This window comes from Pan troglodytes, chromosome 14, assembly GCF_028858775.2.
Source record: "Pan troglodytes isolate AG18354 chromosome 14, NHGRI_mPanTro3-v2.0_pri, whole genome shotgun sequence".
NCBI classification, from domain to species: Eukaryota; Metazoa; Chordata; class Mammalia; order Primates; family Hominidae; genus Pan; species Pan troglodytes.
This window is the reverse complement of record NC_072412.2, coordinates 83,563,937-83,636,025: the sequence shown is the minus strand read 5'-3', so window position 1 is coordinate 83,636,025 and position 72,089 is coordinate 83,563,937. Positions and strand designations below refer to the sequence as shown.

At 37.9% G+C, this 72,089-nt stretch overlaps 1 protein-coding gene across 1 annotated transcript; it reads left to right on the top strand.

Moving 5' to 3' along the window:
* Positions 1-38,240: 38,240 nt before the first annotated feature.
* EDNRB (endothelin receptor type B) lies at positions 38,241-62,702 on the top strand. Its single transcript, XM_509693.6, has 8 exons — positions 38,241-38,801; positions 39,574-40,107; positions 54,584-54,696; positions 54,831-55,035; positions 56,983-57,132; positions 57,536-57,669; positions 58,223-58,331; positions 59,854-62,702. The coding sequence occupies exons 1-8, from the start codon at positions 38,583-38,585 to the stop codon at positions 59,986-59,988; spliced, it is 1,599 nt and encodes a 532-aa protein (XP_509693.3). The 5' UTR covers positions 38,241-38,582; the 3' UTR covers positions 59,989-62,702.
* Positions 62,703-72,089: the final 9,387 nt, after the last annotated feature.

The following is a 72,089-nucleotide window of genomic DNA, read 5'->3' as shown; positions in this document are numbered from 1 at the left end:
TCTATTTCCAGATAGCTGAATATGAATCTCTGACATGTGAACTCCCTATACAATTGTAGTTTCCAATACTTTGCAAGTGATTCTAATATAGAGTAATGGGTTGAGTCTCATTACTCCACATTCACACTTCCTCATTGGTCCAAAATAGGAAGCCCAGCTCTAGTCAATGGAATAACTTCCACATGGTGTTTAGTTTTTTGCAAAAATTAATCACTCAACATTTTAAAAAGAATTTGTCACAGACCCTAACATATAGCAAAAACAAAAACGTGGCCTTGGAGTAAATCAATTTATAATCCTTTTATGTGATTTCTTTTGAGTGGCCAACATTTTACTGTCTGCAAATAGATATTCCTAATCACTATGCCCTGGTCTGAAGTTTTCAAAATTACCCAAAGTCGTGAATGCTGTTAAATATATATGGTTTCCTTCACAAAATATATCATAGGATATGAGTGGACAAGAACAAAACCACATGAAAGTGTACGTGCAGGCAGTTCATCCAGGATTACTCACTAGCAAACAAAAATAAAAGCTGATATTTATTCAACAATTATTATCTGTTTAAAATTTTCTGACAACCTTGTAAGCATTATAAAATTTAATTCTCATGACTGCCTTCTAGGATAGGTATTATTGTTATTCCCAAATGACAGACTGGGAAAATAAAAATTAGGAAGCTTAAGTGATGCTTTTGCTTATCAGCTTCATAGAACTGTGATGCCTAAGTAAAATTACAAATTACTATATCATAGTGATTTTCACAACAACATAAAAGTAGTCAAAATTATGACCTTTATGCCTGTAAATACCAAGATTTGCCTGCTTGCATTCTAATGAATATATTAAATGAAAGTCTGTTAACGCTATCACATAAATGCATTGCCTTCCAAGCCTAAAACCCCATGGTGTGAACTTTCCCTCCCAAAATACATTAACTTTTTTGGTTCTGTTAGTGCAGCTGGTGGATAATACTTAAAATGGAGTTCTAAGAAAACAGACAGTGACTCAATTTCTACAGAACAGTAGATTCATGTTTAAACAAATACACACAAATTTATTCTGCAGTGACATAATTTATTGTTCAATGATTTATCAATATTATATTATTACAACTGAATCCATATGGACCAGAAAAAGATTATTCACACAAATCACAAAGATACTGTGGTAGATAGAATAATGGGCTCCCCCAAAATGCCCATGTCCTAGTCCTCAGTCCCTATGAATATGTTTTCTTACATGGCTAAAGGGACTTTATAAGGACCTTTTGAAGGCAGATTATACTGAATTATCTGGATAGGCCCCATCTAATTACTTAAGTCCTTAAGAGTAGAAGAAGATAGGCAGAAGACAATGTCATAGTGATGTGGCTTGGAAAGGCTTCAACCCACTTCTGTAGATTTTGAAGACAGAGAAAGAGGCCATGAGCCAAGGAATGTGGGTGGCCTCTAGAAGCTGCTAAAGGCAAGCAACTAATATTCTCTTACAGCCTCCAGAAAGGAACACAGCCTTGATTTTAGCCCAGTAAGACCTGTGTCAGAGTTCTGACCTACTGCACAATAATAAATTTGTGCTATTTTTAGCCACAAAATTAATGGTAATTTGTTACAACAGTAATAAAAAGCTAATACAAGGCAAGGATGTCCACTTTTGCCACTTATGTTCCGTAAAGTATTGGAACTCCAAATTAGGCAAGAAAAAGCATCCAAATTGGAAAGGAAGAAGTATAATTATCTGTGTTTGGGGATGACATGATCTTGTATGTACAAAGCTCCAAAGAATCTACAAAAAAAGCGATAGGATGCAAAAATAATTTCAGTACATTTGCAAGATACTACATTAACATAAAAAGTCAGTTCAGTTTTTGTACACTAAAAATGACACATCTGAAAATGAAACTCAGAAAACAATCCCATTTACAGTAACATCAAAAAAAAAGTTAGGAATAAATCTAACCAAGAAGGTGAACATATTCACTGAAAAGTGTAAGACACTGATAAAAGAAGTTAAAGCACAGACAAATAAATGGAAAGACATCTCAGGTTTATGGATGAGAAGAATTAATATTGTTAAAACGTCCATACTATGCAAAGCAATCTTCAGATTCGATCCAATCTCTGTCAAAATCCCAATGGTATTCTTTACAGAAATAGAAAAAATCTTGAAATTCATTTGGAGCCACAAAAGACCCCAAATACACAAAACAATCTGAACAAGAAGAACAAAGCTGGAGATATCACACTCTCGATTTTAAAATATATTAAAAACTACTGTGATTAAAACAGTATGGTACTGGCATAAAAATAGATAGATAGATAGATACATAGATAGATAGATAGATAGATAGAAAGATAGATAGATACACACACACATACACACACCCCAATGGAACAGAATAGAGAGCCCAAAAGTAATTCCACACACCTAAATTTAACTAATATTTAACAAGGATGTCAAGAATGTACAATAGGGAAAGGGTAGTCTCTTTAATAAACAGTATTGGAAAAACTGGTTATTTACAAGCAAAAGAATGAAATTGAACTGTTATCTTACATGGTACACAAAATTTAAATCAGGTTTAAGACTTAAATGTAAAACCTGAAGCCATAAAACTCTTAGAAGAAAACATAGGGAAAAATATTCTTGATGATGGACAATTGACTTGGCAATGATTTCTTGAATATGACACCAAAAGCATAAGCAACAAAAGCAAAAATAGACAAGTGGGATTACATCAAACTAAATACTTTTGCATGGCAAAGGAAACAATTAAAAAATAAAATGGGAACCAACAGAATGGAAGAACATATTTGCAAATCATATATCTGATAAGGGATTACTATCCAAAGTATATAAGAAACTCCTAAGACTCAATAGCAAGAAAATGAACAATTTAATTTTTAAAAAGGCAAGGAACTGAATAGACATTTCTCCAAAGACATACAAATGTCAACAGGTATATGAAAAGATTCTCAACCTCACTAATCATTAGGGAAATGCAAATCAAAACCACAATGAGATATCATCATATATCTGTTAAAATGACTATTATCAAACAACAAATAAATAAAAGATAATGAGTATTAGAAAGGAGGTGGAGAAATTGGAACCTCTGTACATTGTAGGTGGGAATGTAAAATGGTGCAGTTGCTGTAGAAAACAGTATGGAGGTGTCTCAAAAAATTAAAAATAGAACTGCCATATGATTCAGCAATTTCACGCTGAGTATGTATCTAAAAGAATTGGAATCAAGATTTTAGGCAGATAGCTACATTTTTATGTTCATTGCAGCATTGTTTACAATAGCCAAGATATGGAAACAACAAATATGTCCATTACAAATGAAGGATACAGAAATTTGCTATATACCTAAAACAGAACCTTAAAAAAAGAAAATCCTGGCTGGGCATGTTGGCTCACACCTGTAATCCCAGCACTTTGGGAGGCCGAGGCAGGTGGACTACCTGAGGTCAGGAGTTCGAGCCCAGCCTGGCCAACATGGTGAAAACCCATCTCTACTAAAAATACAAAAATTAGCCATGTGTCGTGGCACATGCATGTAGTCCCAGCTACAGGTTGAGGCAGGAGAATCGCTTGAACCCAGGAGGTGAAGATGGCAGTGAGCCGAGATCGTGCCACTACACTCCAGCCTGGGTGACAGAGTGAGACTCCATCTCAAAAATAAATAAATAAATAAATAAATACATTCTTAAAAAAGAAAATCCTGCCTTTTGTGACAACTTGGATGAATCTGGAAGACATTATCCCAAGTGAGATAGGTCAATCACAGAAGGACAAACACTGCATGATTTTTCTTACACATAAGATACTTCTAAAATAGCCAATGGTATAGAAGTAGACAATAGAATGGTGTTACCAGAGAATGGGAGAAGGGGCATATAAGGAGTTTTTATAAATCTTGTATAAATTTACAGATATAGGAAATAAATGAGTTTCAGAGATCTTCTGTAAAACATAGTACCTATGACTAACAAAAGGTCTTATGTACTTAAAATTTTTTTTAACAGAGTAGAGCTCATGTTAAATGTCAACACAAGAAACAAAAGAAAAAAGGGATGCAATGTTGGAATTGCAAATTATAAATCAAAAGAAGGGGGAAGTAGATAAGGATATAGATAGGGCAGCATTGCCTGCAGGTTGGAGTTGAGTGATTGGGGTTCATCATAATATTGTATCTGTTTTTATGTACATATAAAATTCTCCAAAAAGTGAAGTTTTAAAAAATACTACAGGTTAGAAAGATTGGCCATATATTTTTTACTTGATGCCAAATTTAAAGGACAGTTGGAAACAACTAATTTTTCCCAATGAATTGATACTTCTATCTGTCCTGTCCATTTTATTTTCCCTGTCACAGCCATCCGAGTTCAGATATTCATTATATGGTCCCTGGGTTCCTGCAATCAACTCCTACCTAATGCCCTTTACTTCATTCAACATCTCCCCAAATCCATCTCTCTACCACAGTCACTCTAGCCTTTATTATTCCATTCAAACACACATATGCTATTCAAGGGTATTCTGTATGCAAATTGATTTGCTCTACTTTTAAGGTTTTCCATCCTTTAGTCCAGACTATTTATTTCACTACCCTCTATCCCAACAGATAGTAGAAAGCCCAATCTCTTTATTCGTCTAAAAAATGCCATGTTCATTCTGGTTGTAGGTGGCTAATCCTTCTCTCTTCATGCATTCCAATTCTACCAGTCTTTTAAGACTGATTCATTTCCCTGAATGATTGTTTTATTTTTCGATTTCAAATAAATGGAAAATAAAAGATATATATATATTTATATTTTAATCTTTAAAAATACAAATACAGTATACATATGTAATATATATCTTCCACCTTAGTAACTTAACTCTATGGTATTTATTTAATTGGACCAACTTAATAATGTCAGTTACTCAGGAACTGGTCATTTGAATATTCATAATGAAAGGACAGCTCTTTGTCATCTCAAAACTAGTTTTTGGCATTAAATCTAAACCAAGTTTGGTAAATGCTACCTTTCTGAGGTGTTGTTTGGGGTAGTGGTTTGATTTTTGGTTGTTTCAAAGCATTTCTAAGGATGTACAACTAAAAGATAAAGACATTGGAAAATATAAGATGGTTGTTCTTCTTTCTTTCTCTCACAGTTTGGAATCCAGTGTCTTGAGATGCATTTGCTTACTGTAGACTAAAGCTGCCTAGAAACTGGTGAGCTGGCTGGCTCCCTCAGCATTTACTCTGCAGTCATTGTCCCTTGTACGACGCTTTCCATAAAGCCCTGCTTGTGTTAACCTCAAAGGAATGCAGTTTGCCTGGGGTCAAGGCCTCCACAGCACATCCATGAAAATCAGCAATGTGATGGGGTATACAATATCAATCTACAGAGCAATACAAGGGCCCCTTGATAGGATAAACAACATCTTAGGTCCAGGGCATCATGAGATTCAGGGTAAAATTGATTTCTACTTAAAAACATATTCACATTATCTAATAGAGGGTCTCTGTTCCCATTAAATTTTTTCTTCAGCCACAGTATTTTTTACTTTAAAAACCCTAAATATTGTAGTACTTTAATTTTTCTTGGGTTAAATTAGCTTTTTATATATATGTCAGAGGCATTCAAACCAGAGCGACTCCATTTTGAATGAGGGCTAGGAAAATGAGGCTGGGACTTGCTGAGCTGCATTCTTAGAAAGTTAGGCATTCCTGGCCTCCACATGTTTGCAGTTAAGGGAACAAACTAATAATGTTTATTAAACAGACTCAGACTTAGGAGTGTCCACATATCCCAATATCTGGAGAACAGAAGCATTCCTAATTTTGCTTTAAAGATAATAACACTGATTTTTTTGCAAAATATAGTAATGAAGAAACTTAATCCTTTATCACAAACCCTTGTAGCAGAGCACATCTCCCCCACATATACAAGCACTGTAGCCAGGGTGGATGCATTCCTTCTCCTACTTTCGGCAACGTCCTCCTCTTGTCTATGAAGTAGCTGTTCTTTCACCACTTTACTTTCTTAATAAACTTGCTTTTACTTTGCGCTCCCTAAATTCTTTCTTGCATGAGATCCAAGAGCCCTCTCTTGGGATCTGGATCGGGACCTCTTCCCTGCAACATTTCTGGTGACCATGAAGGGATTGCAGTGGGGAAACCCCCGACCCAAAGGCTAATTTTGGGTAAGTAGGGTTGTCCGGTAACATATTTCTGGCAAACCACCAAATGGATGATACTGAAGAGACCCCGAACCCAAAGGAAATAGACTGCAGCACTGATTGGACGACTTTGGGTAAGTGGGGTGCATACTTGAGTAAAGAATGGGATTGGGTTAGAGGCCCAATTTAGGGGAGTTAGAGTCTCTCCTAAAGACTAAGAGGGTTAAAGCCTCCTCTCAATAAAAGGCACGGACACTTGACAGACCTTGGGTTAGAGGCCCAACTTGAGAGGTTAGAATCACTTCTAAAATTTAGGGGATTAGAAGCCCCTCTCAGTAAAGTCCCTTTTGGCTAAGAACGGGTTTGACACCACGGGCTATGCTGTTCGTATTCATCAGCCTTGTTCTCTTTGCTGCACCAATCAATTTCTTGGTTGCTGTCTCTGTTTCACTGTCATTTTCAGGAGACTTTACTTAACTGTATTTGAACTTATTCTTCTCCTGTGCCCCTCCCAATTTCTGTCCATTAGTTTGTGAAACATTGGGAACAAAAAGCATTGAAGGCTCCATCTCTAAAATTGCTGATTGAGATTTGATATTTAACAGCTACAGCCAATAAGATTAGATAGATGTGGTTGTTTTGTTGTCACTATGCTGACTAGGTGTGATTGAGAAGCACTAAGATGGTAATCGGGGGACTTTTCTCCTTGCTGTTTTGTTTCATTTTGCAAACTGAAAAAACAAAACAAAACGACAACAAAAAAAACACTTCTTTCCTTCTTAGATTCAGGCAGACTGGCTTTGCTTATCCAATCCACCCTACTGCTATTTCCCAAAACCTGCTTGCTCTGGTCATTCCCATCTAAATCCTTCTCATTTCCCTTGCCTTATTAAGCATTTTTGTCAAAGTCCATGTTGTGGTTTATCTAAGATTCATGGCTCAGCTCACCTATATTATTTGGGTAATGTGAATAAGAGAATTCAATTTTCAACAGGGATCCCCTCATTAATGTAGCTGGCCTTAAAAACCTCTCTTATCCTTTTTAGTGGAACTTGGCCAGTGGCAATACAATCTCGCAGGTTTGGAACTTTTCTTTCAAAAATCACCTGCCTGCTTCATGGGAACCGTGGCATCAATTCCAAAGAACTCACCAGTAGGATGTATTCTTGAACACTGGGACCAGATTAAACTGAATGGGCTTAAGATGAGAAAACTGGTGTTTCTATGTAATACTATTTGGCCTCGTTATTATTTGTAAAAACAAGAGAAAGAGCCTCCTACTGGAACTACAGTCTTTAATACTGCACTTCAACTTGATTTGTTTTGTAAGCTGGAGGGAAACTGGGATGAAATACCATATGTTCAAGCATTTTTGCTGCTCAGTCAGGATAAAACCCTGCAGCAGGTGTGTGCATGCTTGATGAGAGGTAAAGAAGAAAAAGAGCTAGACATACTAGGTGATTCTTTAATGCAACCCCCTACTGCCCCAGTTTAGGGGCACTTTTGGGTGGAGCAGAGCCTCCTTCTGTCAGCTCTGAAGGTTCAGATGTGTTGGTCCTTTCTCCCTTCAGCCCACCTGAATGTTCTATTGGAAACCCATTGTCCCCTATTCCTTACCCATGTAGTCCCACACTATACCCACCACTCCCTGAGGAACTCAGCCCAGCAAGTACTACTTGTAGTGGAGCCTCCTATCAACCTCCAAAGGGAAACCTTTGTCCACTTAGAGAGGTGACAAATGGGGAAGAAGTCACTGTGAGAGTACATGTTCCCTTTTCTATGTCTGATTTGGCTGTATATAAAGAGGAGTTTGGTCATTTCTCTGAAGACCCGGGAAAATTCATAGATAAGTTTGAGAAATTAACTCTGACGTATAGTTTAACTTGGCAGGATCTGCATGTTTTATTGTCTCTGTGTTGTACAGTGGAAGAGAAACAACACATTTTGGGGGCAGCTAGGACCCATGCACACGAGGTATTGGCTTGCAACCCAAACCATGATATATATCAGGCAGGAGGTATAGCAGTTCCAGATCAAGATCCTGAGTAGAGCTATCAAAGGGACAGTGAGGACTTGGGGAGGAGAGGTTATATGGTCACTCTTTGGTTGGAAGGGATGAGAAATGTATGAAAAATCCTGTTAACTATGGGAAGGTTAAGGAAGTTTCTCAGGGCAAAGAAGAAAATCTAGTTTTGTTTCAAGGGCATTTAGTTGAGGCAATCCTGTGCTTTGTGGGATTACTCACAGATCCTGTGCTCTGTATCTGCCCCTTTAACATGCTGGTCCAATTGTCTGGAACACTGTCTCCTGCCTACCTGCCAGGTAGGTTCATATTTGGCCTTCAAGACTTCAAGCATTATTTCAGTAGCTTTTTTTCTTTCATCCCCAAGCGGACTTAGATACCTTGGTTTCCGTGTTCCCATAGAACTCAGTGTGTCAATTAAGGTCTAAGGCTGAGTTGAAGTGGAAGAGATTTACTGGGGTAAAAGTTTTTGGAAGACAAAGGGCAAAAGGTGCAGGAGAAAGCAAGTAGAGGCTACAGACTGTGATGCATGTCTAAAACCTATAAGAAGATAGAGTAAATGTGGACAAGTCTCAAACTGCAGTGCGAAGTCTTGGCCAGACAACAGGGAACCCTCATGTCAGACTGCCATAGAAGAACTTAGCATTGGGCAGTACCAAGCTCTATCCATTCTGCTATGTTCAGTCATTAACAGGGGCTGTCCAGAAAGAGTGTAGCATCAGCACAAATGAATGCTACAAGAGATCCTGAATTTGCTGCAACTGGAATCTGTCACCTAAATTCCCTCCTTGTTGTAGATTTTCTCTTGAGGAGAAATCTAAGTGACATACCTGTGTGGCTGCATATTCTGTAATATCATAGACTGTATATTGTCACTCATTGTTTACTTATCTTTCTTCATCCTGAAGTGCCTTAAAAATAAACTAAATTTTAAAAATCAGTGATCAATTTAAAAGTATTTGTTAAATTTTGAGATGTGTAGACATTATCTTACAAATCTTCATATTTGCAGATAAATGTTAAGTAAGCGTTTTCCAAATAAATGTGTGAATAAATTAATACAAGAAAAAGCAGTGCAGCAATCTTTTATGTTTTACTTCCCAAGGTATTTTCTTTAGCTTTGTGAGAACATCATAAACCATTAAGAAAGTATATTTTCTACTATGACTTCCCTTTGTATTAATTTCATCTCACCAACTAATAGCTGTGGAATTTTTTGCAGTAAATGGTAGAGAAGGGACTGCTACAAGTCTTGAGTTGGAATAAAAGAAACAGAATATCAATATTCTTATAATAAGGATATCAAACTCATGTGCATGTGAGTACAATAGCTATTCTAAACCTTCATCTTATTCTTCACTCCATTCGACAGCCTTGATAAGCTCCCATTTCACTGAGAAACTAAAGCCATTTATCAGGTGTGAATTTCAGATCTCCTCAATGTCCATCATCCATTTGCAAAGCCTCTTAAAGACCACTAGTATATGAAAACATGGAGAATTGTAGACGTATCAGATATTAAGCACCTTACCATGTGCCAGTATGGTATCAAATGTAGTACCAAGCACTGCACTGTGCAATTCTCCCCAAGCTCAAATAAAGACATGGATCTCAGGGAGGTTATGTGTTAATCCAAAGCCAGATTCTATTTTTAGAGCAAAGATTTGAAGCTGACTTTATTTTACTATCAAACTCATGCACGTTAACCCATAACATCATTAACTCTAGCTTTAAAATTCGTCTTTGAAAAAAAAATTCCTATTTGATCCCCAAGGAAATCTAGTTCAATCAAAAGTAAATCTCTCTTCAACCTTTCTAGGAGACTTTTGTCTAGCACATCAGAGACTTTTGGGAGAATTGGACTGAATATACTTCAGAGGTCACTCTGAAGGCAAAATTGTTTGAATATGACTTGTAAGGCACCATTAAGTAATCTAATTAAGGCTTAGATATTTTAAGAATAAAAGCAGGTAACTATTTTCTCACAATAATTACCCACTCCCTTCTAATTACTATTGAGAGAGTTAAAAGTTCACCATATATATTTGATTGAGATCTATTTAGAAAGTTTCATAGAGCATAGGGCACAGTGGTTGGCTCCTGTAGTCCCAGCTACTTGGGAGGCTGAGGCAGGAGGATTGCTTGAGGCCAGGAGGTTGAGAGCAGCCTGAGCAACATATTGAGACCCTGTCTCTACAAAAAAAAAAAAAAAAAAAAAAAAAAAAAAAAAAATTAATTAGCTGGGTGTGGTGGTACGCACATATAGTCCCAGTTGCTCAGAAGGCTGAGGCAGGAGGATTGCTTGAGCCCAGGAGCTCTGCGCTGTAACATACTATGGTCATCGGGTGTCTACACTAAGTTTGGCATCAATATGGTGAGTCCCCAGGAGATTGCCTAAGGAGAGGTGAACCAGCCCAGGTTGGAAACGGAGCAGGTCAAAACTCCCATCTTGATCGGTAGTGGGATTGTGCCTGTAAATAGCTATTGCACTCATCTCTAAAAAAAATAAAAAGAAAAAGAAAAAGAAAAAGTTTCAGAGAGCTAAAATGAATTTGATTTATCTTTTAAGATGTTGAGGCCGGGCACGGTGGCTCACGCCTGTAATCCCAGCACTTTGGGAGGCCGAGGCAGGTGGATCACCTGGGGTTGGGAGTTCAAGACCAGCCTGCCCAACATGGCAAAACCACGTCTCTACTAAAAATAGAAAGAAAAAAAAAAAAAAAACAGATGTTGAGGTGGTCATCCAATAGGAAATCTAATAAAAACCAACCTCTTTATGTTTAGATGATTGCAAAAACAGTGCCAATAAAATGATAATTAGTATTTTAGTGATAATGATTAGTGATCATTATTACTTTATATGTGGTCATTATAATAAAGGGCTCAAATAAGTCCCCAGTTTAAATATACATTCTTCAATCTGTTACACTTAGTGTTATGAGCAATGTCAACATTAACAGTAACTTGCTGTTTAGAAAAGCTTATTTAATTAGGCTAAGGCTTTTGAAGAACAGTCATAGATTTCATTCTTAATCCTGTACCCCCATAGGACTTGTTTGAAAATTTTCTCAAGTAAATACTTGCTTTAAAGAACCATTTCTCACCCTTGCCCCTTGCAAGTGTGGAAATAAATCATTTGTATAAACTTGAAGCTGTCTAGGGTGATTTTTATGGAAATAACAATGGCAGTTCAACAATGGAAGTGAGGGTGAGAGTACAAACTGTTATAAATACATCACTAATAACGTCAGTGTATTTCCCTTGTCTTCCACAACTATCTCTGGGGAAATAAAAACACTGTTACATGCTCACTTGAATTCCTGTCATTGTGCTTTGTGGATCAGTCTCTCTAGTCTCAAACTTGCAGCCTGTGGCTGAGGTTATCATCTAGCCTGTCACATGGAGCCACCAACATAGAGTTGAAATCACTGGAAATGGGTTTTTTTTCTCTTATAATAGAAAAGGCAAATGATTCATGAGCTCAGCCACAAATCAGAGTGAACGAAAAACAACTGGGTAGTAAGGCAAATCTTAGCTGCAAAACTAGAGATTTCCAAAGGAAACTATATTAAATATAAACCTTTTGTATAATTGTATTTGTTTCAAGCTTCTAAACCATTGAAAGTAATGACATAGCTAGCTTTACACCATGCCAAATGCATCCATTCCTTCCGTATCTCCTCTGTACCCTTTTCCCCCCTTCCCTCTCATCCTCTAACATTCAAGAGAAAAGCTGAAGACAGCAAACCCCAGAATGGGATTCTATACTGTAGAATACAGGTGTAGCTTATCCTAGGAGATTTTTGGCTTTTTCTTTAGATAACTGTTCTATAGAGAAACAGGTGTGCAATTTATCTGCACTTCTGAATTTACTTTCTGTGGTGTTTCTACACGTATATCACAGTTCGGATACTTGTGACTTTTAACGGAATCTTATTTTGTAATTATTCATGCCTCAGACATGAGACAGGATTCACGGCATGGTAAAATTTTCAAGGAATACTGAACAATGCCAAACGGTGGCAAAGCCTGACTATCTTTGTGTGATAATACCCACATCTGTGTCACATCTGAGTCTGATTCAGATACCTGCTTTGTCTCTTCGGATTGTGTTTTTTTTTTGTTTGTTTTTTTTTTTTTTTTTGGTTTTTTGCATGGCTTAGAGTATTTTCTTGAAAGCTGGATATAATGTATCAGATAATAGGAACTAAGGGAAATAGGCCTTTAGTGTGAGATTTTATATTAATCTGTTTAGGAATTTAGCTGGGCTCAATATTTGCTATAGCTGTAGGTGCCAGAGGCTTCCAATTTTTCTAGTGTCCTTATTTTTATGTCTTCTGTTGATTTAAGCCTTCCGTAAGTACAATTCCTCAGAGAGACTCTCAGTCCTGCAGCCCTCTCAGCTACAAGTCAGTGTGAAACTGGAATACAGTTTATGTGGCTTCTGCTCCAGGTAAGCAGATATTGGCTAGGACCCTGGATTTGCCTTTCGCTCCAGATTTTGTTGTGACCATTTTTCCCTGTGATCTCAGTTCTCTGATGGGTCCAAGAAAAGTTGTTAATTTTCAGTTTGTCTCACATTTTCTTGTTGTAAGAATGGGAATGACGACTTCCAGGCCATTTACAAAATATTGGTGCACACACCAGAAGTCCACATCACTGTCTTGGGAATCAGTGAACAGGTTCACTTATTTGTTCAATCAAAAAGAATCTAAGTGATTGCCCAAAATCTTCCTAGAGTTTTAGTTTAGTAATTGTCTTGGATTTTTTTTAGCAATAGCAAGAAAGTTCTGTATATTTTCACAACTAAAAACAAAATCAGCTGTACCAAAACATAAAATGTACACACGTACACCTCAGTGAAGCCATGCATCCCTGAGACTGAAATTGTCAACATAGGACACTAGTACCGCTGCCACCTGTCATAATCCAACACCTTTGTAACATAAAGGGCATTGAGTTCACAGTAACTCTAAGGTATTTACACAGTCATTCAACAGCTACACCCCTTCCAAGATTTCACACTTGGAAATTTCCCTAAAAAAACACAATTACCTACCAACTCTTCCATTTCTTTACCCCAGGCATCCATAACAAAAGTGTTTTACTACTAACTTTAAAACTTTTCTCCCATGTCTATTTGTTAGGTGAAATTCATCTTAGCTTCTGGGATTGGCTCCTACTCAACATGCAAGCACTAATCCTCTAACATGCAGGTAAACTGGACAACTTGCTGTTCACTGAAATATGCCTTGGAAGCTTTATTCATGCAGCTTCCACTGCCTGGAAACACTACTCCCTCCATTCTGCCTTTAGAAATCCTGTTCATTTTTTTAAATTAATGATAAGAACTTCACAAATTATACCTAACTCTATGTGAGAGTTTCTATCTTTGAACTATACAGCTCTTTATGTATGCCTCTATTATGCATTTACTATATTCTGATTTCCGTTGGAATTTATGTGCACCTATTTATCTCCTCTAGTAAATGATTTCTAATTTCTTTTAGGCTGTAGCTTATACATGATGCCTATACATGGTTAAAAAAAACTTGTAAATATAATGCATGAAGGGAGGAGATCAAGTTTGTTTTGGGAGCAGTGAGTTACTAAAGTTCATTCAATTATATAAACTCAGAGTTTATAGGAATCACACACATTCAAGACAACATATTAGATAGATGCATTCAGGGTATAAATGTTACTTATAACCAGGCCCTTATGTTAGATTGGTTCAATATTCAAGACCAAGAATCTTCTAACGCACTTTGAGCAATATTCCCCATAGAGCATTATTGCTTACACTGAGCCTCATTGGCCATCTTTATGTCTGGTCATACAACCTGGTAAAGCTTCCATGAAATCTGTATTTTATCATCCAGAAAAAAACATGGAGTTTGAGATTTTAATGATTTTACTTTGCAATTTGTCCTCCAGAATGTTTAAAGGTGAAACAAGACTTAGCACCCCCATGAACTTCTCTATGTAGATTCTGTTAAGTGGTCATTTCAATTGACTATAACTACCTCAAGTGTTGAGGCTTTACTTTCCTGGATTTTCTGAAATTTCCTTTATCTCTCCCAAATTTATTTCAATATGAAAGAAAAGGACTATATTATAGAAAGTTAGCAAAGTGCTGGTATCTGAATTTATAGGTTAAAATTTTCTAGAAAAATCTATTTACTTATTTAAAAAAAAGAATATGGCACCTGAACTCAGAAGTGTGGGTATATTTCTGATTGCTGAAGTCAGTAAACAAAAAATGAAGGTGAAAAAGTCAATAGAAGAGAAACTAAGATAATGAAGAGGAAGTTGAAGTTTCCATGAGGAAAGGCCAAAAACAATTAGATTTCATAAGTCAAGAATGCTAAAGGCTGAAATGAGGATGACATAAAAACATATAAAACCATTAAGTTATTGAGTACAGCATACCTAGCTGAATGATTAGATTTTAAAACAATAAAACTAGGGAATATCTTTCGAAGTTTAGTTGAAATCAGAAGCAGTAGTACTTACGGGATGCTTAAACAGGCAGTTACTTCAGTTTGTAAGGCTACATGACATTTAATAGGCTAAAGCAGAGTTTCAGTAAAGCAATAGCTAAGTTCTAAGGATTATAAAGAGAGAGATGAAATGCATGAGTATATGAGAAACCTCCATCATTAATAGAGATTATCCCTAACATTTAGACTTCTTTAATGTCATGGGTTTCAACAAGAGTTGGGACTCTACGTGAGCATTTAACGGGATGAGATACACAAATTCTAATAGATTCAAGTCTGTCTGTGTACCAGAGATAATTTAGGTAAGTCAATTACTATATCCACACAGCATATATTGCTCTACAGGAAGGGTTTTATACATTTTCAGGCAAGTTAAATCAAATAATAGCTTTTATGGAAGGAGACAATAGACTCTGACCGGAATGTAATGACTACAATATGGAGAATTACTTAAGTCAGGAATTGATTTCTATTTTAGACTGATGTTGCCTTAAATGGCAGGCTAAATGTTTCTGTCAAAAAGAGAAATTTTATTCTAGTAAAAACAATTTATGATGTATTAGGCAGATCTTTGCAAATACATAATATTCCCTGAACTAATATTATCCATTACTATAAGTAGAGGGAAGTACTTCAAGAATAATTGAATCTGTTAAGAAAAAGCCTATATAATTTAGAAAACAAATAATAATTGCTTAAGAACAATGTTCTTGAAAATGCTTCTTTTCTCTATTTCATTTTTTTCATTGATTTGAATCAGCAGCTTATGAGTCATATTTTTTAATTAATAGAAAAATTATAAATTATGTAGTTTTATCTAGATGTTAGATATGGGTAAATACAGTTATTTCCAAGGTTGAATAAATTATTGTTTGCATATTGCCAATTGGCCTTTATTTGGTGTAAATATTGCTATAAATGATTCAAATCGTCTCCCTTATTAATTGGGTGCAATGTGATGCAATCTAAGAAAAGATGAAATATTATGAAAAGTCTGTTTGGCATATCTGAGAAGTATGTATAATCTAGTGGCTAATGTGTGGGCTCTGGATTTAGGTTTCTTGGCTTCATCTCTGCACAGCTTCATTTCTGTGCAGGCTTAGGCAACATATTCAACCTCTTTCCCTCTAAAATGTTTCATCTGGAACTAACCATCTTTCAGCGTTGTTGTGAAGATTAAATGAGATAATACAGAACACCAGAAACAAGGCTTCTTTGTAAACACTTTATAAATGTAAGATATTGTTTTTCAAGCTTTTTCCTCTTCATAATGTAATACCAAACAGTAAGGAAGCACTTTATGAAATAATGTTTAAATTTTTTTTTTCCCAGACAAGGCTTTTATTTCAGGGATTGTGCTCAAGTGCAAGGGAGACAGCAGAGGGAAGGCACAAGAATTCAATAGCTGGTTCCCTGAAAAAGGTGGTAGGGATTTTATTTTTGTTTAGGCAAAGCACAAGAATTGACATCAGAGGTAAGCACATGACAGGCAGAACATGTGCAGGTCAGCATAGCTGGTTGCAGTGGTTAATAATGTTTAAATTTTATCAGACTGCTTCATAATACTGACAAAGCCTTCTATTCTTCCATCTCTCTTCACTGATGTTTATGAATGGTAACAAAATACTAAACATCTCCTATAACTCCTTACTCAAAATGGTACTGTATATAACTCGGTATTCTCGACAAGGCTTTTGCTTTATTTAAGCATTAGTTCAACAAATGTTGAGTGAATATTTATTATGTGCCAAACAGATTCCAAAATGTAAAACAACTGTCCCTGTCCTACTGTCCAACTTAGAAAACTTCCAATCACCACCACTCCGCATCCTTTTGAAAAAGTGTTAAACCATCGTTCTGTTCCACCTTTCCAATGGCCTGTGCCCCCTCATTTAACCCGTTAAGAGAAACTGCCTCATCTGTAAAATAGATATGAAGCTGCTGTGAGGAAAATGAGCTAGCTAATAGAGAAGAACCTTGTGAACTTATGAAAGTGTTAGTTATTTGATAAATCACTAGAAGAATCTGGTCATTATGTAAGTTAAAGAGTAGATGATAGTGCAACACAAATAACTGTGGCTCCTTGTGAACTCTGGTCATTTACATTTATTTTCCTCAGAACAGAGAATAGACAAACCAACCATACCATCCCTTCCCTTCTAGTAAGACTTTTAGAAATAATTATGAGTGCCTATTGGTAGTTAAAAAAAATTATCCAATGACTTTCTTAATTCTTATCACACTGAACCTCTGGACTACTTCTTGAATCTCTTCCCTCCCTTGGCTTCTCTGATTCTTCTCTTTTTTATTTGATTCTTCCTTCTCAGTCTTTTAACGGGATAGTTTCTTTACTCACTCCCTGTACAAATTAATTGTGGATAATTCCCAAATATGCATCTGTGTTTAAGAACTATATTATGAGCTTCAGGCTCACATTTCCAGGTTTCAACCAGATATCACACCTAGGTATCTCCCAGGCATCATAAGTTAAACTAGACCAAAACTGAAATCATTGTAGCTTTCCAAAAATTTCTGGGATTCCTGTCTTAATCAATAGTATAAAACATGGATCCATGCCAGAATGGCATCTAGGATCCTGTTCCCATCCCTTTCAACTCGCACACAGAGACCACATCTTGTGAATTCTGAATCACAAATTATACGCTTAACCTCCTTCCATCTCCCCTTCAAATATTCCAAGCCAAAGTCTCTTTATCTTGCTCATAGACTGTGGCAATTTTAACCCAACTGCTCTTTGTGCATCATGACCTACACATACACACACACACACACACACACACACACACACACATCCAATTCATCTTTTCCTTGGCTTTGAATGAGATTTTCTGACAAACTAATCTGTTCATAACACGCAGTGTGAGTACACATGCTTCTCATGCCTAAGAGGTAAACCACAGTCATCTTAAGTTGGTGTATTAGAGCTTCCTGTTTCTCCACGTCTACTTTGCCAGACTTATTGTACTAAAACTCCGTCTTCTAGTTGCCATTCCAGGCATTCTGAGATTAAATTTCCCAGGAAGATGAGAGGGTTTTATGTATTTCAAAATTTTATGAAGGTATTCCATTTTTCTGAAATCCCCTATCTCCATTTTTACCTGGAGAACATCTACTCATATTTTACAGCTGAGCCCCATTATCACCTTCTCTATGAAAAAAAAAATTAAACTCTTCTCTAGGTTAAATTTAACCATTTCCTCTTTTATGTCTTCCCTCTGTCCTTTTCATATCTTTACCACACACCTCCAATGAATCTCTTATAGTGAAGCTCATATCGCATTCCTCTTTGTTCATTCAACCCCCAGTGCCTAGAATAGCACCTGGAATGCAGTGGTTAATTAATATTATTTGCTTGCACAAATGTATGAATAACTTAACAAATGAATAACTGTATTAATGGTGAATACAACCATGACATGAATTTTATAAGAACATGGGTCTGTACATAAGAATTTTTATTTTTATTTTATTTATTTATTTATTTATTTATTTATTTATTTAGAGACAGAGTCTCACTCTGTTGCCAGGCTGGAGTGCAATGATGCCATCTCGACTCACCGCAACCTCCACCTCCCGGGTTCCAGTGATTTTCCTGCCTCAGCCTCCCAAGTAGCTGGGACTACAGGCACGTGCCACCACGCCCAGCTAATTTTTGTATTTTTAGTGGAGATGGAGTTTCACCGTGTTGGCCAAGATGGTCTTGATCTCTTGACCTCGTGATCTGCCCACCTCAGCCTCCCAAAGTGCTGGGATTACAGGCATGAGCCACTGCGCCCAGCCCATACATAAGAATTTTAAGTCCAGCATGCTACCATAATATAAAAAACATCTAGGAAAGAGAATCAGATATTTTTGTTGAGTGCTTACAATGTATGAATCCTTTAGCATCATTATCTCATTTAATTTGCAAGCAATTTTTAAGATAGGCATCATGGAACACCTACAACATGCAAAGCAGTTTTCATTCATGACTTCATTTAATCTTCCGAATGAATTTATGAAGAAGGTATTATTTTGGCAAATACACACATGACAACACTAAAACTCAAATTAGAGAATTTTCTAAAGATCAAACAAGTTTAAAGTGCCAAATTTAGGATTCCAACTATTTCTCTGTGTCAGGCCTCTGAGCTCAAGCTAAGCCATTATGTCCCCTGTGACTTGCACATACACATCCAGATGGCCAGTTCCTGCCTTAACTGATGACATTCCACCACAAAAGAAATGAAAATGGCCTGTTCCTGCCTTAACTAATGACATTATCTTGTGAAATTCCTTCTCCTGGCTCATCCTGGCTCAAAAGCTCCCCTACTGAGCACCTTGTGACCCCTACTCCTGCACGCCAGAGAACAACCCCCCTTTGACTGTAATTTTCCTTTACCTACCCAAATCTTATAAAATGGCCCCACCCCTATCTCCCTTCACTGACTCTCTTTCCAGACTCAGCCCACCTGCACCCAGGTGATTAAAAGATTTATTGCTCACACAAAGCCTGTTTGGTGGTCTCTTCACACTGACGTGCATGAAATTTGGTGCTGTGACTCGGATAGGGGGACCTCCCTTGGGAGATCAATCCCCTGTCCTCTTGCTCTTTGCTCTGTGAAAAAGATCCACCTATGACCTCCGGTCCTCAGACCCACCAGCCCAAGGAACATCTCATCAATTTTAAATCGGGTAAGCGGCCTCTTCTTACTGTCTTCTCCAACCTCTCTCACTATCCCTCAACCACTTTCTCCTTTCAATCTTGGTGCCACCCTTCAATCTCTCCCTTCTCTTAATTTCAATTCCTTTTATTTTCTAGTAGAGACAAAGGAGACACGTTTTATCTGTGGATCCAAAACTCCAGCACTGGTCACGGACTCAGGAAGGCAGCCTTCCCTTGGTGTTTAATCATTGCAGGATGCCTCTCTGATTATTCACCCATGATTCAGAGGTGTCTGACCACACGGGGACGCCTGCCTTGGTCCTTCACCCTTAGCGGCAAGTATCGCTTTTCTGGGGAGTAAGGACCCCCCAACCCCTTCTCCTTCACCCTTAGCAGCAAGTACCGCTTTTCTAGGGGACAAGAACCCCCCAACTCCTTCTTTCTGTGTCTCTACCCCTTCTCTGATTTTCTGGGGGCAAGAACCCCCCAATCCCTTATTTCCATGCCCCGACCTCTTATCTCTGTGCCCCATCCCTTATTTCTGTGCCGTGACCTCTAATCTCTGCGCCCCAACCCCTTATTTCTGTGCCCCGACTCCTTTCCCACTTTTCTGGAGGGTAAGAACCCCCAGACCCCTTCCCTCTGTGTCTCTACTCTCTCTTTTCTCTGGGCTTGCCTCCTTCACTATGGGCAACCTTCCACCCTCCATTCCTCCTGCTTCTCCCTTAGCCTGTGTTCTCAAGAAATTAAAACCTCTTCAACTCACACCTGACCTAAAACCTAAATGCCTTATTTTCTTCTGCAATGCCACTTGAGCCCAATACAAACTCGACAGTTGTTCCAAATAGCCAGAAAATGGCACTTTCAATTTTTCCATCCTACAAGATCTAAATAATTCTTGTCGTAAAATGCGCAAATGGTCTGAAATGCCTGACATCCAGGCATTCTTTTACACAACAGTCCCTCCCTAGTCTCTGCTCCCGATGCAGCTTGTCCCAAATCTTCCTTCTTTCCCTCCTGCCTGTCCCCTCAGTCCCAACCTCAAGCGTCGCTGAGTCTTTCTAATCTTCCTTTTCTACAGACCCATCTGACCTCTCCCCTCCTCACCAGGCTAAGCTAGGTCCCAATTCTTCCTCAGCCTCTGCTCCTCCACCCTATAATCCTTTTATCACCTTCCCTCCTCACATTCGGTCCGGCTTACAGTTTAGTCCCACAACTAGCTCTTCCCCACCTGCCCAACAATTTCCTCTTAGAGAGGTGGCTGGAGCTGAAGGCATAGTCAAGGTACAAGTACCTTTTTCTCTATCAGACCTTTCTCAGATCAGTCAGCATTTAGGCTCTTTCTCATCAGACCCCATTAAATATATACAGGAATTCCAATATCTAACTCTGTCCTACAGTTTAACCTGGAGTGACTTAAATGTCATCCTGACTTCTACCCTCTCCCCAGGTGAAAGGGAAAGAGTTTTTTCTCTAGCCCAATCTCACGCTGATAACCGCTGGCTTCACGAGTCAGACCTCCATGAAGGCATTAGAGCAGTTCCCTGAGAGGATCCCCAATGGAACTATCAGGCAAATTCCCCAGGTATAGCTAGACAAGATTACATGATTTCCTGCCTAGTTTGAGGGCTTAAAAAGGCAGCTTACAAACCTGTTAATTATGACAAGCTTAAAGAAACTACCCAAGGTAAAGACGAAAACCAAGCCCAGTTCATGGCCCACTTAGCAGCAACCCTTAGACGCTATACCGCCCTAGACCCAGAAAGGCCAGAAAGCCACCTTATTTTTAATATGTATTTTATCACCCAATCTACTCCTGACATTAGGAAAAAACTTCAAAAATTAGAATCTGGCCCTCAAACCCCACAACAGGAATTAATCAACTGTGCCTTCAAGGTGTACAATAATAGGAAGCAGCCAGACGGCAACGCATTTCTGAGTTACAATTACTTGCCTCTGCTGTGAGACAAAACCCAGCCACACCTCCAGCATACAAGAACTTCAAAATGCCTAAGCCGCACACGCCTAAGCCGCAGCAGTCAAGCATTCCTACAAGACTTCCTCCATCAGGATCTTGCTTCAAGTGCCAGAAATCTGGCCACTGGGCCAAGGAATGCCCACAGCCCGGGATTCCTCCTAAGCCATGTCCCATCTGTGCAGGACCCCACTGAAAATAAGACTGTTCAACTCACCTGGCAGCCACTTCCACAGCCCCTGGAACTCTGGCCCAAGGCTCTCTGACTCCTTCCCAGATCTTCTCGGCTTAGCAGCTGAAGACTGACACTGCCCGATTGCCTCGGAAGCCTACAAGACCATCACAGACGCTCTAAGTAACTCTCACAGTGGAAGATAAGTCCGCCCCCTTCTTAATCAATATGGAGGCTACCCACTCCACATTACCTTCTTTTCAAGGGCCTGTTTCCCTTGCCTCCATAACTGTTGTGGGTATTGACGGCCAGGCTTCTAAACCTCTTAAAACTCCCCAACTCTGGTGCCAACTTAGACAATACTCTTTTAAGCACTCCTTTTTAGTTATCCCCACCTGCCCAGTTCCCTTATTAGGCCGAGACACTTTAACTAAATTATCTGCTTCCCTGACTATTCCTGGGCTATAGCCACACCTCATTGCCGCCTTTTCCCCCAGTTCAAAGCCTCCTTCACATCCTCCCCTTGTATCTCCCGACCTTAACCCACAAGTATAAGACACCTCTACTCCCTCCTTAGTGACTGATCATGCACCCCTTACCATCCCATTAAAACCTAATCACTCTTATCCCGCTCAATGCCAATATCCCATCCCACAGCATGCTTTAAAAGGATTAAAGCCTGTTATCACTCACCTGTTACAGCACGGCCTTTTAAAGCCTATAAACTCTCCTTACAATTCCCCCATTTTACCTGTCCTAAAACCAGACAAGCCTTACAGGTTAATTCAGGATCTGTGCTTTATCAATCAAATAGTTTTGCCTATCCACCCCATGGTGCCAAACCCATATACTCTCCTATCCTCAATGCCTCCCTCCACAATCCATTATTCTGTTCTGGATCTCTAACATGCTTTCTTTACTATTCCTTTGCACCCTTCATCCCAGCCTTTCTTTGCTTTCACCTGGACTGACCCTGACACCCACCAGGCTCAGCAAATTACGTGGGCTGTACTGCCGCAAGGCTTCACAGTCAGCCCCCATTACTTCAATCAAGCCCAAATTTCTTCCTCATCTGTTACCTGTTTTGGCGTAATTCTCATAAACACACACGTGCTCTCCCTGCCAATTGTGTCTGACTGATCTCTCAAACCCCAACACCTGCTACAAAACAACTCCTTTCCTTCCTAGGCATGGTTAGATACTTTCGACTTTAGATACCTGGTTTTGCCATCCTAACAAAACCATTATATAAACTCACAAAAAGAAACCTAACTGACCCCATAGATCCTAAATCCTTTCCCCACTCTTTTCCATTCCTTGAAGACAGCTTTAGAGACTGCCCCCATCCTAGCTCCCCTGACTCATCTGAACCCTTTTCATTACCCACAGCCAAAGTGCAGGGCTGTGCAGTTGGAATTCTTACACAAGAACTGGGACTGTGCCTTGTAGCCTTTTTATCCAAACAACTTGACCTTACTGTTTTGCCTAGCCCTCAAGTCTGCGTGTGGCGGCTGCTGCTGCCCTAATACTTTTAAAGGCCCTTAAAATCACAAACTATGCTCAACTCACTCTCTACAGTTCTCATAACTTCCAAAATCTATTTTCTTCCTCACACCTGACACATATACTTTCTGCTCCCCGGCTCCTTCAGCTGTACTCTCTCTTTGTTGAGTCCCACAATTACCATTGTTTCTGGCCGAGACTTCAATCCAGCTTCCCACATTATTCCTGATACCACACCTGACCCCCATGACTGTATCTCTCTGATCCACCTGACATTCACCCCATTTCCCCATATTTCCTTCTTTCCTGTTCCTCACCCTGATCACGCTTGATTTATTGATGGCAGTTCCACCAGGCATAATCGCCACACACCAGCAAAGGCAGGCTATGCTATAGTACAAGCCACCAGCCTGCCTCTTAGAACCTCTCATTTCCTTTCCATCATGGAAATCTATCCTCAAGGAAATAACTTCTCAGTGTTCCATCTGCTATTCTGCTACTCCTCAGGGACTATTCAGGCCCCCTCCCTTTCCTACACATCAAGCTCGGGGATTTGCCCCTGCCCAGAACTGGCAAATTGACTTTACTAACATGCCCCAAGTCAGATAACTAAAATACCTCTTAGTCTGAGTAGACACTTTCACTGGATGGGTAGAGGCCTTTCCACAGGGTCTGAGAAGGTCACCGTGGTCATTTCTTCCCTTCTGTCAGACATAATTCCTCAGTTTGGCCTTCCCACCTCTATACAGTCTGATAGCAGACCAGCCTTTATTAGTCAAATCAGCCAAGCAGTTTTTCAGGCTCGTAGTATCCAGTGAAACGTTTATATCCCTTACGGTCCTCAGTCTTCAGGAAAAGTAGAACGGACTAAAGGTCTTTTAAAAACACACTTCACCAAGTTCAGCCACCGACTTAAAAAGGACTGCACAATACTTTTACCACTTTCCCTTCTCAGAATTCAGGCCTGTCCTCGGAATGCTACAAGGTACAGCCCATTTAAGCTCCTGTATGGACGCTCCTTATTCTCTCTAGTCATACTCCTATTGACCGTTCTCAACTATGCATACATGCCCTGCTCTTGATTACACTGATGGTTTACGCTGCTTCTCCAAGCCATCACAGCTGATATCTCTTGGTGCTAACCCCAAACCGCCACTCTTAACTCTTAAAGTAAATAAATAATCTTTGCTGGCAAGGCTATGCTGAACCTCCTTAGGCACTCTCTAATCAGATGTCCTGGGTCCTCCCAATTCTTAGACCTTTAATACCTGTTTTTCTCCTTCTCTTATTCTGTTTAGTTTTTCAATTCATACAAAACCATACCCAGGCCATCACCAATAACTCTAAATGACAAATGTTTCTTCTAACAGTCCCACAATATCACTCCTTACCACAAAATCTTCCTTCAGCTTAATCTCTCCCACTCTAGGTTCCCACACCGCCCCTAATCCCGCTCGAAGCAGCCCTGAGAAACATCGCCCATTATCTCTCCATACCATCCCCCAAAATTTTTGCCATCCCCACACTTTACCATTATTTCATTTTATTTTTCTTATTAATATAAGAAGACAGGAATGTCAGGCCTCTGAGCCCAAGCTAAGCTATCATATCCCCTGTGACCTGCACGTACACATCCAGATGGCCAGTTCCTGCCTTAACTGATGACATTCCACCACAAAAGAAATGAAAATGGCCTGTTCCTGCCTTAACTGATGACATTATCTTGTGAAATTCCTTCTCCTGGCTCATCCTGGCTCAAAAGCTCCCCTAGTGAGCACCTTGTGACCCCTACTCCTGCCCGCCAGAGAACAACTCCCCTTTGACTGTAATTTTCCTTTACCTACCCAAATCTTATAAAACGGCCCCACCCCTGTCTCCCTTTGCTGACTCTCTTTTCGGACTCAGCCTGCCTGCACCCAGGTGATTAAAAGCTTTATTACTCACACAAAGCCTGTTTGGTGGTCTCTTCACACAGACGCGCATGAGACTCTGCTCACCAGAATAAAAGTTCCGCAAGTTAAATTTTGAAGTGTAACCTATATGTGATATTCACAGGTGTTTTGAAATGGGCATATGAGTTGCTAGTATCTTAGAATTGCTACAGAAACAAATATTTTCTAAAAAGGATATTTGCAGAGATTTCAAAATAGCCCATGTCATCAACATATCTTAAACATATATAACACAGCAGGAGGGAAATTTGCATATTTTAATGCTTGGCAAAATAGCAAAGTTTGCTTTTTTAATGTTATGTGTTCTTTAGTTGGTCATAACAGATTTATTATAAATGGACATTCTCCAAAAGTCATTATGCTTCCTGATTTATTCATTTGTTTTAATCTTAGAGAGATTTGAATTGAACTAGAAATGCATGTAATTAAAACATTAAAGTTGAGCTCTGTTTAAAATGGGATTGAAAGAAAAACGGCTTTGGCAAACACCAATTATTGAACAGATTCACTTAGTATTTTTGGTCTTGATTATTTATAGTCCTTTTCAAAAAGTATGTCAAGGAAAAGCAGGCAAAGAAGCTATGACTGGACATACACATGCAATTTCAATGTCCAAAATATACGGTTACAAGTGTGAGACTGGAGTTAGATGGACTTGGTCTAAGGTCCCAGATCTGTCTGTCTTACGCTGTAGCCATAGGCACAGGCTTCTCTGAGCCTCAGTATTATTACCATGTTTAACACTGTAGAAATAATACCTATTTCACAGGGATTTTGTAAGACTTTAATAAAGTAGACATAAATAAATAAAGGGAGTGACACATCATTGAGATCTCAATAGATGGAAGCCACTTCTACCATTATTGTTTTAAATAATAAATCGTGTTAAATTAGCCATAAAGATGGGTATTTCTCATATCTTTTCAACATGTCCCTACATAGATATGTTCTGATAAATTTGATCCAGGGAGAGACACTGAAAAGATTGAAAAAGACATAAAGCTGTCTTTGATGTCCACTTTACTCCAGAGACTTTCAGCATCTTTGGTCCCCAGTCCTGGTTTCACCCCCTCATATGTGTGCCCTCTTTCATCTTCCTCTTCCGAGGCAGCCAGTGTCTAAAAGACAAGACTTCTCTCTTCTCCAGTTTTGGGTCTATTCCTAACCTAGTCTCAACTGGCTCTTTCTTCACTTTTTTTTTTTTTTAATAATTCACCAACATAATTAAGTCTGTGTTGTAAAACCAGATTCAAATATTACTTTGTCTTTTCTTTATATTGTGGAAAATAGAATTAAATCTTACAGGAAACAGTTGTATAAAAACTAACTTGTGAGCTACTATCTCTTGCTAAAGAAAGCTGTAGCTAATTCGTGCAGTTCTTATTCATGATTTTTGCACAAATCATAACTGTTTTCATTGCTATGCCTATTGAAAAATGCCCTACTGAAAATAATTTGATAAAAAGAGGAGGTTTTTTTTGTTTTTTTGTTTTTTTGGTTTTTTTGCTAGTACAGTATTTCAATGCTAAGGAAAAATAGAGCTGTAGCTGAGACTCAAAAAAGGCTGGAAGAAGGAACTCAAAGTCAGCAAGAGTGCTACTCTCCCTCTCTTGGTTAGTTGATTACATTATTCTAATTGTGCACTGACGAGCCCTGGCATTTGTTAGAGGCCACTGATATCTCCTATAAAAAAGTGTTTCTCTGATCTACTTTGAAAACAAACAAACAACAACAAAACCACCTCAGAGAAGGTCCTTGAGAGGAAAGCTTGGATCAGATAATTCCCCCACCGATCAGCTACCGCCAGTAAGGCTGGATTATGTCATACAAAAATAGTCTTTGGGAGACTATTTCCAAAGTTTTTCCAAGAATGTCATTTATAAGCAGATTTATTCAAACTTTAAAAAAAATACTTGACTTCTTATAGAAAACTTGTGAAATTTTTCAACAATGCAAGGGAAGGCAGATTTGGGGGTGTGACTTTAAATAAAAACTCTAATAAAACTGAGCCTTTCCATTAATGTCTTTATTTTTATTTTAGTCTCAACTACGCATGTAACTATTTTAGATGTATTATTAAAAAAATAGAAATCTGGCCTTACACGATGGCTTTAGTAAAACAGGCTGAAATTATCTTAGTAAACAACATGATCATGACACTGGGCAGCAACTATTTAGATGCTGCTTTTCAAAAACAGCATCTGGAGACTGAATTTCTGTTTCTCTTTGGCTTGCAAAAATCATTATTTTGCTGTTAAATATAGGCCTATGGATAATACACATTTAGAGTTTGGGTCTTTACCTTATAAGGTAAAAGTAGGTGTGGAAGTGTCATAAAATAGATAGTGCTACAAATTCCACTGGCACCATTAACGAGACCCAGCTGTGCATGTTAAACTCCTCAAAGACCAAACTTCAGCACTGCATGCATTTAGCCAAAACTCATTATTTCTGAGAACATTTCAGAGTTGCCAGAAGTTATATTTTGGCATATTGCAGATATATCAATAAATGCTGAGTTTTACAAATAGCTCGTTGTATGTACTTTTCAAAAGTTAATAAGTTACAAACTCAACATTTCTGACATGATTTCAGTTTCAGCTCTGCACTAATGTGCATGGTTTATGTCTACTGTTGTGGAAGTTCCTACCTGAAACCATCTCTCCATCACAACACTATTGTCTTCTTGAGAACAAACATCCAAATAATTAAGAAATCAGACATGCTAATTTTTGGTTCCATATCATAAATGTTTATTAATATTAAATATAAATTAAGAAGAGGTGTTCTATAGTAATAATTAAAACTGATACCATCACAGACCACTTATCTATATAACCCTCTCTGAAAGTAGCTTATTGGGAACATACTTCATGCATGTAAGTACATTTTAAGAACTTCTGGAAATAAGTCATCTGAATCTATGTAGCTCTGTACATGATGCAGAATCTGCTGTCTACTAAACTATTTTTTACTGCTTTCAGTTTTCTTGGTTTATTTTCAAGTGCTTATTGTTGAATTGTCATAAAGACCTGAACCATGTTTTTGCAGACCAGTAAACCAACAACTGAGGCAGTCAGTCCTGCCCATTTCCTGGTCCTCATATAGTTGATCATCAAAAAAAAGGCAATCCAACATAACCACCAATGCCAATAATTGCATAAATTTAGCTTTCAATCAATCCATAACTACGAGAATTCCATTCCAAGCCCGCACCTTTGCTAAGAAAGTTTATCATGAGGTCTGATGGTGTTCTCTTCTTATTATCTTCCAGAAACCAGAACATATATTAATAAAAATGATCTCTGACATTTCCTAGACAGTCACTGTATTCCACGCACTGTACTGAATGATTTGCAAACATAATAGAATTTAAATCTCACGATGGAGACACTATTCTTAACCTTTCTTTTACCCAGAGGATATATCGAGGTAAAATGATTTGCATAAGGCTTCTCAGGTAGGTAAATGGCCAGGAGTCAGCGTTCCTGAAGTCCATGCTCTCCTCTTTCCCAGACTCCTTTCCTTGCAAAAGGGCATGATTCTTTCCCGTTTCTTGACCAGAGGTTTAAGTGGAAGGCTGTTAGCATGAAAGTGTTGGAATAGTCACCCGCCTTGTATAAATGGGTTTTCAGGGCGTGAACCAGCATCTAACCTTCAGAAGAACTAAGATAGCTGATATTTCATTGCTCTAACATAGACAGATCTTAGTCCCCAAATCTTAATGGCAACTATTAGTTACAGAAGGGGAAATCTATGATAATGTTCTCTTAGGAAAATAAAGGCCACCTAAAGAGGACATATGTTACATTATGAGATCAAGCTGATGCCAACAAAATATTGGAAATATCAAAGAATATTCTCACATATGTATAGATGGAAAGGTGCATCTACCATGACCAGACCTTATACATTTATCTTTCCTTCTTCTCCCTACGTCCTATAGGTGACTGTTTGGGAAGATAAGGCCCTGTATATTTTGGTCCTCTTATTTGTATGCTATGAGGATTTCTAATAATCAAAACAATTCATGGTTTGGAGCCTAAAATATATTTGCTCATGTCACAATTGAGACCTTTGAGTGATTATTTCTGTTGTCAGTCACTTCCAGAAATGTGTCATAACAAGCAGCAGAGTGACAAGTACAGGAAATGAATCACTAACCTTTTGACCTTCGTCAACGTCTGAACCTAAAATTTATAGCTGATGCACGTTTAAATAGGACTGAGTTTCTCAACTGAAAATGCCTACTTTGGATGCCACTTCATCTTTTGTTAATGGCCTAGAACTTAAGTAAATTTAATCACTATAAAAAATAATTTAAAAGTGGGAGGTTGGAAGATGTTTTTTGTTATTTTTAAATTAAGCATTAGACATATTTTGGGAAATACTTTGGAAGTTCTTCTTAAATGATTTGGTGAAAACGTCACTAAGACAATGGCATTTTGTCTTTGCTTCTTATCCCTAGAGCAAATTCAGCTTTTCCCCAGAGTAAAGGTAAGAATAGCATTGTTCTCAGACTTGATCTTCTCTTGACTTCAGAGAAGCTGTGTTATGTCTGGAATTCCGAAGGAAAAAGGCCAGTTGTATTTTTCTGGCAAATTCATTGGCATTTATATATTTTAGATTAAATAACTTAAATGTGTTGTTAGGGCTAATTTTAAGCCAAACACATTGTTGATCCCTCCAGTGGTAAACATTTTCAGGAAAGACATTCCTCTTGAAAACGATGCTCCTTAAAATATCATATTCTTTAGCTAATTTTACACCAAAAAAATAGTATCATGAAAAAATATGTACAAAATATTTGGTAACAATACTGAAACCACCCTGTGATAAATAAAGGGAATGAAATATTTCCTAAGTGTACCTCTTAGTGGAAAATCAAAATCACCAAATATCAGGTTACTTGCTTCTTGATATAAGACAGTGGTTAACAGTACAGCTTTAAAATATGATGATAATATAATAAAATATGAAGTAAGCCCCCACTCATATATATAATAAAAGTGATGTCTTATCCCTCCAAATTTTTATAAAAGATTAATTACTTGTCTAATTTGCTTGCATACAAATGATTAAATGTACCTGTATTAGTCTGTTCTCACACTGCTAATAAAGACATATGAGACTGGGTAATTTATAAAGTAAAGAGGTTTAATTGATTCACAGATCCACGTGGCTGGGGAAGCCTCACAATCATGGCAGAAGGCAAAGGAGGAGCAAAGTCACTTCTTACTTGGCAGCAGGCAAGAGAGCTTGTGTAGGTGAACTCTCATTTATAAAACCATCAGATCTCATGAGACTTATTCATTATCATGAGAACAGCATGGGAAAAACTCACCCCCATGATTCAATTACCTCACACCAGGTCCCTCCCATGCACATGGGAATTATTATAATTCATGGTGAGATTTGGCTGGGGACACAGCCAGACCTTATCAATACCTTAGTAATAAGAACACTTTTCTTACAAATATTTGACTCTATCATAAGCTATGGATTATTCCTTGTGAATATCTAGATTAATGAATGGATAAAGATACTGGAAGAACAGAAATTGTGACAGTCTAAATATGTTACAGCTCTTGCTGTGGACAGATTTCATGCAAAGCATCCCAGTAATGATAATCATTCACTCACTTTTCCAACTAATTTGGAATTGGAAAAATATGAATACACCTATATCAGGTTCCTGATTGTCAAATTCACCTAAATATCAGGTCTACTTTCTTGCCAAATTGTCAAAAAGCAGAAATTTGTCTTAAATTTATCATGAGTACCCAACTTTGTTCTAGTTCCTAGACACAGACTTCCTCAACCTCACACCCCCAGATGGGTCAACTTGTACTCTTCTTATGTAATTTCAGGCAAGCCCAGTCACTGTGTTAATCTAGAACAAGACAGGATAAAGTTCAATAGTCCAGCCCTCAAGCTACCTCAACTTTGGATTCTCTGAACTTACTCAAGCATCCAGATCTAGGACCTGAGGGCTCAATGATCCCACAGTGATGCTTGAATCTCAGGCGTCTACTGTGAGAAGTAGATAACTAGGTAATCAACAACAACCTCTCCAGAGAAGATAAATAGATACGGATGTATTTATCTTATATACTGATATGGTTTGCCTCTGTGTCCCCACCCAAATCTCATCTTGAATTGTACTCCCACAATTCTCACATGTTGTTGGAGATACCTGGCGGGAAATAATTTGAATCATGGGGGCAGTTTCCCCCATACTGTTCTCATGGTACTCAGTAAGTCTCACAAGATCTGATGGTTTTATCACAGGTTTCTGCTTTTGCATATTCCTCATTTTCTCTTGCTGCCACCATGTAAGAAGTGTCTTTCGCCTCCTGCCCTGATTCTGAGGCTTCCCCAGCCATGTAGAACTTTAAGTCCAATTAAACCTCTTTTCCTTCCCAGTCTCAGTATATCTTTATCAGCAGCATGAAAATGGACTAATACAGTAAATTGGTAACAGCCGAGTGGGGCATTGCTGAAAAAATACCCAAAAATGTGAAGTAACTTTGGAACTGGATAACAGGCAGAGGTGGAAGAGTTCAGAGGGCTCAGAAGAAGACAGGAAAATGTGGGAAAATTTGGAACTTCCTAGAGACTTGTCGAATGGCTTTGACAAAAATGCTGATAGTGATATGAATAATAAGGTCCAGGCTGAGGTGGTCTCAGATGGAGATGAGGAACTTGTTGGGAACTGGAGCAAAGGTGACTCTCATTATATTTTAGCAAAGAGACTGGCAGCATTTTGCCCTGCCCTAGAGATATGTGGAACTTGAACTTGAGAGAGGTGATTTAGGGTATCTGGTGGAAGAAATTTCTAAGCAGCAAAGCATTCAAAAGGTGACTTGGGTGCTGTTAAAAGCATTCCATTTTAAAAGTGAAACAGAGCATAAAAGTTTAGAAAATTTGCAGCCTGACGATGCAATAGAAAAGAAAAACCCATTTTCTTTCTCCTCCATTTTTTGAGGATACATTCAAGCCGGCTACAGAAATTGACATAAGTAGCAAGGATCCTAATGTTAATCCCGAAGACCATGGGGAAAATGTCCCAGGGTCCCCATGCTGTGTGCAGCAAGCTAGTTATTTCCCAGATACAATGTGGGTAAAGGCATTGGGTAAATACAGCCATTCCAAATGGGAGAAATTGACCAAAACAAAGGGGCTTCCGGCCCCATGCAAGTCTGAAATCCAAAAGGGCAGTCAAATCTTAAAGCTCCAAAATGATCTCTTTTGATGCCATAGCTCGCATCTGGGTCATGCTGAGGCAAGATGTGGGTTCCCATGGTCTTGGACAGCTCTGCCCCTGTGGCTTTGCAGGGTACAGCCTCGCCTCTGGCTGCTTTCGTGGGCCGGCATTGAGTGTCTGCGTCTTTTCCAGGCGCACGGTGCAAGATGTCGGTAGATCTACCACTCTGGGGTCTGGAGGACGGTGGCCGTCTTCTGACAGCTCCACTAGGCGGTGCCCCAGTAGGGACTCTGTATGGGGGCTCCGACCCTACATTTCCCTTCTACACTGCCCTAGCCGAGGTTCTCCATGAGGGCATTTCCCCTGCAGCAAACTTTTGCCTGGGCATCCAGGCGTTTCCACACGTCTTCTGAAATCTAGGCAGAGATTTCCCAAGCCTCAATTCTTGACTTCTGTGCACCTGCAGGCTCAATACCACATGGAAGGTGCCAAGGCTTAGGGCTTCCACCTTCTGAAGGCACAGCCTGAGCTGCATGTTGGCCCCTTTTAGCCATTTATTTGTGCATTCATCCATGCATAAAGTTTGGGCTGTTTCCACCTATTGGTTGTTGTGAATGGTGCTGCCATGATCATGAGTCTGCAAATACCTCTATTAAAAAATAGAACTGCCATATGATTCAGCAATCCCACTTCTGGATCTATAGAGAAAAGAATTAAAAGAGGTATTTGCAGACTTATGATAAATGTGGCATATACAAACAGTGGGATATTATTTAGCCTTAAAAATAATATAATTTAGCCTGTCATATGCTACACCATTGATGAACCTTGAGGACATTAAGCTAAATAAAACAAGCCAGTCCCAAAAAGTCAAGTACAGTATGACTTCATTTGTATGAGATTTCTAAAGTAGTCAAATTCATAGAAACAGAAATTAAAATGGTGGTTGCTAGGTATTTGGTGGAGGAAGAAATGGGGAGTTGTTCTTTGTGTTAGTCCGTTTTCAGGCTGCTGATAAACATATATCTGAGATAGGGTAATTTACAAAAGAAAGAAGTTTATTGGACTTACAGCGCCACATAGCTGGGGAGACCTCACAATCATGGTGGAAGGCAAGAAGGAGCAAGTCACATCTTAGGTGGATGGCAGCAGGCAAAAGGGAGCTTGTACAGGACAACTCCCGTTTTTAAAACCATCAGATCTCGTGAGACCCATTCACTATCATGAGAACAGCACAGGAAAGACCTGCCCCCATAACTCAATCATCTCTCACTGGGTCCCTCCCACAATACATGGGAATTATGGGAGATGAGATTTGAGTGGGGACACAGAACCAAACCATATCATTCTTTAATAGAAAATTTCAAATTTGCAAGATGAAAAAGTTACAGAGATCTGTTACACAACAATATAGATGTATTTAGCACAATTGAAGTGTACACTTAAAAAATGGTTAATATGTTAAATTTTATATTATGTGTTTTTTTTACCACATTAAAAGATACTCAAGGAATTAACCGCTTCTTGGATTTCCTATTTCTATATTCTGCCTACCTCTCTGCAGGGTACTTGGCACCTGTTACCTTGGCCATGTCCCCCTCAAATGCCAGCTTTGCATTATCTGCTGCCCTCATAAGAAGTAAGTCGCCTGTGCATTTCCCATGAGATTCTGTGAGTAATTTTCTTTGGATAATTCACAGCTGGTAAAGCCATTTCAGAATCACTTGCTCCACGGATAGCAATAATTGTTCTTTCTAGCAGGGCCCAAAAGAGAAGAAGCAATTTGCTATACATGCATCACTAGAAGAGATAAGCAAAAATCGCCTTATGAAATTGGCATGGCTTTGCAAGCCCCAGATGATCCCTCGCTTTGACAAAAGCATGCCATGACTCTTGGCCTGAAAGTTAAATTGTTCATCTAATGTATAGTAAATAAACACTCAGTAAAATCATTGTTTCCCTTTAAATTTTCATACAAATAGTTCTATTCCCCTACAATTAAATCTCAAAGCATAATCGGAAACTTTTTACAGATTTTGGCAGATTTTGATTAAAAGGTATTTCCATTACCAGAGCTTAATAATTAGCAGAAATGAAATTTAAAATATCTCATTGATTAAGTACAGTTGTTAAAAACAAAAGAAGAAAAAAAAAAGCCTGCTGTGGGAATTCTCCTTTTTGGCCTCTCCTAGCACATTCTATTCTGTACTACAAATAACTTTTACTTTCTTTTAAAAAAAAAAAAGTACCTCTCTTTTATTTACCAGTAAATAGCTAAAGATCCAAGTTTCTCTTTCTTTTTGCTTTCTAACCTATTTTGACTATTTCACATCTCTTTGGACACTTCATTCAGGTATCAAAAGAATGGAAACAAGGAAAGGTAAAAATTAAAGAAAACAATTAGAGTCACAGAAAATACATAAACTCATTATAAATTATATTCCATACGAAATAACAACTCCCCAAAGAGTGCATTACACATGATAAGACTGTGCTGACATACAGTAATGGTAGTGTTTTCTCCATTACTGAGTGGCCTAAGAATAATTTAATAAATACAGTGTGCATTGACAAACCAAGATGGCACAGGTCCGACTGCCTTCTTAGACTGGAATTTCTAATATCTTTTCAAAGTTGTTACAAAAGTTCTGTGAACAGTTTTAAGAAGTTTGTAGACCAGGTTACACTCATTTTTTGTTTTACTGAGATTGGTGAAAAAAAATATGTCAAAGAAAGGAATATAAAAATTACTTAAGTTATAAGCAGGAAAGCAAATTATTGTCTAATTTTAATTAAAGTACACCATAGCCGAAAATAGCTGAACTATGTTGCTTTTCTCAGAAAAAAAGAGTGTATCCTGTCTGTTTCTCATATTTTCTATACGCAGAAAAGAATTAATGAAGTCTTATTTCTAGTTACATTAAACCTATCAAATTTTAATTACATCAGGGAATGAAGTGTAATTTGGCACCATCAAGCAATTATTGATAACGTTTCAAATGTCAGATTCTCTCATTTAATCACACCTCTAATTTATGAGTGACATTTTAGTTATAGAAGCTGATAAGATGCATCAGATAAGTTGATAAAGCAGAAATAGTGTCTTAATGAGCGTTTTAACAGGAATAGCGTCCAAATCTAAAATATTCAAATTTTACCACTTTTAAAGAATAAATGAATTTTCAAAGAGCCCCTTAGGTATGGGTCACAGAATTGCAAACGTTTGGCAAAACTCTTCAAGCTGCAGTTAAGCCCTGTCCATTTCACTGTACATACATTATACTTAATTTAAAAAAATTCTTTATCATGGATCCAGATAGCTACAGTCACTTAATAGAAAAGAAAATTCAAGAAATAGAAATTCTCATGCTGTTTGCTATTGACTTTTGCAGTCACTTTTAAACTTTTTTATTCTCTTACTTCAACCACTATTTGATCATTGAATCTGGTCCCAGAGGAATATGTGGAGAACCAATTGAACCAACTCTTTCTGTGTTTTTCACACACCTTGTCTCTCAGCATTCATGATTTAGAGAGTTCAAGGTAGGTTTTGAGGGCACATTCATTTCAAGAGGATTACATGAAAGTACTAACTTTTTTGTGTGGCTAAAAGGGCTTTTCTTTGTTCTGTCACCAGGGGAAAAGGTTTATTTTGGGAATGCTCCCCATGGCAAACCTCTTTGAGAAATGAATTCCGAATCGCATTAAACTCTGTCTTCAGGAACTTCTAGATAAAGCATTTAAAGGAGATACTGGGACATTGCCTATCATCAACTTTCTAACTTTGAGAAGTGATCTTAGCCAATCTGGAATTTTGATAGATTTCCTAGACACTTCATAAACGTTTAAAATAAGCAACTTTGTAAAAGACTCCACATTTACCTAGCCAAAAAAAAAAAAAAAAACTCTCATAAATGCAAAATTAGTTCACAAGTTTGCAGGTAGGAATTCTTAAAATTTGATACAACTTTTTGCTCATATATAGAAGTCAAATTTACATAGTAGTTAGTTACTAGTGAATTCATAAATAAAATTTATCGATAACAGATTTTAAGTAATAAGATGAAAAAAAAACTATATCCATAGCAGTACTGCTCAAGGCATGAGTAATGAAAGTAACATTTAAAAAAAAATTGGCCTAGAATCTGTTTCCACTTTTCTGCACTTTAAGACACTCCTACAGAGGCAGTTTGTCAGTCGGACTGATTTATTGGAGCAAGAAGTAACTTTAATCCTTTTCTTCCATTTTACAAAAGGGGAAACTGACACCCAGTCATTCATGAAGATCAATGAACAATTCTTTACATTTCACATAGTTGTCTTTAAATGTTAAGGTGAAATATTTAAGGTTAAACTTCAATTGCATATTACTGATGTCTAGAACACTGTTTCCCCAAAATAAGAAAAAAATTTGCTTAGGCTTTCTGCAATTACAATAATAAAAAGCATAGTCTGTGTAACCAGATAGACATGCATTCAAATCCTAGCTCCAAATCCTGGTCCCACAACTAACTAGCCACATGACCTTAAGTGAATTACTGAGACTCAGTTTCACTACCTATAACATCATAGAAAATAATACCGAGCTGGAAGACAAACATCAGGGAATCAATGAGGTACTGTGAAAAGGTGCCTGTAAGGAGTAGACCCTGTAAGGAGTAGCTGATACTGTGTTTTAAATTCCAAATGAGGAATGTGTATATTTACCTTAAAATTGTTTGGCCTTATTCTTGAGCCCAATGACCAGTTAATAAAGTATAATTAAATACTTTAAAATATCATTATCAATTTATAAAAAATATTTCTTAAGCTCATTTTGTGGCAGGTAGTGGGATGGTGCAGAAAGAACATATAACTCATTCAAGTCCCTGTCCTGTAAAAGAAATTAAGTCACATGAAATCAATAGTGGCCCATAGATGTCTCTTATGTGATCAAGTGCTTGCTAAGTTGTGGTTAACAGTCCAAAAGTGCTACAAGAAAAGTAAAGAGAGAGACCTCAGTGAGGATTACAGCAGACTTCCAGGACTCAGTGGAGGAAATTTGAATGGAGATGGAGATGATGAGAAGGCCAGTGGGGAGAGAGAAAAGTCACCCCACAGGAGCCATAGGCATGAACCCAACAAAGCTTGTATAGGAAGGGCAGATCCAACACTGGGTGGAGTCAACTAAGCAAAATATTCATATTCCAAAGCTTCCATATAATTCCTTATTCAGACAACATTGTATATTGTTACTTGGCTCAGCAATTGAATGTTGACCTCGTTCTTACGAGACAGGGAGGATAAGGACTGCAATTCAAAATAGCCAGATTTGGAATTAGCACTCACAACCCTAGACCATATTTCTCATTCCTTTAGCCTTACTCCGTAGCCATGTTCCTAACCATATTTCACACTTAAAGTTCACCTTTTTAAATAGAAATTGATTTTCTACTTCCACTGTCCCAGAAAGCATTGCCTAAGAGCCAAAAATCCAAGGTTCTTGTCCCATCTATTCCACTAACTAACATGAAGCAAAAAACGAGCCTCTTGTCTCTGGGTGAAACTGCTACATGGAATGGGTGCTTCTGGGTTTGAAGTTTCACAGATCCAGTAGGGATTTTGCTGATTGGAGGACGGCACAGTACTCTCCAGTGCATCTCCAAGCCTGACTTCCTGACCTCTTTTATACAATCTCTGGGCAAAACTACCAGTCGCTGTTATTTTCCTCTCTGCTGTAAACATGGAGCTCAAGAATGGATAGAAAGATCTTATTGTATTGCTCTACCTGGTAAATAAATATCATGTTGAATTTGCATGGCAGCTTTCTGATTATTTTCGTGTCTCCGATAAGCATCAAGTCTGTCATAGGTACAGTATAAAAATGCCTGAGATTGCCTAACACCGATACTGTGGCAGGAAGAGAGGAGAAGAGCTGTACTGGGGAAAATGAGGAGTACTTGTAATCCTCTCTCGGGGCAGTGAGAGGGCCTGGGAAGAAAAGATCGAGCTGTTCCGTGTTGGGGTTAATGTTGGCTTGAAATGAAACTTCAGGGCAAAATGAAGCAGAGCAAAGAGCAGCGCCCACAAACCAACCTTAAATATCACAGCGGCGGAACATTTACCTGAAAGAAAAGTGACACTTGGCATTAAAAGTTCAATTATCACGTTCAGTGCAGAGCCTTGTTCTAGTCTGGAGCTGCCGGGTGTCACATGGTGCGTGATAACTTGCCCTTGATTTGGGTTCATTTGAAGAGCGTAGAACTCTAACAAATAAACAGCCTTTTGGGACCTGTCCCCGGACGAGGACTGCCCCCCTCCCTCGGGCAACTACTACTGATGCTATCCAGGCATCGCCCAAGGGGAAAGGTTGCAGCGGGGTCGGCAGGCGCGGGAGGAGTCTGGCGGTGATTGATGGGAAGGGATGAATGAATAAAAGTACTTGTCTGATGGCAACAGAGACCCCGAGCAAACGGTGGAGGCTACACTGTCTGGCATTCTCGCAGCGTTTCGTCAGAGCCAGACCCGCCTGCAGCTCAAGGGAGGCGTGCTCCTCTCCCAGAGCAGGCTGGAACCCAGCTGGGTTCCGCGTCCCGGGAAGGTGGTCTCCATTCGTCGCTCTGCATCTGGTTTGTCAGATCCGAGAGGTAAACATTCGGGCTTGGTGTTGAATTAAAATGATTGATTGAACCTTATCCAGGGGCTTCGGTTTGGCTTACTAGTTCGGGATTTTAAAAAAATAAAAATAAAGCCTATAGAGAGGGCAAATTAAAATTAGGTTGGGTAAAGGACGGAGCGCGAGTGTTTGAGGCCGTTTGGAGGGAACAGCGGTTTCCAAGTTCCTGCTGACTTGAGAAGTCTCTGCGGGTTTCCGAATCTCCGGCGCACTCCTGAGCGCGCTGGGGGAGCTGTAGCTCAGCCAGCCAGGGAGTAGCGGCTTTCATCCGCCGGGAGGAGTCTTTCGAGTTCAATCAAGGGTATAGAGGTTCCCCTGCGGGGCAAAATGCAGAGCTTGACACAAGCCCTTGGCCTCTAGGTGCCTTAATTCCGCGGTTCCCACGCACGCTTAACTAAGACGTGTCTATATTCCTCCCGTTACGTGAAAGAGTTCGGAGCTTTGCCTGGGACCCCCAGCATTCCCTCCCTGGCACACCCCTTCCAGAACGCCCCGCCCCACTGCATATTATTTACCCCCTCCTGGCCACGCGGGGGAAGAAAAACAGCTGAGAGGGCATCAGGAAGGAGTTTCGACCCGCGCTGGCGAGTCATGAGCGCCAAGTTCCCCACTGGCGCGCAAACTTGAGTTACTTTTGAGCGTGGATACTGGTGAAGAGGCTGCGGGCGGTATTAGCGTTTGCAGCGACTTGGCTCGGGCAGCTGACCCAAGTGTCCTGTCTTCCTTCCCCTGCTTGTCTCTAGGCTCTGAAACTGCGGAGCGGCCACCGGACGCCTTCTGGAACAGGTAGCAGCATGCAGCCGCCTCCAAGTCTGTGCGGACGCGCCCTGGTTGCGCTGGTTCTTGCCTGCGGCCTGTCGCGGATCTGGGGAGAGGAGAGAGGCTTCCCGCCTGACAGGGCCACTCCGCTTTTGCAAACCGCAGAGATAATGACGCCACCCACTAAGACCTTATGGCCCAAGGGTTCCAACGCCAGTCTGGCGCGGTCGTTGGCACCTGCGGAGGTGCCTAAAGGAGACAGGACGGCAGGATCTCCGCCACGCACCATCTCCCCTCCCCCGTGCCAAGGACCCATCGAGATCAAGGAGACTTTCAAATACATCAACACGGTTGTGTCCTGCCTTGTGTTCGTGCTGGGGATCATCGGGAACTCCACACTTCTGAGAATTATCTACAAGAACAAGTGCATGCGAAACGGTCCCAATATCTTGATCGCCAGCTTGGCTCTGGGAGACCTGCTGCACATCGTCATTGACATCCCTATCAATGTCTACAAGGTAAAGGGCGCCTGCTGAAATCATGGTGGGCTTGAGGAAGGGGGCCTGGTTGGAGACGGGGAGATGAGAAAGCTTGTAGAGGGAGCTTCCCTTTAGCTCCCTCTTAAGGTTCTGCCCCTCATAAAAGTCAGTAATCTTTGGAACCAAATTCCATTTGGTTCTGTCCACTCATAAAAGTCAGTAACCATTGGAATAAAATTCCATTCAGATCTTCAGTAGACCTCTGCTAAGCTTAGGACAAGCGTAGTCCCCAGTCTAGCAATGTTAGTATAACTTTGGGAACCTGGTGCACACGAAGATTTTTCTGGCCTCACGCCAGACCTACTGAATCAGAAACTCTGGAGTGGAGCACAGTAATTTGTATTTTAACAAGCCCTTTATGTGATTATGATGAACTGTAAAGTTTGATAACCACTAGTCCTGAAGGATCTAGTCCCTAAGTGCACCTAATGGGGTACATCCTCTAGTCAAAAGTGTGTGGTCCATGGACAGTCAGCATCAATATTACCTGAGAGTTTGTTAGGAATGCAAGGCTACCTCAGACTTACTAAGTTAGAATCTGCATCTTAAGATCTTCATGTGATTGATACGCCCACTAACTTTGGGAAGCACTGTTTTGGAAGACTTTGAAAGTAGCAGGTACAAAGTAGGCTTTTAGGAAATAAATGGCCTGGAAAAAAGAGATCCAGACTGGTGAGTAGGAAAAACACAGTTCACCTGCTGTGACAGACTGTAGCTACTGTGTATTAAATATCTACAGTGGGCCAAGGACTGAGTGAGATGTGTTACTTCCGTTATTCCTTCCAGCAGCCCACAAGTAGATATTACAATTAGTTTACAGATGACTGGTAGGATGATCAAAGTAAATGAATTAGAGGTGGAGCTGGGGATCAGACCCAAATCTGTCAGGTTCCAAAGTGCAAGCTATATGATGGCACCCCATCAATTATTTCATGGACAAGACCAAGGAGCACTCAAAATCTGTAAGGGTTTCAGTAGTTAACATTATTGTGTGATTACCATGGGCGTCAGTAGAAACACACAAACAGCCAGGTTGCTCCAGGTTGCTTTGGAACTCCAGACACATCCCAGCACCTCTGGGCCTCAGTTTCCTCAATTCCACAATAAGGCTGCCAGTGCCCACTTACTGAGGCTTTATGGTGTTAAAAAAAAAAAAAAAAGAAGTCTAAATAAAACAGTTGGAAAATTTCAAAGACATATGAAAATATTTAAAACTTTCCCAGCAGCAGCAGCAGCAATAGAAAGTTGCACATAAAAACACAATCACAGTGTAAGGAATTGGAATTGTGCTTTGCAGATTTGCCTATAGCTAGCCCTGACTTCAGTACTTCAGTACAAGGGGAAAAAAATGGAATGTAAAGTTGGGAAATGTTGTAGGGAATGCTTTGACCTATTGGTAGGAGTAGTTACCATAAGGTGTGCCTGTAAATTTCCCTTCATAAATCTCTAAAAATCCTAACCCAATAGCTATATTTTAAGGGGAATTCCAAACATTTCTGAGGTTTAGCCATGAGAGTGGATTAGGATATAGTTTTCTCTAAAGGGAATCACCCCCGGAAATGGGGGGAATCGATTGAAGAAATCCTAAAATCCTGTGTAGCAATTGATTCTGATGAACTGTGAGGATTTACTTGGTAAGAGCTGAAATTGAATCTCTAAATGCAGTCACAACTCCATGAGGGCCAGAAGTGACCCTTTTACTCCTTAAGACGTCCCACAAACTAAGTCTTCCCATTCTAATTTGGCAAAGGAATTTCAATTCAATTCATCAAAACCGAATTGAGAACTTTTCAGTATAAGGTGTTGTGATAAATTTAAAATAAATCTAACAAGATCTCTTCCCAAAGGGAGATTAAAATCTAGTTTTGCTAGGTTGGCACAGGATTTTATGAAAGTTCTGTTTAGGGGGTCAGGAAACCCCACATGTCCAGCCCAGTTAGAAGCCTTTCTAAATCAGACAGTAGCTGAAGTGCTGTGTAGAAGGTGGGATTGAGAACATTTTTTTAGTTCTGGTGTGTTGCCTCCAGGACAGATATAAATCAGCTCTTCCAGAACCATCTTATTTCCTCTGTCTGGTTAAATGAGTATTTGTGATAAACTAGAGAATTTCTGACTCCCCAAGAGGTCATACAGTTTCCCTTTCATTTCAAACTCCCGTATGATTTCCCTAGGAAGTTACATCCTTTTCCCTGAAGCCATCCAGTCTTAACATGACTGTGTTTTCACTTCTGAAATAAGCCAATGAGTCATTACAAATCTGTCCATCCATTAATCTACATGGGTCACAAACACATTCATCACATTACGTCCCATCACTAAGGTCATCATTATTGAATCCCACCTTGTGGCCTTAGGTTTAGCTTGAGACACAATATCATAATAATGGCTACCAGTTAATGATGCACTAGGCACTTGGTTTATTTCATTAAATCACTATAACAACCCTGTAGAGGAGATATCGTTATCATTCCTGCTTTAGATCTAGGCAAACTACTTGTCAGAGAGGTGAAGAAGTAACTTGCCTAATGTCATACCACTACAAAGTAATGAAACTGGGGCTTGAACCCAGATCATCCAGCCCAAGACCCTGTGGTCCACCCCATCCCACTGCACAAAGCATGCTCAGGCACTGCATGGTCATCTCCAACCTTGAGTATTGTTTTAGGATCCCACTTGGGAGCATTTGGTGGAATTATGGCAAATAATATGCTATCCCACAGTAGAATACTTGGTAAACATTTTCAGAAATTAATTTGAGTCAGGATTTCTGTCTCTTGAAACCCCCTTCAGCTGGTCTGTAGTGTGTAATATCAGTGGAAGTCATTCTAATGGCTTAATTTACCAAAATATCAAATCCAGGACTAGTTAAAAGCCATTTATTCTCCTAAATAATTGTGGCAACATAGTTTTTTTAATGCATATAGAACTTCAGAGTAGTCAGGTATGATCATTCAGAAACAAGTAATTTAAATGAGTTATGAAGGCTATATTTAATATATCCTAATATGAGAGGCTTAAATCTAAACCAGTGATTTCTAATTTTTTTGGTGGGGTTTTATAATTCTCTTTGAGAATTCAATATACACAATTTCTGGGGGTTTGTGAAATTCTCCTACTCTCCTGTTGGCACACTAATGGCCCAGAGGCCCAGAAATGTCAATGTGAATCTATTCCATTAATCTAGAGTTTAATGAATATAGAGTTCAGTAAAGTTGACAAATCACAAAATGTCATAGCTCTTATTGGAAGCTACAGTCTTCAGGCTGTGGAATTGGTGGGACTTTATCTGGAGTTGCTGCAGTGGGAAGCTGAAAAGCACTGGGAAACATGTCTGATCTGCCTGGACTTCCTCAAGGACCTGGATCCCTGGAAACTTTTAGGAAGAATCATACCACTCTCACAGGTCTCCTGTGTTGTGGGTGAAATCCTGTGTTGAAGGCTAGGGAAGTGTCTGAGGACACTTAGCAAGTTGAGGCTGCTGAAGAACTTCAAACTCATGTAAACATGCAGAAAATAATAAGCGTTGCTTATGCTTCTCATAGGCACACACTAGGGCTATGCCTACATTACACAACACCAACCAGAAGAACAATGAAAACTTCAGGCATCCAAAGGAGATATTTATTTAAATATATATGCATGTGTACATGTACATACATTAAAATGTTAAGTTTTATAAGAATATATAAGTAAAAAGATGACTATCATTTGGCACAGGGCATGGCACATAGCAAGAAATGATAAATGTTATTAAAATGTGTGTATGTGTGTGTATGTGCGTTTTGAGTATTCTTTGTTTTCCAGCTTTTGTCGTGACAAACATGACTACAAATGACATGTTTGTGCATACGGCTTTGCACACATGTGTGACTACATCTGAAGGGTAAATTTTTATAACTGGAATTATTAAATCAAAATGTGTGTGCATTGTAATTTTGAAAGATATTGCCATATTGTGCTAGAAAGTTATTCTTGTACTCTTGGTATTAATCACTATTTTATATAATATCTCAATATGGATATAAATGCATATTAATGTTTATCTGTAATATGTATATGGGCCACCATGCTTAATATTTACATAGTCTACATATACATCAGAACCAAAAGCCAGTGCTTGACTACCTGATGTTAGGATGAATTTCTCCTTATTCACAAGCTACTTATTTTGCCCTTCCTATATATCCTAAAATAAATGGGGTAATCTAGATATTTGTTCACATGAGAGCCTGGTGTTCCACTAGTAAGTTGTAGAAGCATAGATATCAAAGCTGGATAAAAAGCAAGACAGCCGGGTGTACTTGGGGATGCTATCAATGTGTTTATGTTGTTGTTTGGTTGGTTAGTTGATTTGGCTTGGTTTGCTTTGGCAATGATATTTAACAAAACTTGGTTGTAGGTTGGGAGAAGTTAAAAATTCTTGAGCAAATAGTGAGTTCTTAAATTACTTCTGAATTTTATTAACTCTCTTTGTGTTATATTTACATGGATAACTGAGTTAAAGAAGTTAGCTCTCACATATAGCTTCCTTTATGTGTAAAGAAATTGCATTTAAAAACAAATCTACTTGCAAACTGATAAGACAAATACCAATATCCACATTAACTAGTTTGGTAAGGATCCAAAGGTAATCAGGTGTCCAGTGGTGATGGAGAGCTAGAAATTAGGCTGGTGACCCACTGGAGTGCTTCTAGATGGTTTTACAGTTAAGAACTGTAGGCTACTATTAGAGGCAAAGAGGCTGCATTCATAGTTCTGAAAGGCAAAACTGCTGATCTTTAACGTTTAACTAGTTAAGGGTGGGAACATATAACATTAAAATGCTGGTGTGTCAAAATGCGGAATTGCTTCACTGAACCCACAAATGAGTTTCGAGTGAAGTGACCTTGGCAGGTAATCAGACATTTTCTGCTTGTGACACAATCAGGATTATCTTTCTGAACAAATTTACCTTTTGCACTATCCTCTTAGACTACTTCTGGTACTTAACAAGTTTATGTATAATTAACTAGTTTTGTAGTTAAAAGTAAAAGTTGATGGAACACCACCAACTTTTGAAGTTATAATTTTCCAGTCAGTAAACTGAAGTATATTCATATATTCCAATCAGTAAACTGAAGCATATGCATATATAGCAACACAAGAAGTAAGGGTATCATTGGCAGAGGAGTCTAATTTATCCCAGTTTAATAACAATGTTCTCATTTCCAGTTAAGTAACTGAAATATTTTAGTAATATTTAAAGATATTTTACCAGCATAAGCATTCTGAACCAAAAGTAGAACCTGTATTATTTATGTAAAGCAAAATAATTTTTAAGGAGCACCAATTAAGTGCATTTAAAGTATTAACTTTTAAAACGTGTTAATAAAGAGCCAGGCTTTTAGCTTGAATGACCTGGAATCAGTTAACAATACAGCAAATACCCCGACACCCATCTATCATAGTGGCTGCAACTGTCAATACTACACAAATGCTTCAGACAAATGATGTTATACATAAGACATAAGAGTAGTGGGCTTTTTCCACTCATATTTTTACTGATGTCCAAATGAAAAAGAAAAAGAAAGCTTGATTCCTTCTGTATTAAAGTATTGTCATAGTCAGATAACAAGTTGATAGCAGAATTCAAATAAACCAGAAACTCAGACTTCATATTCCCAATTCACTGTTTCACGTGTTGGTCATAGATTTCTGTGACAAAATGGTCAGTAAGCACTTGGCCTTGGGCAATGAAAGGTTCCCTCGGTTCAACTTGATGGTATTTCTTGTGTTTGCCTTTGATCTGCCACTTGGTCACTCCTTAAATCCAAGCCTCTACAAATGTCAAGGTAAGGTTTTCTTTCAATATGGTAAGGCTTATCTATCAAAAGCTTTACATTTCTCAGTTTGCTCATTTAAAATGAGTCTTTCAAGATTGAAGATATTTCCATAGTTGTACAAAAGGATAACATAGCCAAGACCCTGTTGTCTCCAGGCCAGGGAGCCATGTTCTTCAATTCACAAAGAAAACCATATAAGGGTATCTCTGCATAGCTAATATGCTATAGTTGATTATTTTTAGAGAAACATGCCAAATGCTAATAAATGATTAAGTTCTTTAAAGGGTGTTGACAGATAAAGCCTGAGCTGAAATAAGATTCAAGATGTAATTTATGATGTGAAACATTCTCTTTCAGGACTTTGCACAGTTAAAAAGAAGTTGGTTATGTTTGGGAGATAGCTGAATGTGGTGTGTGGGTATACCTTAGCCAACAACTTCTCTAATTTTAGACTTTTTATTATTTCCAAGGCTTTTATTTTAGAGAGTTATTTATCCTTCCCTGTAGGGCCTCTGGTGAAAATGTAAAGGAACAAGAAAATGGCCAAAATGTGGTGGTGGATGGGAGAGAGGAGAGAGAGAGGAGAAGGCGTGAAGGGAGAAGATAGAAGAGGATCATTCTTGAATCAGAAATTTATTAGCAAAATTGATTGAAGCATTTCTCAAGCAAGTCTCCCCTTTTGAGGCTCAAAACTGCACTCATGCCTGCTGACCTGTATCTTTTCCCCACTTCTGTCTTCTTCAGTTTCATTGTAGTTTCCAGAAAGGAGGAAAACTATCCTCAGAATGTTTACACTGTACGCTGTCTTCTTCCCACTCACTCAGTGTGTTCAGCCTATTTTAATGAGCTTTCAGATTCCATAGTAATCAGACATTTTCTGATCACAGCTTATTAGTCTCCCATAAGATATTCCACCGATAGAATTAGGCTTAGGTATGGCATGAAGTTACTTAATAAGGTTTGTTGAATTCATGTAGTTTGCAAGTCTCGTTCGGAGCCGGGAGGCCCTCAGGTTCTCATTCTTCTGTGTCTTCAGATATCACCAGTGATCTTAGAAGATCCAGCTCAGATAAGTGAACTAATAATAGGCCAGGTTTGTGAATGGGGTTTGTTATTTCCCTTAGTTGGATCTTTTCAAAATATGTAATATGTCAGTGATAGTTTTAAAGCTCAAACTATGGATATATTTTTAAATTTAGATAATAAAAGAGTACAATCAATTTCTTTTCTGGCCTGTTACAGACTTAGAAATAAATTTCTGGTAGGAAAATATATTTGAGGTAAACTTCAATTTCTCTTAAGAAATATTTTTTAAAATTGTTTTCTATCTCTATGTTTCTCTTAGAGATTTTGTTTCAAGAACTTTAATTCATTTTCATAAGCCATTGTTCTATTTCAGCAAGTTATAGGAATCTTTCCAGAGCTGTGAAAAGGCCTCTGTTTTGTGGATGTGTGTGAAATAGATTCCCATGGACAGAACCGCTGCCTTGCACAACTCTAGGGGGCACTGTACATATTGTAATCTATTGAGATGGCACCCCTGGGGGATAAGCTAACATCATTTCTGACCCACATATTTCTAACTCACATAGGCTAATCTTTAAGTGATTAAGGGCATTCTGATGGATGCAGGGTAGAACTTGTAATTTTTATTTGTCCTTCAGGGCACGGTGCACTGTATGTCAAGAAGAAAATATTTCCATGCACTTGATCAGCATATTGATTCCAAATTCAAAGCTTACTTTGAACTATTTCTTTGTGTATTAATACAGAAAGAGTTCTGGCATGGAAGTCCTTGAGTGAAGGTGCCCTATCTCATTAAAACTCTAGTTCAAACACAGAAAAACTCTTAACTACTACAGGAAACAGAGACAAAAACAGAATACACCCTTTCCTAAAGTTGTGAAATGCAGCCATTCCATTATTTTCCTTTTTTGACTCTTACTGTGAAAACATTTATATAATGCCAGTCGTTTAAAGAAACGTTCACAACTTATCACAGGATGGAATAGACTGCAGTCCGGCAAAGTAATCTTGGTTGTCCTCTTAATTACACCACTCACTCATCCTCTAAAACAATCATCTCTTACAATGCTCCTATGTTTACTGCATCTACTTCCACGAAACTTAACAATCCTCTCCACAGCTGAAGCTCTTCATAGAATCCCATTACATAGTGAGAAACAGTAGGTTCTGTTTTATATCAGTCATTGCCTTGACAAGTTTGAGTAGGAGAGAGAGGGTGGGAGAGGAATTTTTGTCGTTACCTTTTCCGCCCTGCATGGAAGAGCGGAACTCCAACAAGAGTCCAGCCCACTCTCAAGCCTCAATTCTAGAGTTTCTGACTCTGTGTGCCAAGAAGACCTGATCATCAGTACTAGAAAATATAAATAGTAAATATACAGTCATGTCAATTATCTAAAGAATATATGTAGAATATGAGAACTGAAAAGCTCATGACAAATGTTTTGTCATAGATGATTTCTGCCGTGTGATCAAATTCATTCATCCACTCATCCGTTCATCGTTACTTAACAAACATTGAATGAGTGACCACTGTGTGCCAATCACTGTACTAGGCATTATAAATGTTGTAGAATATTCTGAAACAAATAAACAGTTAAAGCTCAATGTACACTTGTAATTTAATAAAGTAGAAAAAGAAAATGCTATCTATGTTTAATGAGGTGAGTGAACATTTGCTTGTACAAGACAGTTAACTTTGGCATTTCCTGACTTTATGGGGCTTGACTCCTTTTGGCATTAACAGGGGTGTGTGTTAACAGGACTTTTTTTCTTCATTTATTATCTCAAGTATGTGATTTTTAATTAAAAAGAGAAATGAAAAATGTAAATCCCCTGGTTAGAGAGATTTTGTAGGATTCACTTCACAAAACCCTCAAATAAGTAAAGAATATTTGTTTCTTATTCATGCTATTTATCCTTTTAGAAAAATTGTAAACTATAATATCAAAATGACTTTATAATGTAATAGAATAATTTATTTGGATTCTCTTGCCTTGTTTCTTTCTCAAGCAGCTGTTCCAAGGTAAAGTTATAAAATCACGGTCTTTCTTGAGTAGAAATCTTTTAGCCAGTATGGCCACACCTTTCTTCAATCTAGTGTTTATTTATTTGTGTTTATCATCCAAAAGAAATGTTCTAGAGAAGCAGTATAAGCCTTAGGGTAAAATGGGTCAGCACAAACATAGGCTATCATTTTGTCAAATGGATACCATATTGCCAGCAGGACTTAACACTAACAACAGCTATTCAGTTAGATGAGACATCATGATATGAAAACCAGTGCCAGTTATGTGAGTATTGCCAACTGGCTCATATTTGATCAATGTTAGGTAACATATATTCAACTGAATTTTAAACAGGATTTAAAATTTTAATTTATGTGGAAGCTACATAGTGTCAATATTGAACTCTAAACACCCTTTTTGCGATCAGAGAGACTGCCTTTTGATTACATGTTTGAATTGTCTTCACTGTTCAGACCTTGCCCTTAAGTTATCTAATTTAATGGGGTAAAGTCCAAAGAAAAAACTAAAAATAGGGAATAAGGAATGTGTTATTGCTGGGTTTAAAGTTAAGAGTTGCTTCCTCTTGCAATAAAGTGAATCCATTTCCTCTTCAGTGGGGAAAGCTGTATCCTTAGACTTCAAATTATTGATGTTAGATGTTGTTATTTTTCCCAAAGAATGATGAAGAAATGAATGTCTAAGAATCATACCCATCTATAAGAACAATCTCTCACCAAATTTTAAAGATGGCATCTTGGTTGAGAGTGATTTTTTTTTTTTTTTGGCAAAACTTCATAGTTTTTCCCCACCAGGGATACCTTTATATTTTAGGTAAGTTTCAAGCACTAGCTTGCCTAAAGACTTTCTTGCTAGAGGCCATTAAGATGACAGAGATGAGCATCAATAGTGGGCATGGTTTCTGTCACAGAGTATCAGGCTTTGCTGGGTCTCCACAAAGCCTTCTGATCAGTGAGGCAGAGGTTAAGATTTTTAAAGGAAGAGCGTTTAGAGTCTTGCCAAAGCCATCCTTCTCACTACAAAATAATGGAAGCAACAGTGCATGCTCTTCCCACATCTTCTATGGCCGTCCAGAGCCAATAGCATCCAGTTCTAAATTGAAAGCATGAAATGCTGAAAGCTGATAAAGGTTAATGCTCTCTCTCTCTCTCTCTTTTTTTTTTTTTTTTTTTTTTTGCAGTCTCTTTCCCTTCAAAAGTGTAGACTAGAAAACTGTAATCTCTCCGTGGTGATTATGTGTCTGACTATCTCTCTGTTGAGCTTGAAGAGCATTGTTACAATTTTCAGTTTGTGTTTCCCTGTTTTCTGTGATAGCTTGGGTCAGAGGTTGGGCTGCAGGCCTCCAGTGGTATGAAGAGCAATAATCCAATTTCTAGGCTGAGCCAAAAACAATGGAAACCTCAAAACATGGCCTGGATTCAGTGCAGAGCTCATTTTCATCAGCCAGACTTCTTTCCCTTCAATGGTCTGGACGCTCATTCATCTTGATTCTTCTGATAGCGGTACCTACAGGACAACAATATTAACATATTTGGAAATAATTTAAGACAGAATAAAATATTTTAAAATATCCAAATGTTTGTACATTATTTGAATAAAATAACTAGGGGGATTAGTCAGGGTTCTCCAGAGAAACAGAACCAGTGGGTTAGATAGATGGATGGATAGGTAGATAGGTAGGTAAGTAGACAGACAGATAAATAGATAATGAGGAATTGGTTTATGAGATTATAGAGGCTAAGAAGTCCCATAATTGGCCATCTGCAAGCTGCAAATATAGGAAAGCCAGTGGTGTAATTCAGTCCAAGTCCAAAGGCCTGAGAAACCAGTCTGAGGGCCAGGGGAGATGAAATGAGACATTCCAGATAGACAGGAAGAAAAAGGGGCAAATTCCTTCTGCCTCTGCCTTTTGTTCTATTCAGGCCCTCAAGAGATTGGATAATGCCCACCCACCTAGAGTAAGGCAATCTGCTGTTCTGAGTCCACAAATTCATATACTAATTTCTTCCAGACACATCCTCACAGACACACCCAGAAATAGAGAATGTTTAATTGAGCAACCAGTGGCTGGTCAAGTTAACACATAAAGTTAACCATCGCACTAGGTGAGCGGAAGATTTTGCTCTGCATCTAGATATTTTACTATTATTTGACACATAGCTATAGGTTTAAAAAAAAATTTGATTTAATTCTAAACATTTTTTTTGTACAATCACCTCCTTCAAACCACTGTCGGGCAGGTATTATACTGGTTGTAAGCATAGGCTCTAGACCATCTGGGTTCAAATGTGGATCTATTACTCACTTAAATGAGCAAACAAATGCAAGCATGTTGGTTTCCTAATGAAGAGTAACAAATTACCCTACAATTTAGTGGCTTAAAACAGTAAATATTTTTTAAATCACATTGTGTCTTTGGTTTGGCAATTAAGGAGTGGCTTAGCTGGGTGGCCCTGGCTCAGTGTCTCTCAAGAAGGTACATTTAAAATACTGGCTGGGGATGCAGTTGTCCAAAGGTTTGTCTAAAGCTGGAGGATCCTCTTATTCACAGACGTGGCAAATTAGTGCTTGATGTTTTCAAGAGGCCTCAGTTCTTTGCCATCTGGTTTCTCCACAGAGGTGCTTGAGCGTCCTCATGACATGGCAGCTGGCCTCCCCGAGAATAAGTGATCCAAGAGAGAGGAAGCCAGTTCTTTAGGAATAGTGTCAGACATCACACATCATCACTTTTGTCACATTGTATTCATTGAAAACAAATCACTAAGTCCAATCCACATTCAAAGGCAAGGAAATTAGGCTTCATGTTTTGAAGGGAGGAGTAATCAATAGCAGAATATTATCTGAATAAGTTGTACCAGGCTGGGTCTAGCACAATCCTTGAAACCAGTTGGATAATTTTTATTCTTATTTCTAAGGGTAATTGGCAGTTCTTTTAAAGCTACATGGGTTCAAAGCTGGTTCAGACCTGTGGTACACCGAGTCTCCCCCATTTCAGTAAATGGCTTCACCATGCACATGGTAAACCTCTGTGAGTGTCCTGACTTCCCACATCATGTGTCCAACCCATCAGCAAGTCCTGCTAGCTACCTCTACCCTTAAAATATATGCAGCCTATAACCCTCTCTTCACAGCCTCAGGGCACACAGGGTCCAGCTCACCACTAGTTCTCATCAGTGCTTCCTTTCTTGGCCCTACATTTTATCCTACACTGGGCAGCAATAGTGATCTCTTGAAAAATATGTTAGATCATGCCATTTCCCTTCTTCAAAACTTGCAATGAATTCCCTCAAAAAAAAGCATTCAAATTCTTCCCTCTACAACTTCATTTTCCATGAATTTGGGCTGGGTCAGTCTTCTCCAGCTTTAGTAGCTAGTAGCCTCATTGCTGTACCTCCAGTTCACCAGGCTTGTTTTGACCTCAGGGCATTTGCACACGCTCTTGCCTCTGCCTAGAATGCTCTTCGCATGGCTTACTGTCTTATTTCAGTCAAGTCTCTCCTCAAATGTTGTCTCTTCAGGGTGACCTTACTGAGAAGCTTATCAAGAAAACACCTCAAATCCCACCCTCACTCAATATGATCACAGCCTCTGTTTAACACCATTTTAAGTATGTATGTGTTTTTTGTCTGCCTCCCTCACTATGGTGTAAACTCCATGAGAGCAGGAGTGCTCAGAATGGTGTCTGGCACATAGTGAATGCTCAATAAATATTCATTGAATGAATGAATGAATGAACAAGCAGAATTAATGAGTCAGTTGATTAACCCAGAAGTCACAAGATAGAGGCTATGATGGCTCACAGATGTATTTTGATAATACAATGTTATATGAGAGTTTTTAAAAAATATATATGAATTGAACTTTAATAAATTGTGAGATTCATATAAAAATTCCAATCTGGGTTCTTTTGAAAAATCAAGAGATTTTTGTATTTGGGGTCCCTTAGCAAAAAGTATGTGATGTCTACTAGCAGCTGCTCCTTTCAGACAAAGTTTACCCCAGACCCCACCCCACTCCCTGTCATCTTCCTGACACCAATGACTTTCTGAGACCTGGCACCCTCCACTTCTCTGTGTTACCTGCCTGGCCCTGTAGGTCTTCAGGATCCTACATTAAGCATATATACGATAAGTCTGCCAACTTTTGTCCCACATGTCTGTGTAAGTTTTGATATCTAACTTAGAAACGAAGTTGGTCCTATGTTGAATCTCCAAGTCAAATTCATTATGAGACAAACATTTTAGGCTTTGACGTCATTCTAGTTATAGAACAATCAACTCAGCTTGACAAACTCGGTAGAGTCTTCACTACTAGTGAAAGGATGGAAAGACTCCATTGTGTCTCAAAATAATTTTCACTTTTGGAAGGTTGTTTTTCAAACTATTTTTAAGACCCATGGATTTGAAATACTTTTATTTTCAAAACCTCATGAACATTTGATCCAGATGTTTACCTAAAGTGATTCATTTACCAGTGTGGGACACACCACATTGTCCTAAGAAAGAAAATAACCACATTTAATAATAGATGGTTGCATAGTCTGCAGTCAGATAAAGAGAAATATATACATGTACATATATACACACTATATATATATTACATACTATGTGTGTGTATATATATATAATAGCAATAACTATGTCTTCTTGCTCCTTATACAGCCAGTCACTGTTATATTTTAGAGTCTATGAATCAAGCACTGTTCATCTGCTATGTGTCAGGCACTGTTCTAGGCAGTTGTGGAGCTCATAGTCTGTCTTACACTCCAGGGATCCAGACAGAAAAAAAACTAAGCGAACAAATAAGTTAATGTGATATGCCACAGGAATTGATAGACTATGGATAAAAAGGGAAAGAGAGTAGGGAGATAGGGATGTCTGACCGGTTACGGTATCTAATAGTGTGATCAAGGTAAGTCATGTTGAAAAGATGAAATTTGAGTAAGACCTGAAGGAGATAAGGGAGTTAACCTGGTGAATCTGTGGGGAAAGAGCCTTCTAGGATAAGGAAGGACCTACGGCGAAAGCCCTAAGTAGGAATGTGCCTGGTGTGTTCAAGCAACTGTGTAGCTACTCCTACTGAACGATTGTTCAGTTAGGTAAACTGACTGCAATGAAGAACAAGTGCCTGAATGCACATGCTGTTCTGCATGGAGTACTACTTCAGTAGGGAAGTCTGGTCTCCTCAGCTAAGGACTATTTACCATTCAATTTTAATTAACCCATATTTTGCTTTGGCCATGACCTGGGCATTTCAGACTCCATGACAGTATACAGGTTCAATTTTCAGGAGGAACTTAAGCGACTAGCTCAAGTTTGCTCTGATGAGGTGAGCTGAACTCTAAGCTACTGTATACGCATGATGACTTCTTATAAGCTGGCTGCATTTTCATCAATCCCAACACACTTTTCTGTCCCATACATATATCGAACAATGGTGCTTTTCAAAGAAGTAGTCCATGAGAAAAAGAATGACAACCAGAAATTATCCTACTCTGCATGTTAATTACTCTTCACTAAGTGATACAATTCAGAGGGTATCTTATGAAACCCCCTAACAGAGCTTCATGTCTTCTCAATGCAGCTGCTGGCAGAGGACTGGCCATTTGGAGCTGAGATGTGTAAGCTGGTGCCTTTCATACAGAAAGCCTCCGTGGGAATCACTGTGCTGAGTCTATGTGCTCTGAGTATTGACAGGTAGAAGCTTCTATTTAATCCAAGTATATTCTGAATATATACTATTGTTTTCCATGTTACTTAGAAAATAAACTGTGCAATTCAATAAAACTAAGGTATGCCAGCTTAAAATACAATTCTATTTTTATCTTCAGATATCGAGCTGTTGCATCTTGGAGTAGAATTAAAGGAATTGGGGTTCCAAAATGGACAGCAGTAGAAATTGTTTTGATTTGGGTGGTCTCTGTGGTTCTAGCTGTCCCTGAAGCCATAGGTTTTGATATAATTACGATGGACTACAAAGGAAGTTATCTACGAATCTGCTTGCTTCATCCCGTTCAGAAGACAGCTTTCATGCAGGTAAATTTTACTTTTTTTATTTTCCTTTCTGCTCTTGTCTTATAAATATTTAGCTATATTTCCCCTGTTCCCCACTCCTTGGGAAACTGTTGATTTATGACTGTCCTTGGCATAAATTAAGAGTATAGATCCAAGGACTGTGGAGTTAATGGTGATCAATGACTCAAGCTGCAAGAAGCTAGATCACTACTTCTCTAAGAATCCCCTTGATCTCAGTGGCATAGATAAACCAGGTCCACATGAAAGAATTGATGTGAATTTATAGCTTTTCTGCCCAAAGCCATGTTAGAAGTAAAATGCTTGGTGCCACAAAGTGAAAATAGCACTCAGGCAAAAGTTTTCTCAGCAAGGCAATTTACTTCTATAGAAGGTTTTGTCTCACAATGGAGCAATGGCGAGAGCATACCAGACAAGGGAGGGGAAGGGGTTGTTATTCCTGATGCAGCTAGTTCCCACTGCTGCATCTTTCCCCTATTGGGTAGGGTTGAACTGCACAGTCTAAGTTAATTCCAATTGGCTATTTTAAAGAGAGCAGGGGTACAAGCTGGAGTGGTGGGGTGAGTAGTTTCAGTGGGAAGGAAAGTTACAGAGCAGGTGACTAAGGATGACTAAGGACAGAGCAGGTGACTAAGGATGACTAAGGACAGAGCAGGTGACTAAGGATGACTAAGGACAAAGCAGGTGATGAAGGATAACTAAGGAAAGAGCAGGTGATAGAGGCTAGGAGCGGGTTGTTTACTGAAACTAGGGGCAAGGAGATGTAAAGAATGAGGGAGTTAAACTTTAAAATGGAGAACAAAGAACAGGGAAGCTGAACACACTGACATGTTGGTTCTTTGAAGAGGAATTTACTGTATCCTACAGCCCCATAAGGACTGACTACTACGTAATCTGCACAAGATGGCTCAGTAGTTGTCAGAGGAATGGATGGTCCAGCAAACATTCAGATAGAAGTCACCCTGATATGGATGGAGTCTGAATGGCAAGACTCCCCTCTCTCTGTCTTTGATGCCAAAGAGAAAGCTGCCATTGCAAGAAACTTTTCATCCTGGTCATTTATTAAAGAACATTTGATTAGGGAATAGAAAAAGAATGATGATGCTCGTTTCCAGAAGATAGATCCTGAGTGTAAAAGGCTCTTCCCAACAGAATGAGTTAAGAGACATTAATGCAAAGGGGGCTGGCTTAACTATTCCCAATGATTATTTTCTATTGTATAAGTAAGGAGACTAAATAAAACTTTATGAACTGTATATATCATGCTAAGTAAAAGAATCAAGGACATAATGTGAAATTGAAAATGAAATTGCTATTTCCTTGTTTCCTATTAGTAAAAAGAAAAAAAAAAGTGCTGCCTAGGTTACATAATTTCCTCTCCAACACAGATATATCTAAAGCAATATGAAAAAGATAACAGAGAAGAAAAAGAATATGAGATATGACATAAGTCAAAAGCAGATTTTATCTTTTTGCGAGGTTAGATTTATATGTTACCGAGCTAAATGGTTAACCTAGACCTTTTCGTATCTGTTGTTCCCATTAAACAAACTTGCTAAAAAGTGAGAACTTCATCTAAACACTAAGTTATCTTTACATATTTAGGTGTTATATTTCACACAAAAAATACCCTAAGGGTAAGTTTCTTATGTGAAGACAAAGCATTGAATTACCAAATATTTCAAATTTTGCCTAACTACTTAAGTTTTTGTGCATGCTTATAACACATTGTCTTAGAGAACTGAAATATTTTTGGGAAAATTTGTTTTATTTAACATAACTATTTATTTGTTCAGTAACTGTGGCCTGAAAGATTCTGTATGATATATATAAACTGGATCTAATTTAGAAGATAATCATTCCCTGATGAATTTTTTTAAGTTTAACATTTATTATATAAGATTTTCTTACAGAGGAGTATTAATCATAAAAATTCTCTCATCCCCATAGTTTTACAAGACAGCAAAAGATTGGTGGCTATTCAGTTTCTATTTCTGCTTGCCATTGGCCATCACTGCATTTTTTTATACACTAATGACCTGTGAAATGTTGAGAAAGAAAAGTGGCATGCAGATTGCTTTAAATGATCACCTAAAGCAGGTAAGAAAATACAAATATTTGATAACTCATGGTTGAATTTATAATTATGAATATGAAAATTATGATGATGATGATGATAAACTAACATTATTATATACCAGAGCATATTTCCTTTTTCTTGCTTCTGGTAGTTTTAAATAGATAAAGAATATTTTTATATTATTTATTTGGAGATATTCTATATAATCTAAAAGGATCTAGGGAGAATCAGAATTTTTTAAAGATGAATCTCTAGTCACTTCGGTTCCACTTCACATTAACTATTCCATATAAAGCTCAGTGTCCTGAGTTTTTACATATGCCACTGACTTTTTGTAGACAATATTAAATGTCGTTTTAGAAGATAGAATGCTATGAGTAAAATGAGCCATCTTTTAAGGGTCAAACTATGGATTTATTTCAGAGACGGGAAGTGGCCAAAACTGTCTTTTGCCTGGTCCTTGTCTTTGCCCTCTGCTGGCTTCCCCTTCACCTCAGCAGGATTCTGAAGCTCACTCTTTATAATCAGAATGATCCCAATAGATGTGAACTTTTGAGGTAAGAAAGGCAAACTAGAAATGATTTTGTAAATAAATGCCACTCAGAAGTGTTTCCATCGATCTTTTTTATAGGCAGAAAGACAGACTACCATTTTTCTAACCCTTAGGAAGTCATGGAGACTCCCAATTTTTATCTGAGGTCCTGTTGAGAGGGACAGGGAAGGGGGGGTATGAAGAACACTGGGGACAGAGAGTCAGAGTTGTCAAGATGATGAGTGAGTGCCAAGGCGGAAAATGTCAGGTCCGATTCTCCAACGCGTTTTCTAAATTTCTTCTTTTCAGCCAGCTTCAGTACTTCTGAATGAGATTTTATTTTAAAAGAGAAGAATTGGGCCTGGGAAGGGGAAATGGAGGAAAGTCAGTAGAAATGCTAGAGTCAGAGGGAGACACAGACAGAGACAGGCAGAGAATCATTGTTAGCAAAGACAAGTGATAAATTTAGAACCATTGTATATTGGCATTTTTTTTCCTTACAAAAGCACAGAAGCTACAATGACTACATGTTCAGAATAGCATATTTTTCAGACACATTTTGGGTTATTTTGTTGCAGCTTTCTGTTGGTATTGGACTATATTGGTATCAACATGGCTTCACTGAATTCCTGCATTAACCCAATTGCTCTGTATTTGGTGAGCAAAAGATTCAAAAACTGCTTTAAGGTAAGAGACTATCCCAAAATAAAAAGCTCTTTGTAATATGGCTCAAATATAAGCTTTCAAAACTGCTAATATATCTATCCAGACAGATTTGGTAAGTTATCTTATAGTTTCCCTTTTATTACATCATGGATGATTTTTTTAAATACAACTTTTGCTTGTAAATCACTATAATTGTTTTTGCCTATAAATCCTAGTCAGCCACTCCCTACTGCCTCAGCCAATCAGTTACACTCATGGAATTGTTGACCAAAAAGTAATAAAAATTACATGCATTGATGTCTGATAGGCATCACATAATAAAATAAGGGCTAAACATGAATTAAAGGCCCTGTTCCCTGTTTTTGGTAGATTCTGAACTTCGCAGCTGCAATTATTATTATAACTAAATTAGTTCCTTTTTCACATGGACTGTGAGAATAGCAAGGTAAACAAAAAAAAAATAGTTTAGGTTTTACCTCTTTCTTCCTTTTTTGTATAACAGTGATGTGCTGTTCAATGTGAAATACATATAATTCCTTCTTCAGCTGCTTGCATTTTATCATCCTTCTATTCATTCACTCCTTCAACAATCTAACATGAAATAAAATATCCCCTCCCCTAATGTGAAAATCATCCATTTGTCCATGGTATTTCACTACTGGAAAGCTAAGAACGTAGCTCCCGCGTAAACAATAAGGCAGCCTATAACATTCTTCGCCCACTCATAACTCAAATTTTAGAGTTGGAAGAGAACTTCCATCAGGATCAACACCCTCATTTTATAAGACATAAAACAGTGGACTTCTCATTTTCTTTTACAAATAGAATGAACAGAAGACAAGCAGAATGAAAAAATTTTTATATTTAAAAAACTTCAAGAAAAAAATTGAAGAAAATTGAGATGCTTTTGTACTATATAACATTATTGTTTACCAATATTGAAAAGAGATATGAGAATACATGGCTGAAAAAATAGGAAAGCAGTATTAAATTCATTGACATGAGAAGATATTTATGTCACTGTCAAGTGAGAAAAAGCAGGTTAAATCTTCTCAGCAAAGTGGCTTAGAATAACTTGGGATGAGGTGTTTGTGAAAGTATCTACAAGGTTATGGAGTATACATACAGTACAGTCTCAGTAAAATAATTATACTCACATTCTCCAGCACATGCACATATACATGTGTATAATTTATTTATTTCATGTATGTGCAAATATTTCTGTTTTCATGGGGAAAAGTCTTGAATTATATGTTTATCAAATATTATCAAATAACCAAGAGTAAATATCAATTAAAAGTGGCTTTCTCTTGTTGAGAAATTTTAACTATGTAGGTTTTTTTCTTCTCTGCATTTTTTAGTTAAAAAATTATCATATGCTACTACTGTGATTATATTCTTTTAAGAGGGAAAATAAAAGAGCACTGAAAGAAAGGGCCCAAGAACTCCTAATCATACAAAGAAAGTCAGAACCCTGGAGAGGAGGAAGAGTTGGGAAAGGTGACTGATGTTAACATATAATGAGTTACTTTGTTTTGTACAGTCATGCTTATGCTGCTGGTGCCAGTCATTTGAAGAAAAACAGTCCTTGGAGGAAAAGCAGTCGTGCTTAAAGTTCAAAGCTAATGATCACGGATATGACAACTTCCGTTCCAGTAATAAATACAGCTCATCTTGAAAGAAGAACTATTCACTGTATCTCATTTTCTTTATATTGGACCGAAGTCATTAAAACAAAATGAAACATTTGCCAAAACAAAACAAAAAACTATGTATTTGCACAGCACACTATTAAAATATTAAGTGTAATTATTTTAACACTCATAGCTACATATGACATTTTATGAGCTGTTTACGGCATGGAAAGAAAATCAGTGGGAATTAAGAAAGCCTCATCGTGAAAGCACTTAATTTTTTACAGTTAGCACTTCAACATAGCTCTTAACAACTTCCAGGATATTCACACAACACTTAGGCTTAAAAATGAGCTCACTCAGAATTTTTATTCTTTCTAAAAAGAGATTTATTTTTAAATCAATGGGACTCTGATATAAAGGAAGAATAAGTCACTGTAAAACAGAACTTTTAAATGAAGCTTAAATTACTCAATTTAAAATTTTAAAATCCTTTAAAACAACTTTTCAATTAATATTATCACACTATTATCAGACTGTAATTAGATGCAAATGAGAGAGCAGTTTAGTTGTTGCATTTTTCGGACACTAGAAACATTTAAATGATCAGGAGGGAGTAACAGAAAGAGCAAGGCTGTTTTTGAAAATCATTACACTCCTTTCACTAGAAGCCCAAACCTCAGCATTCTGCAATATGTAACCAACATGTCACAAACAAGCAGCATGTAACAGACTGGCACATGTGCCAGCTGAATTTAAAATATAATACTTTTTAAAAAAATTATTACATCCTTTACATTCAGTTAAGATCAAACCTCACAACGAGAAATAGAATGTTTGAAAGGCTATCCCAAAAGACTTCTTTGAATCTGTCATTCACATACCCTGTGAAGACAATACTATCTACAATTTTTTCAGGATTATTAAAATCTTCTTCTTTCACTATCGTAGCTTAAACTCTGTTTGGTTTTGTCATCTGTAAATACTTACCTACATACACTGCATGTAGATGATTAAACGAGGGCAGGCCCTGTGCTCATAGCTTTACGATGGAGAGATGCCAGTGACCTCATAATAAAGACTGTGAACTGCCTGGTGCAGTGTCCACATGACAAAGGGGCAGGTAGCACCCTCTCTCACCCATGCTGTGGTTAAAATGGTTTCTAGCATATGTATAATGCTATAGTTAAAATACTATTTTTCAAAATCATACAGATTAGTACATTTAACAGCTACCTGTAAAGCTTATTACTAATTTTTGTATTATTTTTGTAAATAGCCAATAGAAAAGTTTGCTTGACATGGTGCTTTTCTTTCATCTAGAGGCAAAACTGCTTTTTGAGACCGTAAGAACCTCTTAGCTTTGTGCGTTCCTGCCTAATTTTTATATCTTCTAAGCAAAGTGCCTTAGGATAGCTTGGGATGAGATGTGTGTGAAAGTATGTACAAGAGAAAACGGAAGAGAGAGGAAATGAGGTGGGGTTGGAGGAAACCCATGGGGACAGATTCCCATTCTTAGCCTAACGTTCGTCATTGCCTCGTCACATCAATGCAAAAGGTCCTGATTTTGTTCCAGCAAAACACAGTGCAATGTTCTCAGAGTGACTTTCGAAATAAATTGGGCCCAAGAGCTTTAACTCGGTCTTAAAATATGCCCAAATTTTTACTTTGTTTTTCTTTTAATAGGCTGGGCCACATGTTGGAAATAAGCTAGTAATGTTGTTTTCTGTCAATATTGAATGTGATGGTACAGTAAACCAAAACCCAACAATGTGGCCAGAAAGAAAGAGCAATAATAATTAATTCACACACCATATGGATTCTATTTATAAATCACCCACAAACTTGTTTTTTAATTTCATCCCAATCACTTTTTCAGAGGCCTGTTATCATAGAAGACATTTTAGACTCTCAATTTTAAATTAATTTTGAATCACTAATATTTTCACAGTTTATTAATATATTTTATTTCTATTTAAATTTTAGATTATTTTTATTACCATGTACTGAATTTTTACATCCTGATACCCTTTCCTTCTCCATGTCAGTATCATGTTCTCTAATTATCTTGCCAAATTTTGAAACTACACACAAAAAGCATACTTGCATTATTTATAATAAAATTGCATTCAGTGGCTTTTTAAAAAAATGTTTGATTCAAAACTTTAACATACTGATAAGTAAGAAACAATTATAATTTCTTTACATACTCAAAACCAAGATAGAAAAAGGTGCTATCGTTCAACTTCAAAACATGTTTCCTAGTATTAAGGACTTTAATATAGCAACAGACAAAATTATTGTTAACATGGATGTTACAGCTCAAAAGATTTATAAAAGATTTTAACCTATTTTCTCCCTTATTATCCACTGCTAATGTGGATGTATGTTCAAACACCTTTTAGTATTGATAGCTTACATATGGCCAAAGGAATACAGTTTATAGCAAAACATGGGTATGCTGTAGCTAACTTTATAAAACTGTAATATAACAATGTAAAAAATTATATATCTGGGAGGATTTTTTGGTTGCCTAAAGTGGCTATAGTTACTGATTTTTTATTATGTAAGCAAAACCAATAAAAATTTAAGTTTTTTTAACAACTACCTTATTTTTCACTGTACAGACACTAATTCATTAAATACTAATTGATTGTTTAAAAGAAATATAAATGTGACAAGTGGACATTATTTATGTTAAATATACAATTATCAAGCAAGTATGAAGTTATTCAATTAAAATGCCACATTTCTGGTCTCTGGGCTGGACTGTGTGTTTCATTGTTGTGAAGAAACAGATATACAGACATTCAACTTCCCAAGGTTGATTTTCTGGGTAATAGTTTCCAATGGCCTCTTTGGTCTTCCTTTCTTTGGTTCCCTGCCTTTGGAGCACTTCATTGTTTCATCATTATTGTACCTTAGCAAAGGTGAAAGTTTGAAATGAGGTTTAGGGATTGCTCATTGCATTTCACAAGCTTCTTTTGAGTGTTTTCTATGTGAAAGATGAGATGAAATTCACAAAATGCAAGGTCCCTACTTGATAAGAGACAGTGATGATAAACTTTAATATGAGGCAAAATGAAATGAGCACTAAATAACTGCATACTGATTGCTGCAGAAGTTCACCTGTCTGTGTCTCTCAGCATGTAATCCCTTTCTTCACCCAACAAAAATAATCCAGAATTAGCAATTGCTTTTTTCCCAGACAGTAAGGTCAAACCCAGCCGAGTATTCCAGAGGTTGCTATCATTTACCCCTGACCTTTCCTGGATTTCAGCTGCCTAATTTTAGCTGGCACTTCAAAATACAAGTGTTCTGAATCCCAAGGGCCATATGAGAAGTACAGAAAAGGATAACATAGGAAATACTCTCGTAGAGCAGTTGCCAAAAAGAGCCTTTGTTTTCTTGAACAGTTAGTTGTTAAGCAATAATAATAATAATGCCATCACAATTTATTATAGTAAAAGTACGCAGAAAAAATATAATTTACATAAGCCAAAGAAAACCAAGAGATGTGCAGCTCTAAGATGTAGAGGTCCAGAAATTCAAAAATTGTACAGGCCAAGCTTATAGAAAGCAGTGACTCTGGCATGACTGACTGACTAGCAAACATTATTAGTCAGCCTTTGAAATGACACACATTTAAAAATCAAAAGATTGAATAAGTATAATCAATTTAGAAGTCCTGTTGAACACTTCCCGGATTCAAGACTCACTTGAGCAGAGGGAATAACCCTATCATGTTAGAAAGGAAGTATGTATGATCAGAAAAACACCGAAAGTCCAAAAAATGTGATATCCTTGATTGTGTCTGCAATTTAGTTGACCTCAAACAAGTCAGTTAACATATCAGAGCTTCAGTTTAATTATCTATAAAATATAAATATTAATATATTTACTAATTCTTACATCCAATCAATACATGTTAGTATATGTACTATATAAAATACCCACCAATGTATAAGTATACAAAAATGCAAAAGGCATAGCTACTGCCATCTGGAAACTCACAATCTAATAGAGAACACAGACACATAAACAAATAAAGGCAGTTAATACATTTTAGGTACCCAAATATAGATATGTGCATAGTAAGAATCCCGGAGTTTAGGAGAACTCATCCAAGAAGATGGTACTCAAGTTGAGCCTTAAAGGAAGTTTGCTAAGCTAACAAGGGTTTAATGGCATTACTGGAAAAATTACTATCATCCAAGAAATGTGAAAGGGGTAAAGGAACATGGCCAGTTCAGGTGAAGGGTTGACACGTAGCATGCTGGGGAGGGGTTGTGAGAGGCAGGGCTGGAGATGCAGGCAGGTCAGGAAGAACTCACATTCTTGGATGAGTTCTCCTCAACTCCAGGATTCTTACCATCTACATATCTATATTTGAATATCTAAAATAAATTAACTCCCTTTATTTGTTTATGTGTCTATCTTCTCTATTAGATTGTGAGTTCCCAGATGGCAAGAGCTATGCCTTTTACATTTTTGTATGCTTACACATTCGTGGGTAAACTATAATCATATAGCTGTTTGCTCTTTACCATGGGCTAGTGTTTCTCAAGTATCTGAAGACCATATATCACAGAGTCATTTTGGATGATTTATTAAAAATGCGAATTCCTGGCTCCCAACTCTGAACTATACAATCAGAACTCCCAGGATGGGACCCAGAAATATTTACTTTAATGAATACTTCAAGTAGCCCTTATGCACCTAAAATTGGAGAAGCGCTACCATATAGATATTTGCAAAACATTGAGTATTTTCAACAAACAGTCACAGGATTAAGTTCTGCTTGCCTAAGACTGCTTTGAAAACAGCGTAGAACATGGGCTAAAGGACTACAAGACAGAAAGCGGACAGACTGGATAAACAGCTACCACAATTAACAGGTGAAAAGATGCAGCTCTGAGAGAGGAAAGTGTGCAGGCCGGGCTGTAGAAACAGGGCAGATCTGGAAGGGCAGAGTCAGCAGGGCATACTGGCCAGATGTGAGAGAGGAAGCTCAGTTAAGAGGTTTCTGGTTAGAATGGCCATTAACCTAGACCAGGGGTCAACAAACTATGGCCAGAGGGCCAAATCCAGCCTGCTGGTCTGTTTTTGTAAGTAAAATCCTATTGGAATGCAGTCAGACCCATTTGCTTATGTATCGTAACAGCATAGTTGAATAGTTAACAGCATAGTTGAATAGTTAACAGAAACATACAAATGGCCTAAAATATTTACTATCTGGCCTTTCCAGAAAAATATTTCTGACCCCTGATTTAAATAAGAAATATTAAAGAAAAAGAGAGGCAGCAATTGAGTTGAAAGAGAAAAGAGTTCTGGAGATGTAATGAATTCCATTTGGAAAATAATGACTTAAGGTATCATGGAGCATTCACAGAGAAAATTAGGAGGCATCTCTGGGTTAAAGACACAGACTTGTTTATTATGGTTTCGAGATGCTAATTAAAGAAGGGGGTGAATAGCAATACTAGAGGAGAAGTCAAAGAGTAGAAAAAAAGGAAACAAGAGATGGAGAGTAAACTGGCAGAGGTCCCAAATCCAAGAAGACTGGGCAGAGAAGAGAAATTCAGAAAAGACTGCAAGGAACAAAGAAAACTGGTGTCATGAAAGTCTAGAGGAAGGGGATGCCAAGGCAAAGGAGTAGGCTGAGAATCTGAGCAAAATGAACAGAAAAGAGATCTTTGTAACTGACAATCTGAAAAACATCAGAGACCTCATCTAAAGCAGTTTGTGTGTCTGCATGTTGTGTGTGTGTGTGTGTGTTTGCATGTGAAAGAGAGAGACAGAAAGAGGACAATATATCTCTGTTTTCTTATTTCCTGTACATATATATATATACATACACATATATATATTTTACATATATATATATCATATATAATGTAACTTTAGTAGTAGAGAAGGATTAATGGTTAAATATAGTGGATTAAACATATATGTGTTTTTCCTCATCCTTCTAAAATTCCACTAAAATGACCAAAAAAAAATTAAATATATAAACCCACAAGGACAGAGATGAAAGAGATGACACCAGCCAACTAGAAATGTTAACAAAATTGTGTAAGATGGAAACCAGGTAGATGGACAACTTATTCAGATTTTTGCTTTCTCTACTAAATGTCTATCCAAGAAGCAAGGAGGCTGACATGGTTCACAACCCAGACCTGCCTCAGGAAGGGAGGCAGCAGCTTCCTTGGAAGGGAAGACAAGGGACTGAAGTAAGGCCAAAAATGAAAGAATTGATTCTAAGTCTAACAGATCCTGGCGTCCATAATTTCCCTATATAATCAGTATTGTTGAAAGTCAGATGACTTATTTTCTGAAGAGGTTGTGTCAGATTTTCTCTGGACTTTGGACTTCATCACAGCAAGAACAGCTGAAGGTAGAAATGTGGCCCCTGTCTGCAATAAAAAAGATTTAGCAAAGACTTGCCCCATAAACAGTGAGATCTTTAGCCCACATCCCTTTTAGCAGTGACTAGCAGCCTTATATGTCCCAGCAAGAGAATGGAGATTCTGTTCTGAAAAAAAAACCTGCCCCAGGGAAAAAAATATCCGCAAATATCAACATCAGAGTGAGAAGGGTTCTCACTGAAATGGGCTATGTTCTTGCTCCTTTCTGCCCACGTACATAGAATTTCCCAGTGGCCTCTGTGCCACATTTTGAAACATGAATGAGTAGGCAAAAGCCAGTAGACCTTTTAGGAAACACAGAGCAATAAGAAACAAGAAGCAAAGCCAGTGTGATATATGAGAAAAAGGAACATTCAGAGATCGAGAAAGTGCTCTTGGAAACTGAAAATATGCTAGGAGAAATAAAACACAGTAAAAGAGTTTCAACAGTCAAAGTTGAGAAAAGTAGAATATGAAGTTACTCTGCCAAAGTGTGTTTCCACAAAACTAAGGAAGAAAATGAAGGAATCCAGGAAACAGGTGACTCCAACACAGGAAATACTCAAAAGCTATTCCCAAGATGATAGAGGGGAAAAAAAACCTAGCCTGTCTATGAAGCAATCAGTCAATCTGTCTTGTTAAAAGCAGAAGAGCAGAGGAAGAGTATCTCCAAGGAAACATACAACATATGGGAGTTTGTAGTCCCATGAGAGCATCCGAGGATAAATGAATGACAGCTACATAGAACAGCAAGCAAACAAGAAGAAATTAGACAATTGTCAGTCTCCCCCAAAATTCTTGCTTATATAGAAAAAATATATATAATCATAGCTATATAGCTTGGATATGAGCAAATTCACCTTGTCTAAATAAACACTAAAATTGTTTTAAACAAAACTGTGACATGAATAAATTGAAAGAAAAAGTAGAAGGAAAGTGTGCTTGATAGTTATGGCTTAAGAAAGTCACATCTTAATTTTCAATAGTAAAAATCCAACATTCACTTTGGGAAACAATTGAGGAGCATCTAGGAAAGTTGAAGATGCTAATCCTATGATTAAAAACATTCCACTTATAGAGAAACCACTTGTATGACCAGGATATAGACAGCAAAATATTCACAGAAGCATTGTTTCATCCAAAAATGAAAACAATTCAAGCTCCATCAGCTATAGTTTAAATAACTAAATTTTGTGGTATATCCATACAATGGAACCCTCTTCAACAGGTTTCTCGACCTCAGCACTATTGACATTTTGGCCCAGAAAACTGCTTGTTTTGGGGGTTATCCTGTATTTGGTAGGATGCTAGGAACATCCCTAGCCCCAACCAGTAGACACCAGTATTGTTCCCCCCTCCCCAGGTGTGACAACCACAATGTTTCCAGACATTGTCAAATGCCTCCTAGGGGAGAGCTGCTCCCATTGAGAACTGCAGCACTACTGTATGAGCCCATTAATATAAAGTTCAAAATCTGGGAAAACCAAGCTCTATTTTACAGAGATGCATACATAGTTGATTTAAAAAATAAGCAAAGGAAGGCAAGGAAATTTATTATACAAATAAGGACAATTGCTATTCTTGAGAGACAGAGGACAGTTGTGATTTGGAAGAGATGTATGGGGATCTTTTGGCCTTGGAGCAGTAATTATGATGATGATGATGATGATGATGTTATTAATTTATAAGTTTATTCTTCATGTAAATGTACTTGTTAATGTGTAATACAGTTATATGTGTAATGTGTAATTCAGTTATAATATGTGTAATGTTATATGTGTAATGTGTAATAATATACGTATAATATGTGTAATGTTATCTGTGTAATGTGTAATATAGTTATATGTGTAATGTTAATGTGTAGTACAGTTATAATACATGTTTTATAAATAATAAAATTTTATAATTATTTTTAAGTATACATGTCTTATGTCCTTTTCTGTATGTGTTACGTTTAAAAATTGTGAAAGTAAAAAAATAAGCATATAAGTAAGATCTAATTGAAAAACAAAAAGTAGCAGTATAAACATATTATTTAGAAATGTGATGAGACATGCCTGCAAAAGCTGGGGGGAAGAAGAAGAAGAAAGTATTGTTTTAGGAGTTTACAATTCACAAGAGCTAAAGGGGAGGTACAGTGAGCTGTTATTATTCCATACGAGCATTGTTGCAGTCCATGAAGTACATATATTAGTTTAATAAATGAAATAAATTATTTTTTAAAATGGAATAGTGGTCGAGTGGGGTATGTGGACACATTTCATGGATCATGAGCTCTGTGGCTATTTAAGCTAGATAGTTTATGTGCTTATCAATCACAATGGTGTTGATTATATTCTGCATGTCTGGATTCTTTTGGGTTGGCAAAAGTATCCATAGGTTATTTTACTAAATGACCAATATAGAAGCATGTTGCGGTGATTACTAAAGACATTGTGCAAACAAATCTCAAAAAGGATTTTAAAACTATATTACTTTCAATACAATAGGCAAATTTAAATGCCTCACTAAATTAATTATTGAAAGCTTAAACTTTTGGCAAAATCAAAAGAAACAGAGAAAAAGAAAACACTGATGGGTAATTGAAAGTGAGTTTAATTTCATCACATAGCAGGTGGTACTAGAAAAATTATTTTTTCTAAAAGGGTGAAACATAAGTGTAATCAATAATAATTAGGCATCATCATCCTAGTACACTTTCAGGCCAGGATATTTTTAATTATTCCAGTTGCTTAACCTGACATTTTGGTCATGTTTGGAAACTCATTGTATAAGTATATATTAAAAGATGGTAGAGAAAACCAAGTTACAAATCTGGGATTAAGTAACACTTCATTTTTTTCCTTTCAGCAGATCCAAAATAATCACTCACACAACATGGAGTTTGGTGAACCATGATAGAAAAAGCACAAAGTCACCTGGAATCTGTGGCACTTAAGAAAGTCTTCTTAGGGTAAGTGACATTTCAACTGGAGTCTAGAGTGAGTAAGTTGGCCAGTGGGGAGCACAAGAACAGAGAAATATTTCCCAGGAGAGGGGACAGCATGCACACAACCCAGAGATGAGAAAGAATATGACTTCTGAAAGGTGTGTGTGTGTGTGTGTGTGTGTGTGTGTTCAACATAAGCAAAGTCAGAAAGGGTCTTATATACTGAGGTAAGAGGTTCAGATTTGACCCAGGTAGTGATGGGGAGACACTAAAGTCTTTTAATCTAGGGATGTGCATTTAGAAAGATCACCATGCATGCACTGGAGAAAACGGAGGAGAACAAATTCCAAGGAGTTCTAGAAATCCATTAAAAGGCCATAGGCGATTTAAGTGAGAGACACTGTCCAATAGATTAGGGTAATATCCTAGTCATGGAAAGATGTAGCTGGATTAAAAAGATGTTAGAAGGTAAATCAATAGGACCTAGTGATAAATTAAAAGTGGGGGTAAAACAAAGGAAAGAGTCAACGATGTATTCGAGATTTCTAGCACAGGTGATGCTATTCACTGAGGGGGAAAATCACAAGGAAAAGCCAACCTGTAATTACTGTGAAAGGTATGTGTGTCAGGGGTGAGGGAAAAACATGTATTTCACTTGGCATATCTTACACTTCTGGGACTTGGAAAACATTTGTCTTTTTTTAATACATATGAATCTTGAGAGAGTTTATCTACTGATGGAGATAAACTACCAGAAAGAGAGGTTGAACATGCAAAAGAAAGGAGACATTTGAGAGATATTTCAGAGAAGGAAGCCCTGACAAAGTTTGAGGAAGTGGGATTGTAGTCATAGAAGGAGAGATTGGGTTTAAATAGGAGGGGAGACAGAGATAACTCTATCCTCATATAAACAACTGCCTAGATTAATCTTGGTTTTAGACTCCATTTTCTAGCTTGCAGCTTCTAAAAATTTATTGATACAAGTAATCATATATTTCCAAAATACATTTTGAAGTACTAAAATAAATAATATTTAAGTTATTAATTTTATATAATGGCTTTCTTACACATAATAAATTATATTACGAACAACAAAGACTATACTGAGATTATTGTAAAAGAAAGTTACTTAATTGCTTTCTATACACATTGGTTGGCAGCTTGAGTTTAGATTGTAAATTCCCTGGAAGTTTGAGATTATGCTTCTACCTCTTTTGTAACTCTCAGTGGTACCTTACCATGATATTTTGCACAGCTGTTGTTGACCTTCAGCATATGGTCATTTAAATGCAGATTTTTTAAATTATGGCTTGAGTAAGCAAGAAAATTTAAAAATTAGTGACTGATGACAAATATTAAATTCTAGGTCAGATAGCGTAATAAATATTGATAGCTAAGCAATCCATTCAGCATTCCAGATATATCAGGAGCTGTGTAGCTTTAAAAGGTTTTCAGAGAGTGAGACTACATTTCATTTAAAAAGGAAATTGATTTTGGCTGTCATAAAATTATTCCTAGATTGTCAGTATTAGATATGTGGTCTAGCCTTGAGAGTACAGGACTGAAGCTTCTCCTTCATGTCCTTACTTCACATGTAATTTTTCAACCTAATACAGATAGTCTTTCAGCCCTACTGTTTCACTAAAACAATTGTGTCAAGATCACCCAAAGCTCAGTGTTGTCAAAGTCACTAGGTGTTACTCTGTCCTTGAGACCTCTAAAAAACAATCAACACAGTTTATCACAATCTCCTGCTTAAAATGCTCTTATCATGATTCCATAACATGTGTCTGGTTTTCCTCTTGCTTCATTGCCCAACCCTCAGTAGACTCCTCTGTTTCCTTTCACAGACTCTATCATCCTCATGGAGGCTTGGTCCTGGACAGGTTCTTTTCTCTCCCTACCCTCTCTTCATAGCTGGTCACATCCATTCCATTGAATCACATCCATTCCATTGAATTCCATTGAATCCACAGCATTGAATTATCTGCTGACCTCCTCCACATTTATATCACTAACCCAACCCTCTCCTGGAGCTCCAGATTCATCTTCACAACAGCCTATTTGGCATCTCCACTTGGGTGTCTCATGGATATATTATAACTACATATCTAAAATATAACTCTGATTTTCTGACTAAACTTGTTTTCCACCTCACCATTCTCAGTGTATCCCTATTCAGCAAAGGATGCATATTCTAGTTCTCTATGTTAAATCACTGGGGTCCTACCAGCCACTCAGTGATTCAACATAGAAAACTAGAATATTGTCTTTGATTCCTTCCTTTTTCCTCATTTTTTTCTTACAAAGCAATAGGAAGTTCTACTTCTCAATTCTATACCAATATGTCTTTCAAATCCATGCGCTTCTTGCCTTCTCTCCCCCGCCTACATGGATAAAGCCATCATCATTTTGATATTGTGACTGTCTACTGATTTATCTATTTCCACATGGATAAAATAGTAACATCTTAAAATGTGTTTTGGATCATGTCACTATCCTCAGTTAAACCCCTTAATAAACTCTTGTTGTAATTGGAATAAAATCCCAAATCTTTAACATAACCTATAAAGTCTGCAGATGTGGACTTTTTCTATCTCTTTAACAATATCTTGAGTCACTTTCCTTTTTTCTTCCCATTATATAGGCACAGTGGTCTTCTTGTGGATCCTCAAAGCCAACCACTTTCCTGCCTCAGGGCTTTTGCACATACAGAATGTTTAGGACACTCTCTGTCTTTCCACTGCTCGCATGGCTAGATACTGTTGTTTATTTTTACTTTCATGTCTCAGCTTAAATGCCATCTCCT

Coding starts and splice junctions, on each gene's coding strand:
- EDNRB (XM_509693.6), top strand. CDS start 38,583: ATGAATAAAAGTACTTGTCTGATGGCAACAGAGACCCCGAGCAAACGG. Junction 38,802..39,573: donor TGGTTTGTCAGATCCGAGAG/GTAAACATTCGG, acceptor GCTTGTCTCTAG/GCTCTGAAACTGCGGAGCGG. Junction 55,036..56,982: donor AGAAGACAGCTTTCATGCAG/GTAAATTTTACT, acceptor TCATCCCCATAG/TTTTACAAGACAGCAAAAGA.